Here is a 71,632-nt window from a genome sequence, read left to right as displayed (position 1 = left end):
CACTAACGAAAACGTGTGCAAACAGCTGCAGACGGATCTGATTGAGCATAAGTGGACATTGGCTGGCCGTGAAAATCATGCCTAGATGAATACTATCTTATTTTCATGTAGACTTTTCAAAATTTGAATGTAATAACTATAACTTTCGTTGAATTTCTTATTTTGTTGTTTGGAAACTTCATAATTGATGCAAACGCGGAAATGTGTCGGACCGCTGGAGCCACCCCTAGATGCAAACGGACGCGCGGAAAAAAACGGTCAATCTCGCGTCCACCGCGCGACGCAAACGTACGCTGGCGGACACCGAAATGCGTCGCGCCGGTGGAAGATGCCCTAATGATTCAGAAAGGAGTAGAACTGTTTTCGTGTATTTACTCTCTGCTATTGCCGTATTGCGAGAACTGTTGCTGACCTTTTGTCAGCTGCTGGATTCTCTAGTGATCTTGGCGTCACGCGTTGGCCCCACCATCCACCGATGTGTTCTGATGAAGTGATCATCTCCCTCACTCCCCCACGTAGCACCCGACGCGCCACGCCAGAAAGCAGGGCACCACCTCTCCCATTCATCGCCTTTCTCACTTGCTCCCTCCCCCCACTTGCCCACCACCTCCTCTATCTACAAGGGCACCACGCCGGCACTCTGCTCAGCTCAGCTCAGCTCAGCACACTCCACGTCGCGCGACGGCGGCCACCATGACGATCCCGGCGCTGCTCCAGGGTCTGGCGCAAGAGGTGGACCCGTGGGCCCCGGGGTTCTGGCGCGACTTCGGCATCGGCATGCTCAAACCTCTCGCGGCGACCGCCGCCGTCGCCATGGCCGTGGCGCTGAGCTCCACGCAGCGCCTCGGCATCGAGGCCGAGATGCTCTACGCCATCGCGCGCTCCTTCCTGCAGCTCTCCGTCATCGGCTTCGTGCTCCACTTCATCTTCACCCAGAGCAGCCCGCTCTGGATCCTCCTCGCCTACCTCTTCATGGTCACCGTGGCCGGCTACACCGCGGGGCAGCGCGCCCGCCGCGTGCCGCGCGGCGGGTGCATCGCCGGCGCGTCCATCCTGGTCGGCACCGCCGTCACCATGTTCCTGCTCGTCGTGCTCAGCGTCTTCGAGTTCACGCCCCGCTACATCATCCCCGTCGCCGGCATGATGGTCGGCAACGCCATGACCGTCACCGGCGTCACCATGAAGAAGCTCCACGAGGACGTCAAGTCCCAGAGGAACCTCGTACGCAACAAGATTTCGCCGTCGTCTTCTTGCAGAAAGGATCGATCAAGCTGTTTACGATTCTGAATTTTGCGTTGGCGTGTGCAGGTTGAGACTGCGCTGGCGCTGGGCGCGACGCCGAGGCAGGCGACGGCGGGGCAGGTCAGGCGGTCGCTGGTGATCGCGCTGTCGCCGGTGATCGACAACGCCAAGACGGTGGGGCTCATCGCGCTGCCGGGGGCCATGACGGGGCTCATCATGGGGGGAGCGTCGCCGCTGGAAGCCATCCAGCTGCAGATCGTGGTGATGAACATGCTCATGGGGGCCTCCACCGTCAGCAGCATCCTCTCCACCTACCTCTGCTGGCCGGCATTCTTCACCAACGCCTTCCAGCTCGAGGACTCTGTATTTGCCGACTAGAAAATGGATGCACAGAATTCTTCTTCCGGTTTTCGTGTGACGAGGAGCGATAATTCTCTGAAATGTTAATAATGTGTCAGGGACGTTTGTTTGGGTTGAGAGGCCACATGTTTTCAGGCTGTCATCCATATAAGACTCAGCTGACCGATTCACCAAGGCCTTCCAGCTAGAAGACTCTGCATTCACCGACTAGAACAAACATAAAAACTCTTGCAGTTTTCGGGTGATAATTGAGACAAGTAATTCTCTTCAACTTTTAAGATATATTTGTTTGGTCTGAGAGCCCTAATGTTTGATATACTTGTGCTGTCATGCAGTATAAGCACAAACGGTTAGCAAAGCCCGAAGCGACCAAAACAACAACCTAATTCTTCAGAAGCATTTCAGCAAACTTAAAGCGTAGCAAAGCAGCACTGCATCATGAAATCCATAAGCAACAAGTTGTCCAGTATGCACAACAACGATATACTTGCTCCAAGATTATGATCAAGTGCACAGCCTAGAAGCATCAATTTTTAAAGGAAAGGCCCAACCTAGAAGCATCAATTGACTCAGTAAAGAAACTGCACCATTAATTCAGAGAATAGATCTCCTCCAAAAATTCAGATAATCTTTGAATATGTGGTTCAAAAGAAACAACATAGTATGAACAGCGTTTCTTCAAAAGAGCATGCTCAATAGACCGATTCTAGCCGTGTTTGGAAGACGTGCTCGTCATATCGCACATATAACAATTTTAGGAGACGTCCCCGTCACATTACAAGGCTACTGTTCTGAAACTTTATATTTCGTCTTCTGACAGAACTATACTTGAACAATTCTTCAATCTGTTACTTGGGTGTGTTCGGTTTGGGAACGGGGTGGAACGGAATGGAACCGTTCCGCACCCAGAGCCCGGTCCTGCGTTCGGTTGCAAACTGGAATGGAATGAAGTGGTTCCTCCAAATGGAATATTCCCTCTAGATCCGGAATGAAGTGGTTCCTCCGATTCGGCCAGACGAGGTGGAACGGGTGACTGTCACACGCTGATTAATTAAGTTTAGCAATAATTAACCAAGTTTAGCAATAATTAATCAAGTTTAGCACTACTTAATCAAGTTTAGCAAATAATTAATCGAGTTTAGAATAATTAATCGGGTGATTATCTCACTCATTCCATTCCATTCTCATCACATTCCAAAACCGAACACAAGGATGGAACCGTTCCGTGACAAAAAATTTGTCCAAACCGAACACATGGATGGAACGGTTCCGTGCCAGTGGAATGGAATGGTTCCATTCCATTCCAACCCATTCCCAAACCGAACACACCCCAAAAGATCACAAGATCGTCACATGGCTATGAAATGTCGGTCAAGTGCACAGCCCAGCAGGATGCACCAAGATTTTGAACTTGAGAAGCTCGAAGATGACCGCCTTCTTGACGCTCTTTCTCTCCTTGAAATTCATGGAGACGAAGTGCGCCAGAGCATCTCTGATGCTAGGTCGGCATTTTCTCGGCTTTTTCCCCTACTTCTTCGCGAAGAAAGAAGAGCCCAAAACCTTTGCTGCGCTGACCAAGCATTTCCTCCCTCAAGAAGATTTTCGGCTGGGTCTCCGGCAAGAAGGCTTGAAAATTGGCGTTGAAGGCACCATCGCTTTGGTTGCCGAAAGCAAACAAGCCGTCGACTGGGCGAAGGTTGGTGATGTGAAGAACATGGAGACGAAGAGGTGGCAATCCCTGATTAAGGCTGCCAAGCCTAACTCGAAGAAGATCCTCTCCTTCCTCGGATGCAAACCAACTCCTTTCCCTAGTTCGTCAAAGCCGGAGGTCAAGTAGACCGTCTTGTCTCTGATTTTGCTTTGTTCTTCCTCTTTTGTTGCTGTCGCCATAGTAGCTTTTGCGACAGCTTACCATTGGTTCACTAGGGACCTTCTTTTGTAATGCTCATGTAAATATCCGAATGAATCAATGGAATGCTATGGTTGCCAAGTTATTGATGTCGAAATTTTCCTCTCCAGTTGGTTTTTGACAACTATACCGTGGTGCCTCGTTCTTCGGATGCGTTACCAGCCACGTCCTATGCGAGAAAAACTTCTGTTGACGAGTTTATTGAAGGTTCCTCGAGCGCTGATCAAACAATTTTAGGAGACGTCCCCGTCACATTACAAGGCTACTGTTCTGAAACTTTATATTTCGTCTTCTGACAGAACTATACTTGAACAATTCTTCAATCTGTTACTTGGGTGTGTTCGGTTTGGGAACGGGGTGGAACGGAATGGAACCGTTCCGCACCCAGAGCCCGGTCCTGCGTTCGGTTGCAAACTGGAATGGAATGAAGTGGTTCCTCCAAATGGAATATTCCCTCTAGATCCGGAATGAAGTGGTTCCTCCGATTCGGCCAGACGAGGTGGAACGGGTGACTGTCACACGCTGATTAATTAAGTTTAGCAATAATTAACCAAGTTTAGCAATAATTAATCAAGTTTAGCACTACTTAATCAAGTTTAGCAAATAATTAATCGAGTTTAGAATAATTAATCGGGTGATTATCTCACTCATTCCATTCCATTCTCATCACATTCCAAAACCGAACACAAGGATGGAACCGTTCCGTGACAAAAAATTTGTCCAAACCGAACACATGGATGGAACGGTTCCGTGCCAGTGGAATGGAATGGTTCCATTCCATTCCAACCCATTCCCAAACCGAACACACCCCAAAAGATCACAAGATCGTCACATGGCTATGAAATGTCGGTCAAGTGCACAGTCCAGCAGGATGCACCAAGATTTTGAACTTGAGAAGCTCGAAGATGACCGCCTTCTTGACGCTCTTTCTCTCCTTGAAATTCATGGAGATGAAGTGCGCCAGAGCATCTCTGATGCTAGGTCGGCGTTTTCTCGGCTTTTTCCCCTACTTCTTCGCGAAGAAAGAAGAGCCCAAAACCTTTGCTGCGCTGACCAAACATTTCCTCCCTCAAGAAGATTTTCGGCTGGGTCTCCGGCAAGAAGGCTTGAAAATTGGCGTTGAAGGCACCATCGCTTTGGTTGCCGAAAGCAAACAAGCCGTCGACTGGGCGAAGGTTGGTGATGTGAAGAACATGGAGACGAAGAGGTGGTAATCCCTGATTAAGGCTGCCAAGCCTAACTCGAAGAAGATCCTCTCCTTCCTCGGATGCAAACCAACTCCTTTCCCTAGTTCGTCAAAGCCGGAGGTCAAGTAGACCGTCTTGTCTCTGATTTTGCTTTGTTCTTCCTCTTTTGTTGCTGTCGCCATAGTAGCTTTTGCGACAGCTTACCATTGGTTCACTAGGGACCTTCTTTTGTAATGCTCATGTAAATATCCGAATGAATCAATGGAATGCTATGGTTGCCAAGTTATTGATGTCGAAATTTTCCTCTCCAGTTGGTTTTTGACAACTATACCGTGGTGCCTCGTTCTTCGGATGCGTTACCAGCCACGTCCTATGCGAGAAAAACTTCTGTTGACGAGTTTATTGAAGGTTCCTCGAGCGCTGATCAAATAGAAGATTTGAACGAACTTCGACAGCAACTTCAGTCAATAAAGAAACAGGCTCTCGTGATAATGGAGCAGTCTCGAAGATCCTCTAAGAAGGAAAAACTTGCTCTTCAACAGGCTCAGGAGGCCTTAGCACTGAAGGAGGCCGCGGTTACTGAAGCTGCAAAAGCTACTTCGTGGGAAAATTATATGCTTCAACTGATGAATGACTCCAGCTTGGATATGGCGGGTACGCTTCCTAAATTTGACCTTTTTCAACTTTATCCTTCTTGTTTTATAATTCCCGCTGATGCTTCCGTTGTATAGGTTCTTTTTTGGATACTGCTGCCGAAGATCAACGTGTTGAAGCTAGGTCCAATGTGCTTCTCAAGCTTGCACTGGAACATGGTTCTAACTTCTGGGCTACGCCTGAACGTACCCGACAAATCGTCAGATTTCAAGACCGTGCGGGTCAAGTCCGCGATTTTCTCGAGTTCTGCACAAGGACATTAGCTTCAGTTTATAACACCATGTTTCATCGCAATTCTCCGCCAGAGACTCTTTCTGCTCTGATGGACAAATTCCGGGATGCTCCTCGAATACATGAATTTGTGCGGGCCCAACTGACTGCTGGAGGTCTGTTACCCGAAGTTAGACATGACCAAAATTGTCGCCAAATGTCAAGCCAAGCTAACTAAAAGGAGGAGGAACATCGATAAAATCAACGATGTTGTGACCCTGTAGCCGAAGAGATGATGGATGAATTACTTCGGCTAGATGCCGAATTCTTCGTAAGAGGTAGCTATGCTGAACATAGAACTGGTGCTGCAAACAATGAGAGAGTAAACATAGATGATATAATGGGTAATAACTGAAAGTTTCTTTTTCCTTGTCGAATTTTCCTTGAAGTGAAGATATGTATATTGTAAGCACAATCTATGTTGTAAGACAGCTGATACGTTTTTTCTTTCATCAAGCCCCCGAGCTTTTTGTTGGCCCGTGTTTATATCTTTATTTGTTTGCGAGCAATTTTTGCGCCAGGGCAAATAATTATATTTTGCGGAAGTTTATGTATATATTGTTATCGTGGGTTATGAGCCCCCGAGCTTGCCGATGAAAAAGATGTATATCACCAATATCTTTACTATATTGTAGCATGATGTCTACGCCCCCTCCTTTTCCTGTAGACAATGTTGGGCCTCCAAGAGCAGAGGTTTGTAGAACAGCAGCAAGTTTCCCTTAAGTGGATCACCCAAGGTTTATCGATCTCAGGGAGGAAGAGGTCAAAGATATCCCTCTCATGCAACCCTGCAACCACAAAGCAAGAAGTCTCTTGTGTCCCCAACACACCTAATAGGTGCACTAGTTCGGCGAAGAGATAGTGAAATACGAATTGGTATGAATAAGTATGAGCAGAGCAACGGCACAGTAAAAGTGCTTTGCCCAGACAAGAAACAAGCAGTAGTAACGCAGCAGTAGTAACGCAGTAAAACAGTAAACAAGCAGCGATAGCAGTATTTAGGAACAAGGCCTAGGGATCATACTTTCACTAGTGGACACTCTCAACATTGATCACATAACAGAATAGATAAATGCATATTCTACACTCTTTTGTTGGATGATGAACATTGCGTAGGATTACACGAACCCTCAATGCCGGAGTTAACAAGCTCCACAATTCAATGTTCATATTTAAATAACCTTAGAGTGCATGAAAGATCAACACGACTAAACCAAGTAATAACATAGCATGCACACTGTCACCTTCACACTATATAGGAGGAATAGATCACATCAATACCATCATAGCAATAGTTAACTTCGTAATCTACAAGAGATCACAATCATAGCCTACGCCAAGTACTAACACGGATGCACACACTGTCACCATTACACCGTGCAGGAGGAATAAAACTACTTTAATAACATCACTAGAGTAGCACATAGATAAATTGTGATACAAAACACATTGCAATCATAAAGAGATATAAATAAGCACTTCACTATGCCATTCATAACAGTGAATAAGTATTCTGTGAAATATAGCCTAAGAGACCCACACGGTGCACACACTGTCACCTTTATACACGTGGGACAACGAGTCTCCGGAGATCACATAAGTAAAATTCACTTGACTAGCATAACGACATCTAGATTACAAGCATCATCATATGAATCTCAATCATGTAAGGCAGCTCATGAGATTATTGTATTGAAGTACATAGGAGAGAGATGAACCACATAGCTACCGGTATAGCCCCGAGCCTCGATGAAGAACTACTCCCTCCTCATGGGAGACAGCAGCGTTGATGAAGATGGCGGTGGTGTCGATGGAGAAGCCTTCCGGGGGCACTTCCCCGTCCCGGCGGCGTGCCGGAACAGAGACTCCTGTCCCCCAGATCTTGGCTTCGCGATGGCGGCGGCTCTGGAAGGTTTCTCGTACCGTGGCTTTTTTCGTATCGAAGTTTTAGGTCCAGGGGCTTTATATAGGCGAAGAGACGGCATCAGGAGGTCGAAGGGCCGACGACACTATAGGGGGGCGCGGGCCCCCCCTTGGCCGCGCCGGCCTAGGGTTTGGTGGGCCTGTGCCCCCTCTCTGGCGGTTCTCGGGTGTTCTGGATGCTTCCGGGCAAAATAGGAACCTGGGCGTTGATTTCGTCCGATTCCGAGAATATTTCGTTACTAGGATTTCTGAAACCAAAAACAGCAGAAAACAAAGAATCGGCACTTTGGCATCTTGTTAATAGGTTAGTTCCAGAAAATGCACGAATATGACATAAAGTGTGCATAAAACATGTAGATATCATCAATAATGTGGCATGGAACATAAGAAATTATCGATACGTCGGAGACGTATCAGCATCCCCAAGCTTAGTTCCTGCTCGTCCCGAGCAGGTAAACGATAACAAAGATAATTTCTGGAGTGACATGCCATCATAACCTTGATCATACTATTGTAAGCACATGTAATGAATGCAGTGATCAAAGCAATGGTAATGATATGAGTAAACAAATGAATCATATAGCAAAGACTTTTCATGAATAGTACTTCAAGACAAGCATCAATAAGTCTTGCATAAGAGTTAACTCATAAAGCAATAATTCAAAGTAAAGGCATTGAAGCAACACAAAGGAAGATTAAGTTTCAGCGGTTGCTTTCAACTTGTAACATGTATACCTCATGGATATTGTCAATGTAAAGTAATATAACAAGTGCAATATGCAAGTATGTAGGAATCAATGCACAGTTCACACAAGTGTTTCTTCTTGGGATGGAGAGAAATAGGTGAACTGACTCAACATAAAAGTAGAAGAATGGTCCTTCAAAGAGGAAAGCATCGATTGCTATATTTGTGCTAGAGCTTTGATTTTGAAAACAAGAAACAATTTTGTCAACGGTAGTAATAAAGCATATGTATCATGTAAATTATATCTTACAAGTTGCAAGCCTCATGCATAGTATACTAATAGTGCCCGCACCTTGTCCTAATTAGCTTGGACTACCGGGATCATCACAATGCACATGTTTTAACCAAGTATCACAAAGGGGTACCTCTATGCCGCCTGTACAAAGGTCTAAGGAGAAAGCTCGCATTGGATTTCTCGCTATTGATTATTCTCAACTTAGACATCCATACAGGGACAACATAAACAACAGATAATGGACTCCTCTTTTATGCATAAGCATGTAGCAACAATTAATTTTCTCATATGAGATTGAGGATATTGTCTAAAACTGAAACTTCCACCATGGATCATGGCTTTAGTTAGCGGCCCAATGTTCTTCTCTAACAATATGCATGCTCTAACCATAAGGTGGTAGATCGCTCTTACTTCAGACAAGACGAACATGCATAGCAACTCACATGATATTCAACAAAGAGTAGTTGATGGCGTCCCCAGTGAACATGGTTATCGCACAACGAGCAACTTAATAAGAGATAAAGTGCATAAGTACATATTCAATACCACAATAGTTTTTAAGCTATTTGTCCCATGAGCTATATATTGTAAAGGTGAAGAATGGAAATTTTAAAGGTAGCACTCAAGCAATTTACTTTGGAATGGCGGAGAAATACCATGTAGTAGGTAGGTATGGTGGACACAAATGGCATAGTGGTTGGCTCAAGTATTTTGGATGCATGAGAAGTATTCCCTCTCGATACAAGGTTTAGGCTAGCAAGGCTATTTGAAACAAACACAAGGATGAAGAGGTGCAGCAAAACTCACATAAAAGACATATTGTAAACATTATAAGACTCTACACCGTCTTCCTTGTTGTTCAAACTCTTACTAGAAATTATCTAGACCTTAGAGAGACCAATTATGCAAACCAAATTTTAGCATGCTCTATGTATTTCTTCATTAATGGGTGCAAAGTATATGATGCAAGAGCTTAAACGTGAGCACAACAATTGCCAAGTATCACATTATCCAAGACATTTTACCAATTACTACATGTAGCATTTCCCGATTCCAACCATATAACAATTAACGAAGCAGTTTCAACCTTCGCCATGAACATTAAAAGCTAAGAACACATGTGTTCATACGAACCAGCGGAGCGTGTCTCTCTCCCATACAAGCATTTATTCAAACAAAAACAAAAACAAACAGACGCTCCAAGTAAAGTACATAAGATGTGATGGAATAAAAATATAGTTTCAGGGGAGGAACCTGATAATGTTGTCGATGAAGAAGGGGATGCCTTGGGCATCCCCAAGCTTAGACGCTTGAGTCTTCTTGATATATGCAGGGGTGAACCACCGGGGCATCCCCAAGCTTAGAGCTTTCACTCTCCTTGATCATGTTGTATCATCTCCCTCTCTTGATCCTTGAAAACTTCCTCCACACCAAACTTAGAACAACTCATTAGAGGGTTAGTGCATAATCAAAATATACATGTTCAGAGGTGACATAATCATTCTTAACACTTCTGGATATTGCACAAAGTTACTGAAAGTCAATGGAATCGAAATATCCATCAAACATAACAAAACAGGCAATGCGAAATAAAATGCAGAATCTGTCAAAACAGAACAGTTCGTATTGACGAATTTTATCGAGGCACCAGACTTGCTCAAATGAAAATTCTCAAATTGAATGAAAGTTGCGTACATATCTGGGGATCACTCACGTAAATTGGCATAATTTTCTGAGTTACCTACAGAGAATTTTGCCCAGATTCGTGACAGCAAAGAAATCTGTTTCTGCGCAGTAATCCAAATCTAGTATGAACTTTTCTATCAACGACTTTACTTGGCACAACAAAACACTAAACTAAGATAAGGAGAGGTTGCTACAGTAGTAAACAACTTCCAAGACACAAATATAAAACAAAGTACTGTAGCAAAATAAACACATGGGTTATCTCCCAAGAAGTTCTTTCTTTATAGCCATTAAGATGGGCTCAGCAGTTTTGATGATGCACTCGCAAGAAATAGTAGTTGTAGCAAAAGAGAGCATCAAGAGGCAAATTCAAAACACATTTAAGTCTAACATGCTTCCTATGAAAAGCAATCTTGTACACAAATAAATTCATGAAGAGCAAAGTAACAAGCATAGGAAGATAAAACAAGTGTAGCTTCAAAAATTTCAGCACATAGAGAGGTGTTTTAGTAACATGAAAATTTCTACAACCATATTTTCCTCTCTCATAATAACTTTCAGTAGCATCATGAGCAAACTCAACAATATAACTATCACATAAAGCATTCTTATCATGAGTCTCATGCATAAAATAATTACTCTCCACATAAGCATAATCAATTTTAGTAGTTGTAGTGGGAGAAAATTCAACAAAGTAGCTATCGTCAAATATAGGAGGCATATTGTAATCATAATCAAATTTATCCTCCATAACAGGCGGCAACAAAAGACTACTATCATTATAATCATCATAAATAGGAGGCATATCATAATCAACATAAACTTTCTCCTCAATACCCGGAGGGCTAAAGAGATCATTTTCATCAAAACCGACCTCCCCAAGCTTAGAATTTTCCATAGCATTAGCAACAATAGTGTTCAAAGCATTCATATTAATAACATTCCCATTAGCATGCATATAAAGTTCCATGGGTTTTTTAATTCTCTCTTCAAACACATCATGTCCTAATTCAAGATAAAGTTCATAAAGATCTCTCATATTTTTGTTGTTTTCCATTATGCCTAACTAGTGTAAACAGGAAACAAAAAGTTGCAATTGCAGGATCTAAAGGAAATAGCTTCGAGCACACACACAATAGTGCCAGAAAAGTACTGTTACATGGAACCGGAGTATGAGTGCCTTTTACCTTTCCTCCCCGGCAACGGCGCCAGAAAATAGCTTGATGTCTACGCCCCCTCCTTTTCCTGTAGACAGTGTTGGGCCTCCAAGAGCAGAGGTTTGTAGAACAGCAGCAAGTTTCCCTTAAGTGGATCACCCAAGGTTTATCGATCTCAGGGAGGAAGAGGTCAAAGATATCCCTCTCATGCAACCCTGCAACCACAAAGCAAGAAGTCTCTTGTGTCCCCAACACACCTAATAGGTGCACTAGTTCGGCGAAAAGATAGTGAAATACAGGTGGTATGAATAAGTATGAGCAGTAGCAACGGCACCAGAAAAGTGCTTTGCCCAGGACAGTAAACAAGCAGTAGTAACGCAGCAGTAGTAACGCAGTAAAACAGTAAACAAGCAGCGATAGCAGTATTTAGGAACAAGGCCTAGGGATCATACTTTCACTAGTGGACACTCTCAACATTGATCACATAACAGAATAGATAAATGCATACTCTACACTCTTTTGTTGGATGATGAACACCATTGCGTAGGATTACACGAACCCTCAATGCCGGAGTTAACAAGCTCCACAATTCAATGTTCATATTTAAATAACCTTAGAGTGCATGAAAGATCAACACGACTAAACCAAGTACTAACATAGCATGCACACTGTCACCTTCACACTATGTAGGAGGAATAGATCACATCAATACCATCATAGCAATAGTTAACTTCGTAATCTACAAGAGATCACAATCATAGCCTACGCCAAGTACTAACACGGATGCACACACTGTCACCATTACACCGTGCAGGAGGAATAAAACTACTTTAATAACATCACTAGAGTAGCACATAGATAAATTGTGATACAAAACACATTGCAATCATAAAGAGATATAAATAAGCACTTCACTATGCCATTCATAACAGTGAATAAGTATTCTGTGAAATATAGCCTAAGAGACCCACACGGTGCACACACTGTCACCTTTACACACGTGGGAAAAGGAGTCTCCGGAGATCACATAAGTAAAATTCACTTGACTAGCATAACGACATCTAGATTACAAGCATCATCATATGAATCTCAATCATGTAAGGCAGCTCATGAGATTATTGTATTGAAGTACATAGGAGAGAGATGAACCACATAGCTACCGATACAGCCCCGAGCCTCGATGGAGAACTACTCCCTCCTCATGGGAGACAGCAGCGTTGATGAAGATGGCGGTGGTGTCGATGGAGAAGCCTTCCGGGGGCACTTCCCCGTCCCGGCGGCGTGCCGGAACAGAGACTCCTGTCCCCCAGATCTTGGCTTCGCGATGGCGGCGGCTCTGGAAGGTTTCTCGTACCGTGGCTTTTTTCGTATCGAAGTTTTAGGTCCAGGGGCTTTATATAGGCGAAGAGGCGGCGTCAGGAGGTCGAAGGGGCGACGACACTATAGGGGGGCGCGGGCCCCCCCTTGGCCGCGCCGGCCTAGGGTTTGGTGGGCCTGTGCCCCCTCTCTGGCAGTTCTCGGGTGTTCTGGATGCTTCCGGGCAAAATAGGAACCTGGGCGTTGATTTCGTCCGATTCCGAGAATATTTCGTTACTAGGATTTCTGAAACCAAAAACAGCAGAAAACAGCAACTGGCACTTCGGCATCTTGTTAATAGGTTAGTTCCAGAAAATGCACGAATATGACATAAAGTGTGCATAAAACATGTAGATATCATCAATAATGTGGCATGGAACATAAGAAATTATCGATACGTCGGAGACGTATCATAGCACCGCGAGTTCGTCTCATTAAAAACCTTTCAGCCCCACACGGTGCCCTGAAAGGAAAAGAGTGCGTCTGAAAACTCGCGAGCATTTCAGTACATTGTATGTTTACAAAGAGTACTATATTTCGACTTCAGGCATAAAATCACCTAAGTTGCGCCACGTTCCATGGATTTGGCTCGGCGACTCATGTCTTCTTGTCCTTTATTCTGTATGTTCCTCCTTCAATTACTCCAGTGACGATGTACGGGCCAATCCATGGTGACTCGAGTTTCTCATGGCTATTTTGCGTAAGCCGAAGAACTAAGTCGCCTACCTGGAAGGATCTTGGTCGCAAATGTCTGCTGTGGTAGTTTTTCATATCTTGCTGGTACTTGGTGACCCTTGACAATGCCTCATCTCGAGCTTCGTCGAGTGCATCGACATCATCTTCCAGTGCCTTTCTCGAGGTTCCTTCGTTGAATTCCGCTACTCTCGGGGAATTGTGCTCTATCTCTATTGGCAACACCGCCTCAGCTCCATGGACTAAAAAGAACGGGGTTTCTTGTGTCGCTGTATTTGGTGTTGTTCGAATACTCCATAACACGCTAGGCAACTCCTCTGGCCATGTGTGTCGCGCTTTTTCCAATGGTGTTAACAGACGCTTCTTGATGCCATTACAGATGATGCCGTTTGCTTTCTCGACCTGACCATTGGTTTGCGGATGCGCAACTGAGGCAAATTGTAGTTTGATGCCTACCTCTGCGCAATATGCCTTGAACTCCTTGGATGTGAAATTGCTGTCGTTGTCTGTGACAATGCTATGAGGGACTCCAAATCGAAAAACGATACTCTTAACAAACTTGATTGCGGATGCCGCATCTGGTGAATTTATCGGCTTTGCTTCTATCCACTTTGTGAACTTATCGACAACTACGAGCATATACTCGTATCCTCCTGGCCAAGCCTTGTGCAATTTTTCCACCATATCAAGACCCCACTGAGCGAAGGGCCATGACAACGGTATTGGCATCAACTCTGCTGCTGGAGAATGAGGTTTCGCGGCAAATCTTTGGCACGCGTCACAAGTACGTACTATGTCATTTGCATCCTCGATTGTTGTTAGCCCGTAGAATCTTGCTCTGAAAACCTTGGCTGCTATAGATCGACTGCTTGCGTGATGTCCGCACACCCCTTCGTGTACATCCTTCAGAATTAGCCTTCCTTCTCGGGTGTGACGCATCTTTGTAGCACTCCCGAAATACTTCGTTTGTATAGTTCTCCTTTGACCACAGTAAAGGCTTTAGAATGCCTGATAACTCGCTTTGCTTCAACTGGATCGTCGGGTAGTTCTTTCCTCAGGATGTATGCTATGTACGCCTGCATCCAAGGAATCTGTACCACCATTATCACGTGTGGTTCCTCCTCACCTTCCGATGATGCTAATCGAGCCCCCGAGGCTTTCTCATCCTTCTCCTTCTTCTGCTGTTTCTTCGCCTTAGTTGATCTTTTAGCCATTTCTTCCCAAAACACGTCAGGTGGTATTGCGAGACATTGTGACCCGATGTTTGCGAGAACATAGGCTTCGTCATTGCTGAGCCTACTAATATGATTAACTTCACATCCGTCGAACAGCCTCTCAAGCTCGTTATATACTTCCTTGTATGCTATCATGCTATCATTGATTGCGTCGCATTGATTCATCACTTGTTGAGCCACCAACTGTGAGTCACCAAATATTTTTAATCGAGTTGTGCCGCAAGCTTTCGCCATCTTCATCCCGTGTATAAGTGCTTCATACTCTGCTTCGTTGTTAGATGCGTTTGGAAACGTCATCCGTAGTACGTATTTCAACTTGTCGCCTTGAGTTGATACTAGTATCACGCCTGCTCCAGCTCCTTCTAGTCTCTTGGATCCGTAGAAATTCATAGTCCAAGTTCTCGACAAATCTGGAGGTCCCGTATTTTGCAACTCCATCCACTCTGTGATGAAATCTGGTAAAATCTGTGACTTTATTGCTTTCCTTTTCTCATATGTGATGTCCCGAGGGGAAAGTTCTATTCCCCAAAGGGAGACACGACCCGTAGCTTCTGGATTGTTTAATATGTTGGACAAAGGCGCCTCATTGACCACTATTGTCGGATGCGCCGAAAAATAGTGTCGTAGTTTTCTTGCGGTTGTAAATACTCCGTATGCTAACTTCTGGTACAGCGTATAGCGCTGTTTTGAGGGTGATAAAACTTCGCTGACGAAGTATGCCGGCCGCTGTACTCCGTGGAGTTTTCCTTCTTCCTCTCTTTCGACCACAAGGACTTTGCTGACCACCTGAGGCGTGGCTGCGATGTATAGCAGGGGAGGCTCCTTCTCCTTAGGCGCCACCAAAATTGGCGGTGTCGAGATTGTGCGCTTAAGGTCCTCGAAAGATCTATCTGCTTCTTCGTTCCACTGGAACTTCTCTCCTTGTTTGATCAAAGCGTAAAACGGCAACGCCTTTTCTTCTAACCTGGCCACGAATCTGCTCAAAGCTGCGACTCAGTCCAGTCAGCTATTGTAATTCCTTCAACTTTGTTGGCTTTCGCATCGTCACGATAGCTTGGATTTTCTCTGGATTGGCCTCGATTCTTCTTGTTGAAACCAAGAACCCGAGAAGTTCTCCTGCAGGAACGCCAAAAGAGCACTTTGTCAGGTTTAGCTTGAGGCAGAACTTATCAAGGTTGTCGAAGGTTTCCTTCAAATCCTCTATCAAAGTTTACCCATTTTTTGTTGTTATGTCGATATCATCGATATGTACTTGTACGTTTTTGCCAATCTGTGTTGCGAGACACTTCTGCATCATCTGCTGGTATGTTGCTCACGCGTTTTTCAATCCAAAAGGCATTGTTCTATAGCAGAACACGCCATAAGGTGTTATAAAAGCTATTTTGACCTCGTCGACTTCTTTTAATCTGATCTGGTTGTAACCAGAGTATGCGTCCAGGAAGGAAAGACGTTCACAGCCTGTCGTGGAGTCGATAATTTGATCAATCCTTGGGAGGGGAAAGTGATCCTTTGGACAATGTTTATTGAGACACGTGAAGTCGACGCACATGCGAAGGACCTTCGTGTTTTTCTTTGGGACCAGTACTGGGTTAGCTACCCATGTGGCCTCTGTATGCAACTCTTAGATAAATCCAGCCTCTCCGAGTCGATTGATTTCTGACAGCATAGCTTTGCGGTTTGGTTCCGAAAAATGCCTCAAAGGTTGTTTGATTGGTCTCGCCACTGGATCCAAATTGAGGTGGTTCTCAGCAAGTTCCCTGGGTACTCCTGGCATGTCAGCTGGACACCATGCGAAGATTTCCCAGCGCTCACGGAGGAACTCGATGAGCGCGCTTTCCTATGCGAGATCCATGTTTGTTGCGATGGATGTCGTCTTCTTGGGATCTGTTGGGTGAGTCTGTACCTCCTTAGAATCCTTGGTAGTGTCAAAGGTTGGCTCCTTGAGTAGCCTCCCTACATCTGGCAACACATCATAGTCAGTTGTTAACCTTGACGCCATATACTCTGCTTGCATCCCGAAAGTCTCTGACAGTCGATGAAAATCCTTGTCGCACTTATCAGCTAACGTGAAACTGCCTTTTACTGTAATCGGTCCCTTGGGACCAGGGAGCCTCCATAACAAATATATGTAGTGTGGTACCGCCATAAACCTGGCATAGGCTGGTCGTCCCAACAAAGCGTGATACTGCGACGGGAAATCCACGACTTCGAACTCTAGCCTTTCTATCCTGTAGTTCTCTCGGGTTCCAAACTGAACGTCGAGATTGATCTTCCCTAGCGGATAACTTGGCTTATCTGGTGTGATACCATGGAAACGCGTGTCAGTTGGTTTTAAATTCGCCAGGGATATGTTCATTTTCCTCAATGTATCCGCGTACATAAGGTTTAAACTGCTGCCTCCATCTATGAATACTCGTGAAACATCGAATCCTGCGATCACCAATGGTAAAATCAGTGCTGATTGCCCTGGTCGAAAAACTTGTTGCGGGTGATCCGCTATGGTGAAACCAATATCTTGTCCCGACCAATTCAAGTACTCAATTGTCGGTGGAGGCATCTTTTGTGCCATGAACACTTGTCGCGAAATTACTTTCTGAGCTCTGTTGGATGGCCTGGCTTTTTGAATCATCGAGACCGCGCCATTGGTGTCGATATAAGGAGGTGGGTTTGGAGCCGCCGCTATTTGCAGATGATGTCGATTTGCATCCGTAATTGCGGGTGGCGGCGGAAGGTGGATCTCACTCCTTGGCCCCCGGGGTTTCTTTGTGCTGCCTGCGCGTTAGCGTGTCCTGGATATCTGTTCAATGCTTGGAAAGTCCGACAATCCTTCTGTAGATGTCTCGACTGTCTCTTCCCATTATTGTCGAGATAAAAATGCATTTGACATGGTCCGTTCATCATATCCTCGGGAGATATATATGGCCTCTGGAACCTTGGACCACTATTTTGTCTATTGGGACGGGAGCCGTCCTTGTAGTCGCTGCGCTGCTCGCCGCTTTTTTGATAATCATCGCGATTATTTCCTCCACTCTTTCCCCGAAATCCAGCCGATATTTGGCCGGGAGCATCATAATCTGAGAACTGCCGAGGAAATCGTCGTCTATTTTGAAATTTTCGGTTGCGGTCTTCCTCAGGCGACCTGTGATGTTTGTTGTGAACAACATCTTCTCCATCTGTCCACCTATTCGCTATTTCCATGAGTGCTGATATTGTCTTTGGATTGGTTCTTCCCAAATCCTCGACGAAGTCCCTCCTTCGAATACCAACAACGAATGCATCTATCGCTCTCTCGTCAGATATATTTTCTGCCGAGTTTTTGATGATGTTCCACCTCTGGATATACGTTCTCATTGACTCGTCGTATTTCTGCGTGCAAGCCCTCAGCTGCTCCAATGATGCAGGTTTCTTACACGTGGATCGAAAATTCTTTACGAATATATCCTCGAAACTTTCCTAGCTGTCGATAGACCCAGGAGACAACTTCTTTATCCACGATCGTGCGGCACAACTCAAGTGTACTTGAATGCTCTGCATGGCTGTTGCTCTAGTTCCACCCACCAACTTTACCGTCTCGAGATAATCAACTAGCCAATCCTCAGGATCTTGTGATCCATCGAATTTTTTGTAATTATCGGGTAGCTTAAACCCTGATGGAACTCGAGTTCTGCGGACTCGTCTCGTGAAGCATGGAAGTCCGCACATATCTTCTTCATCAACCTATGGTGAGTGCCGACGTTCTCTTCTTTCTTGTCGCGCTCTGTCCACCCTTGCTTGCGTTGGTGTGTCTCTTGCCCCACTTGTTCTCGCAGGATCTTGCACCGCTGCAGCAGGTCGTGGACTATTTTGCCTTGCAGATCCTTCGGGAGGCGTATTTGCGAATGTTGTTCCCATGGCTCCAACTCCTGCCATGGCCATGTTATACAACGCTTCTCTTGGATCTCAGGGAGGTGACCGGGATGCTAGGATGAAAGCTTGTGTCGCCATGTATCCAGCTTCTGGTGTTTTGGGAATAATATTCCCCCTCGTGTCGATCGACATAAAAGACATGTCGAGGTTTTGAACTAGATTTTCTCTGTCAGCCTTAGGTATATTTTGCAGCCGAGATCTTGCTCAATTTCGAGCTGCTCTGTGACTATCCCCCGAAGTACCTGATTGTCGGCTCAACTCTGCCCTTCGACTGCTTGACGCGGAAGCCGCGGCTTGTCTCCTATCCAGCTCATTTTTCAGTTTTTCGAGCTCCCGCCTGGCACGGGCGAGTCTATATTGGTATGCTTGTAACTCTTCAGCTGTCGCCGTTACAGTCATTGGCTCTGTGCCATCAATAGCTCTTGCAACTCTATCCCACACTGCCTGCGGAAATTGCACCATCTCTCGTGTTCCAGGTCCAACATATTTGGTTCCCAAACCTCGCGTAAGATCCGCGGGATCGACGTACGGATTTCCCGCGTTATCGAAGTTCTCTGATGTCTCCTCCTGTGGGCGACTTGTATCTCGAATTGCATAGATTTGATGATACTTTGAACTTTGATCTTTGTCGGGATTGGTGACACCGTCATATAGATTGGTGAAGACCTCTCCAACAATAGTGGATCTGTCGATGAAGTTGAAGTTGTCGATGCTGTCCGAGTTGCTGCTTATATCGGAGTCCGCAAACGACTCGAAGGACATGTTGCCTAAGATCTTGGCGAGCTTGCTGCTTGCCGTGGTTTTGATGAAGCGTGGCAACGAAATCTCCTCATCGCCTGTCTCGAACGACGAATCCGAGAGATCGGAATCGGCCGCCGACAATCCCGACGAAGTCTGAGCCTCGAGACGATACGATCCTTCTTTCTCAGCGCGGAAGTGGAACCTTCCGAACGTCATCTCCATAGGCTGCTCCCGATACGCATATGCATCCAAACGGAGGGCGGGTGAGGAACAAAATCGACTAGATCAGTTTCGATCCGTTTACCTCTATCCATCGCATTGCTTGCTACCGAAGAAGTCGACGATCTTGAACGTGCCATCGAGATCAGATCCTTGTCGCCTCTAATTCCCACAGACGGCGCCAATTGACAAGGGATTAACTTGTCAATGCCTACAGATTGTAGACTAGGGTTTAGTTAAAAGTAGAGGATAAGTAGATCTCGAGGGTTTCAACCGGAAAAGTACTCGACTACTAGGAAACTAGGGTTTAGTTGACAATGAATCGATCTTCTCTTCGTCCCTCGACTCCCCCTTATATAGGAGGCGGAGCCGAGGGTTTCGTGACACACAAGTTACAGAGTTCGGAAGACAATTAGAGTCCGTCCCGTAGTAGTTACAAGTCAAGATTCCTAATACAATTCTATCTTTCCAAACTTTCTCCTAACTGGGCTTACGAACTTCATAATCCTCGGGTCGTGGGCCTTCAATAAAACCCCGGGTACCTTCTTTGGCAGGCCCATTGGGGATGCCTATGTCACTAGGGTAGCAAAGAAGGGCAAAAGGAAGCAAATCAAAGCGATCGATTTCGCTATCCCTGACTTGCGGGACCGGGTAAGAAATGGAGGACGCTCGGCGCGTCCGCGTACGGGCCGGTCACTTTGCGTCGCCCTGCTGGAGCAGGGCCCAGACGCATTTTAGGTCACGACGGACGAAAACGGTCGCTCAACGTGCGTTTACGTCACGCCGCTAGAGATGCCCTTAGACATCTCCACTAGGCACGCCACAAATAGTCGCCAGCAGGGGTGCCGACACAATATCCTTTGAGGACGCTGTTCCTACACCGGTGTCTCCCATACGGCACCCCTGATAGATAATTTGAATTAAAAACTCAAACAAAAAGCATAGAAATCCGAATAGGTTTCGAATATAAAGTTAGGGCCAACACACGGCTAGCAAATTCGAATAGATTTTCGAATATGAAGTTTGGACCAACATACGGCTACCGAATCATCGTCTACTCCGGCTGCAAAAAACAACTTCGGCTTTCACGCTAAATGATCAGATGAACATGGTCATGGGCGCCTCGACCTCGACGACGTCCTCATCGTCGGCGAGCCCCGGCGGCAACTCCAACGCTGGAACCTGATCCACGGTCGCTGGGGGAGGCATGAACATCGACGGTGCGGGGGGAGGCATGAAAGTTGACGATGCCGGCGGATTCATGAAAGTCGAGGGTGTCGGGGGAGTCATGGATGTCAAAGCAGCTCGCACCGTCAGCACCTCTTGCCCGATGCACTCACGGTACATCTCGTGCCACGCCCTCGCCAATGGGTCCATCTTCTCCATGTCTTCCATCAAGATCTTGGATTCTTGAGACATTTTGGTCAACGAAAGCCGTGTCGCTTCATTGGTGGCCTTCATGGTGGCGGCGTGAGCTTCCATCTTCGCCGCCTCCACCTTCTCCCTCTCCAACTCAATCTTCATGTCTTGCTTCTCTAGTATTGCCTTCCACACGACGGCGGCCGCCGCTTCCTTGTTTTCCGTTGAGAAGGAGGATATCATCTTCACGAGGGAGGTGTCGCAGGTCAGGAAACGAGTTCAGGTCCACGCCCAAGCGAAAGGCGCCGCTGCCCCTCGGCGTCAACTCCGGCGAGAACAACGCGTTGGGGTCGAAGGTCAAGTCAATGTCGGCGCACTCGGGGCAGTAGCAGACGCGGCCATCCATCTGCGATAGACGCATCTGCGAGAGCGACGACCCCTCCGCGTAGTTCTCCGCGTAGTACCCCGGCGACGAGGGTGAGCTCGAGAACCGCCGCCAAAGTTGCGGCCGGCGGGCTGCTGGCTCCCTTCGGGCTAGCCGCCGCCCTAGCTTTGGCACACTTCGGCAAGAGCCACCGCTTTCGTGGCGAGGCAGCACCTTCTGTGGTCGGCCGTCACCATGGACACGCGGAGTTGCTTCTCCTCCCACGCCTCCTGCGACTTGTTCGTCAGCTTCTCCTTCGGCCACGGTGCGCGGCTTCGGCAACACCTTCGTCGCCGCCTTCGCTGCTTTTGCCGAAGCCTTTCTCTTTGGCAGCATGGCGGCGGCGAAGGTTTTTCGGGTTGGAGCCTGGATGGGAGATGGAGCGGTGGGCGGGAGAAATAAGCGGCGGAGGGGAATGGGTTTTGGTGAAAAATATGTATATATTTTGGATGTGTAGCTGACAGGCGGCTCCCATGCCCAAAATTTTTCGTTCCGCGAGGCGTCAGTGCAGCCGATTCGCCCTTCGCCAAGGTGCCGGCACGGGGTTGACGGTGCTTCTAGTGGCTCGAAAAGCGTCGACGCCTTTAGGAGCGCGTCAGTGTGAGCCCATTTTTTTACCTTGGACCCTAAGATGTTATTGAGGCGTTATCGAGGACGCCGATGGAGATGCTCTTAGTATCACTAGTATAATATGTGTGAGTTGCTACAGATATACCAAATGTTAAACCTATGTAGGGCTAACGTTGGATTTCAGCTAGCTGGAAAAACAAGAACTATCAGCCACTCATCTATTCGATCCATTTAAGCGATTGATTTTCGCGGGTCCAATCTAGTACAAAAATAGTATATACTTAAATATGCATCATAATTGCACTCATTAATTGTGCCCTATGACATGGAATATTAATGTGTCTAGGAGTTCTTGTCTCGGCTTCGCAAAGAGTTTGAGTCCCATCGTGCTCAACTAGTTGTTCGTGGTCGTGTTTCCATTTCGGAGGTGTTGCCTGAGCTTCTTATTAAGACTCCTCTACGTGGCGTTGGGTTGCTGGATGTTTCTTCTGTGCTTGCTACCCATGGCTCTTCATCGTCGTCAGCTCCATTGACTCTTTCACGGCCTGCCGCTCCACCACTATTAACCACTCCTCAGATTAGGGTCAGGGTCTCGTCCCTGCCCTCACTGTACCTACCGTGATCTAGATGATCATACCTAGTCTTGCTGCTACACAAAGGAGCGTGATCTCAATGTCACGCTAATAATGTCACGCTAATGGACCTTCAAAAGTTAAAATAGGTAAAAAGGATAGCTCGATGCAAACGGAGCAAATATGTTCGTTTTGGTTTGCAACGAAAGTAAATAAGTAAAACTCCAATCCACAGCCCTATGCAAACTGACCGGTCTATCTGCTATGACGTATTTTTGGCTCCACGAGGTATTTCTTTAGGCCGTAAATGTGTTTGCCTGCATCCTCCCACCTTGGGCCCACTAGGCGGTTGGTGGGTGGCTTACATCGCTTCCACGCCTACGGAAGCCACATCGCTGCCCCGCTGCACGCCATTGATGGCACGCTTCAACTTCAGCGGCCATGCTGGGACTGGCGAGGGGCGGCTCAACTTCTATGCCTCCATCAATGGTACGTGCTTGGACTCTGACGCTACAATTAAAGGCGGCCGCTCCCCAGCCTTTTTAGGGGCACCGCCAGCCAGCCCTACATGCCATCGTCCCCTACCTTGTCACCGTTGTCACATCTAGCACTACCTGATGCCGGCAGCTTCGAGAAGCCACCATGGGCAAGAAGACGTTTTCATGGAGGAAGCCGAAGAAGCACCACAACGAGATCGGGTCATTGTTGACGAAGCCGAGGAAGCCACATAACCGCGTGGCCATCCTTGTCCATGTGGTGCGGGCACTCTACGAGACCAGGAGCCCATGCGTGGGGTGAGACGATGTCCACCTGCCCAAGGGCTGGCTTCTCAGCCACCGAATGGTACCCATGCCGCCGGTGCCATGGCAGGGTCGGGTGCGGCGCCAGGAGATCACGCGCCGATGGTCCATTCTTCCTCTGAACCTCCTGACCGACCTAGCATACGACAATGAGTTCGTCTACGGCCCTCTGCCGGCGGCAGACGTGAAGATGGAGGAGGCGTCCGCGAGAGCCCGAGAGAGAGCGCTCTTCTATGGTGAGTACATCCCGACAACTACCTAGTCTATCTCGCTGATATGGCATAGAAGGCCAAGGAGGAGGGCATGCCGGACTAGCTCCCTGCCCGGCCGGACGATCTGAACGAAGTGGAGGCGAAGAGGATGACCATCTTTATCTCCCAACACCCACAGCTGATGCGGCCGCAGCCCCGGTATGCCAGTGCACACATGTCGGTAGAGGAGGCAGTGCAAGCCTCAATAGCTGAACATCACATCGTTGATCTGACCCAGCTTCCCGATGACGATGAATAATGGGCTAGGGCTTGGAGGCTAGGAGGCTCGTTGTTTAAATTCCAATTTTTTCTTTCAACTATGTAATTTGTTTTCAATGAAATTTATCAAAAAAGTACCGTCAGGCCATGGGGGCAAACCTTGACATAAACGAACAAGCGCTAAAAATGATTGTTTTTGTGTTTGCATCCCGGCCCATCCGAACAAAAAACGGACGCATTTCATCGGGCCTCTTGAGAATGCCCTAAAATCTTCAAACGGGAGACGAAAATTACTTGTCATCCAACTTCGAGTAGTAAATTATTATACACGCTTCAACATCTTAAGGACAGTCGATGCAGCAGTACTAAAAAGCCTTCTAGATCGATGATTACTTCGCAATTTCCGACGACCTATTGTTACTACCGGATAGCTTCTCTCCAACATGCCAAGACGAATGTGAGAATACCTTTCATCAATCAACTTCTTCTGGGAGCTACCGGCCACATGATCATTAGCATCACAAGTATACTGCCGAAACTCTTTCTTCGGTGCATAGGGCGGGATGGCATTTGTAACAAACTGAGATGTTAACACTGATCTCCATACTGGGAAAAACTGATCTCTTGCATACCAGTGGCTATCATTTCGTCTCTTTGCCACAGCCTGCTCATAACATATAAATAATCAAGATATCAACGTCAACAAGGCACACACCATATACATAGTTTAACGTGATCAAACAAAATGTACAGGCCCTCTTGAGGTTCAAAACAGGACAGATAAAAAAAGCTCCTAGTGTAAAAAAAAATACACATTAAAAAATATGAATGTTAATATAGAGACGCAAAGCCTGCATATGGATTATATCAGGAATCATGAACAATTAAGTAAAAAAAGTGTGTGCTTAACAGCAGCTGCAGACTGCATTTGTCCTCTCTTTTTCTATTCAGAGTCCAAAAAGAGTATAAGTACCTGTACTTCCTCTGTTCACTAATGTAAGACTTTTAGCGAGCTCAATTAGCTTGCTGAGCTTGCTAAACGGTCTTATATTTGTGAACGAAGGAAGTAAAAAAAAGTGTGTGCTTAACAGCAGGTGCAAACTGCATTTGTCCTCTCTTCTTTTATTAAAAAAGGACGTACCCAGTGCTGAGAGCTCCCGCACTGTGCGGGGTCTGGAGAAGGTGTTAGTGGCAAGCCTTACCCTTACGAAGTGCAATGTGAGGAGACCGCGACTCGAACCGCCCACCCTTCTTTTATTCAGAGTCCAAAAAGGGAATAACAAGTAAAAAAAAGTGTGCTTAACATTTTCTCCTCGGTCTCAACATGCAGCAGTCTAGTGGTAGGGTCACAGTGGTGCATCCCTGCTGACCAGGGTTTGAATCCTGCCAGGATCAAATTTCTGGTGTCTCACCCGAGTGAGTTTCTTCTATAAAAATATGCCACCAGGGCTAGTCTCGTTTTTTTTCTCAACATGTAAACAGCAGGAAGAAATTAAAACAGAAAACAACAAATTCATTAAACAAAAGGAAACTCAGCATCCAGACGAAATGGAAATAGAAAAGTAGAGAGGGCACTCAAGTTAAAATGTACTTACTTTTTTCCCTGCTGCTTTTGGAATAGGTGATCCAATGGCTGCCTTGGTCAAATCTGTGTCCCCTGTTTCCCATGAAAGAATTATTACAGATTATTTTCAAAAACTTGGAAAGCAGTCGAAATACCAGGCTATGAAACATAGACGCACCATGTTCATGTAACAGACCGTTCGGCAGTCCACAGTCATAGGGGCAGCTTCAAGAGCATGTGGAAGAAAGGATTAAAATACTTTTAAGTAAATCATCTACATATACAAAAAGATAAAAACTATAAAAGCAGAAACAAGGAAACAATCAAACCAGTTAAGGTCTTCAATGCAAAATTCTTTTCCAGTAGGACCGACATCATGATTCTGGAGAATTGCTGAAACTTTTCCAAGGACCTCCTGATGAGATGCCTGCATAATATTCTTTTATCAAACCAGTGACACGGGTAACTAAGTTCGCCTTGTCATTTTTTATTTATTTACTCCACAAGTATCCTACTCAACTCATCTGACATCTGCTATAACGCCATGTATATCGGAGTGCAAACGACTTAGACAGTGAGTACCACTACAGACCTCAAATGCGCTTAACTAACATTATTAAATCGTCAGGGTAATCAGGAGACAGCGATTCACATAGATATCACTGCCAAGAAACAAGACTAGACTACGGCCAACTTGACGGACTTACATGGGATTAAGGAGATGCATGTCTAGAATGGTATTGAAATCGTTCTAGACGACAGGGCCAAATTGTTGAATTGAAATCATTACAGACAACATGGAAGAGCACCCTCAGTTATATTGCTGTCTGTTTGGTTCTAATGCTTGACATTTCCTAGATGAAGTTAAAGAGTGGACTGTCAAATCCAAGCGTGGGAGAGAACATTGATCTATAGAGATCTGAAGCTCTTGATAAGATGAGGGGGCATGCCGCTGGGAAAGAGATTGAGATACCCGTGGCTACTTGGTTTGCCACCACTTTTTTCACTATGCTAAGTTTAGTGTTTACACAAGGACAAAGAAACATTGGGGATGCTTGATTTTTGAACAGACAAATCGGATCCAAGAATCACATGACATGTATGAGGTTGTAATGTCAGGCATTAAGAAATATTACTAAGATTGAGGCTAGTGGATGCCAATGAGAAGCTTGAAATGTCGGGGCTTATCATAGATATTTGGAAAACAAACACAAAGACAGATATGGACATTTGCAAAACAAACACAAAGACGTCTTCACAAGAAAGCCACAATTATTGGAGAATTTAATGGAAATTTATAACAAACTTTGGGCGAATCGAATGGGGCAAAAGGACACCTTGAAGATAGCATTTAAGCAACTGATGATGAGAATGTTTACTTATGATGAGGAGAAGCTATCTACTATTGACATCCTAGCCAATGAATATGAGCAAGTACATGGTGACAGCATCAATATGTACCTACATAGCTATCAGCCTATCATGGCATGTGAAGGAAGAAAAAAAAATCTTCTTGACTTTCTTTGTCTATCATCTTTTAAGCTATGCTTTTATGTAAGTCAATTAAAATAAACACATAGTCTCTTATTTTATGCTTCCAGTTTTTATTCTGCCTAGTTGACTGGTGGAAATCAAATGGGACCTAGCATTACAGATCCAAAAGGTTGCACTAGTGGAAAATAGGCTACCTGTGGCGCACCAAATTTCAATTATGTGGCGCATATCCAGGTCGCCACAGTTGCCACGCGACTAGTATTTGAATTCTGTGGCGCGTATGTACATGCGCCACAGAATTTTTGAAACTTATGTGGTGCACCATGCCAATATGCGCCACATATTTTTTTTCGAATTTTTAAAAAAGTGGCGGCCAGATCTAGATCTAGATCTAGGGCCGCCGGAATTCCGCCGGTTTTTTTTTGGAATATCAACGGAAGGTGCGTGGTTGGGTAGGTTGGGTTGGGTTGGGTGGGGTGGGGTGGGGTCGGGTGGGGTGGGTGGAGGAGGAGGAGGCCGACCGGAGGAGGTGGTGGTGGTGGTGGTGGTGGCCGGAGGAGGAGGAGGAGGAGGAGGAGGAGGTGGTGGTGGTGGCCGGAGGAGGAGGAGGAGGTGGTGGTGGTGGTGGTCGCCGGAGGAGGAGGAGAAGGTGGTGGTGGTGGTCGTCGGAGAAGAAGGGGAGGAGGAGGTGGTGGTGGTGGTGGTGGAGAAGGAGGAGGTGGTGGTGGTGGGAGGAGAAGTGGAGGAGAAAGAGGAGAAGTGAGGAGATGGAGAAGTGGGAGGAGAAGTGGTGGAGGAGAAGTGGAGGAGGAGATTGGCGCCGGGGAAATTCAAAATTGAGTAAAATACATGGTAAGTACTTTAACTTGTCGGCCGGGTTCAATTTCATCACCGAACACCCATAATACCAAATTACGGTCACTAAAGACAAGGAAAGTGCTCACATACGGTCACTGGATCGAGGACCTAGGGGTATTTGCTGATCTGGCGCACGTAGGGCCCACTTGCCAGGCCTGGTAGGTTCTAGCTATGCAATTAATTTTGCAAAAAACCCCGGCACTGATTTTCCGTCTTTTTTTTCTCCTTCCTCCTTTCTCACCTAAATCCGATCTGAACCGCCGCCGGCCAGCTCCTCCGTGCACCACCCCTGATGCACTGGGGCAGGCCACCCCCGCGTCTGTTAACCCCCACAGTCCAACGCGGGCCTCGTCGCCGCCATCGGGCTCCTCTGCCAGGAAGTCGATCCCTCCACTGTCGAGCCCCGACCTGCATACGGACAATGGCCGCGAGGCGCGAGCACGCGTGTGCGCCTTGCAAGAGTGGTATCGAGCAGCAGTCGCTGCACCGCGTGTCGCCCCTCCTCGCTCGCGGTTGCCCTCTGCTCCAGTCAGCGCACTCCCAAGGGCGACGCGCGCCTCCTCTGCAGTAGCACCACCGAGGTCAACCGCGCCTTCACCGACCAAGAGGTCTCCGTCGCAGTCCTCAGCGGGCGACGCCCCCCGCGAACCCAGGGGACGCCCCCCGCGGCGGCAACCTCAGCGGGCGCCTCGATCAGACCCTGCTGGGCCACGGCGGTGGTGCCGGCCAGGGGCTTGCCGTCCTCTCGCCCGAGCAGGTCGCCCAGCTGGAGCTCCCGGCAGACGCCAACCCGTTCCGCCCCTGTCGAGATTAGCTACTTCACGCTGCGGCTGCTCTAGCGAGAAATCCACGGCGTCTGCTCCAGCAAGATGGAAGCCGACGGCGCCGGTGAGGTGGGATGGGAGGGACTATGGGAGGAGTGGGTGATGGCGGAGGCATGCTGCTGCGCCGCGCGCCCCTGCCGCTTGGAGCGATGGTGATCATGCGCGGCCTCGTGCGCCGACGTCCTCGATACAGCATGAATCCAGGACGGTGGAGGAGGACGTTGGTTGTTGCGTGCCGCGTGGCCAGGGAAAGCTCCAGGCCAGGACGGACGGATTTGGTGCGGGAGGAGACTAGGAGAGGAAAGGGGATAATTAGGTTATTTCTGCACATCCCTAAACTTTAGGGGTCTTTTTGCAAAACGAAATTCACTGCTGGAACCCATGTGTGCTAACTGGTGGATCCTACACGTGCCACATGAGCGAATACGGCTAGCTCCTAAACTCAGTGACCGTATGTGAGCGTGTTCCTCATGTTTAGTGACCGTAATTTGGTATTATGAGTGTACGGTGATCAGATCGAACCCCACCGACAAGTTCAGGTACCCTTTATGTATTTTACTCATTCAAAGTTTCTGGCCAAAACTTCTGTGGCGCATGGACACTTGGTGCGCCACATAATTTTTTTTTCAATTTTTTTATTTTGCAGGAAAAAATCTTTAACTGGCCGTAAATTATTACTCTTTTCGAATTTGGAGATTCTAAAAATTGTCCAACCAGGCAAGCCCGGGTGAATTCGGATGTAGAATTTTCGTGGGAACATTTTGATATATTATGCGGGTTTTTTTCGAGTTCATATGCAACCAGAAATCCAGTTTGATGATTTTGCAACGCAATTTTGCAAAAAAAGTCGATATTCATGTTTGTTAATTTTCAGTGCTGCTAGATGACATAATATATGGGCACCTCGAAGGATTTTATTTTTTGAAATTTTCTATCTATTTATTTTTTATTTTACAGTGCTAAAAAAGGCGATCCAGGAGGGTGGAGTTGCGTGAGGAGAAAAAACCCTTCAGAATTCTGTGGTGCATGCCTACATGCGCCACAGAAAGATGAACTTTTGTGGCGCATATGGGCATATGCGCCACAAAATTTTGACTTTCTGTGGCGCATGTGGCAGATGCGCCACAGAATTTCCTTCGCCCATGTGCAGTGGTGGACCCCGCGTGGGCCCCATGAAGATTATGTGGCGCATCCACATGCGCCACAAAAAGGTAAAGTTCTGTGGCGCACCTGTGGCGCATATTTTTGGTGCGCCACAGAAATAATTTTTGTGGAGCATATTTTCTACGTGCGCCACAGATGCCATTTCTACCTATAATGGTTTTCCTACTAGTGTTGCAACGGTATAGTTAGTTAGTCTTTGATGTTAATCTTCCACTTGTGAGCACTTAATTGGTACTTAATTGGACGTCCATTCTTCAGTTTTGAGACACGTAGATTCAACCAATTAGCAGTTAGTTGAATTATTGTAATCTTAGATCCATAGCAAGAAGAGGAACAAATTGGAGCATGATCCACTCAGGGTTTGAGAGGATTCACAAGGTAAAAAGCTAACTCTCTTCCTAGAGTTCCAATGAGCAATGAGTGGATTCACATAGACACCTAAGTGGCTGGGAAAGTGCATGCCAGTGAGGATGACTTTGTATGGAAATAATAAAATGCCAGGTGTCAATGCATCTTGTTTCTTGGCACAGTTGCCCTATGGTAACTCATGGTGATGTCCATGTTTAGACATGGAGGTGCATCAGACGTGTATGAGTTAGATCAAGAAAACTTCCTGTGTGGTGAAGATGTGGCTTTGAAGGCGATCATTCATCTCATGCTCGTGGAGGTGAAGAGACTAATGTGGTTGAGGAGCACTCCAATGAGTAGGAGTTGGCTGATAAGTGAGTGGGAGTGGATGAATCGTCAGAATGACTTTTGGGAATCAGTTTACTTTGTTCTGATGTCATGCTAGATTTTACTATCACATTTGTTCACTAGTCTATCAGCTTATGCAATAAATGCAAGTTGATAGTTGCTTTGGTGCACTTATGTTAATATCAGTTATTATTTATGCCGCTAAATCTTCTTGTTTACTGCCATGTGAGATATACTTCAAAGTGACATGACATATGCTATATGACAGGCCATGCTTGAATTCTTGGTGACACCAATTTTTGGTAAGGTTAGCATGGTCAAGCAATTAAGTATCTCAAAATAGATAAAACTGTGATAGTAACAAAGACCATTCTCAGGCCAGTAAGTAATATCAGCTAGTGTCTCTATGGCCTTCCCCGCATGATCAGTTTATTATTACATGTACGATAATGCACATTTTTAGGATATTCAGAAAGATTTCATAATGGAGCAAACCCAAGCCAATGGACATATTAGAATGATGGGAAAAAAGAACTATGTAAGAGATTAAAGCCATGATCAAATGAAAATGTGGTACCTCTAAATGAGTTTGAATATATCCGTCAAGAGCTTCACCAGCTTTGAGAATTATCTTAACAAGCAGCAATGCGTTAATAAGATGCACTTTCATATCCTTCAGATGCTTTTTTGCCTTGGTATTTTTACCACTTTCAACTCCACACCCTTCTCTTCCCAAGGCGACCATATAATCTCCAATACGATCCTTGATCATATCAAACCCATTGAGGTTACGGAATTGCCTTTGAGCTGCAAGGAGCAAAATAGCAGCAGGGACAAGCTTCCCTTGCTTGATGTAATTCGAGAGCTCATCTACTACATTATCCGTGTGAGTTGCAAGCAATCTAGTGGTGTCCAAGAAGATCTTCTGCATAAGTCATCAATACAGAACAGTTTTAACTTGTAGTGCTTATAGCTGAAGACTGGCATTAAACTCTTATCAAGAAGGAAAGTTAGCAAAAACTTGCAATTGCAAATAATCTTCACTCATTTCCCTTTGATTAAAAATAAATTGTGCTTGTTGTATTATGCACATAAATACATAAGAAATTTAAAAGGAAAAATATCTCAATCACAAGTTGAACTATACAAAATCACAGGCCGTAAGTTTTATTTCTTCAGCACTGCTGGAGCAGTGTTTAAATATCTGGTATGATCTGAACTTCTTTATTGATATTATGAAACCAAAGTATAATTTGATGTAAGGAGGGATTTTACACAAACCATCTCAGGCAGGCAAAGCAGATGTACGAGTTTGTAGATGTACTCGACATTCCCCTTCCAGTAGTTCTGATCAGCTAATAGATTATCCTCCAGATACTTGTGCTGGCAAGTGTTCTCGATGGCAACATGGAGTGGAAGGAGGCCTTTGATGATTCTATCACCCGAGGTGCCCTGATTGGCCGATGCACCATGACGAAACAGTAACTCAATCATGTCAATGGAGAATGACTCGGCAGCTTGGTGGAGCGGGAAGTACCCAAAGCTCGTAATGTAGTTGGGGTTGGCTCGCTGCCCCCAGAGTTTAGGCGACTTCCCCTCCAAAACAAGCTTAGCACAACGCAGTGCATTCTTTGCAATAATTAAGTCAAGGGTTTGTGGAGTGATGACAAAACCAAAAACCAAGCTGCCCGTATACTTCTGGTAGATGCGGAGGAAGAGCTTAACACTATCCTTTTGGAGGACGGTCGACAAACGATCGTATATGTGATAAAACTGTAGGTGTGCCTCCTGATTTGATCCAATCATGTATAAACAAGGTGAAGGGCAGTCAGTTCAGTTATCCAGATAAACCAAGCTTAAAAACAATAGAATTCTACCAAGACACCTTATCGCATTAAATTAGGAAAGTATATTTTTCATCCCTTAACTTCCAGTGCTAAACATTTAAACCACCCAAAGTTGAGCCCTCCACTATGAATAGTTCAATCTCGTGCAACTTTCATCTCTCATAATGGATTCCAAAACAATTCTGAATCATGTGGCACCAACATGTTGGTCAGGTCGCCACCATATGTCAAGCATGTCACAAAGTTTCTTCATGATATTCTATAAGTTTATTAGAAAGTCTGAAGTTACAAGGAAAATAACTGAAAATTCATTTGTACAAGTTCTTTAATATAATAACAAAAACTGAAAGAAAATCCAAGGAAAATAAATTACCCTGATGTTTTCGTTTTTGTGAAATTTTCAGTTATTTGTGCTCTTTTCATTTGTACAAGTTCTGTTATACAAAAATATATGATTTTAGCGGAAAAAATAGGATGTTACCAATTTTTCTAGCTTTTTAAAAATCTCTTGAATTATATGTGTGCAATGTTTTTTAGGGATCTGATGACATGGGTGCATGCAGTGGCGGAGCTATGTACAAGTCAGGGGGGGGGGTGAATTATATGTGTGTAACTTTTTGAGAATTACTGAAGGAAATTTTTTTTACAAGGCTTAGAAGAGATTTTTTTTAGCACTTTGCCCCACCCAGATATAGATATTTTATGTTTTGCCCCCCCCCCATAATTCCTGGCAAGCTCCGCCACTGGGTGCATGGCGGACACCTGAAAGTGACTTAGCCAACATGTAAGCAGCACATCATTGAAACCTCTTCGGATTGGACAAAACCACTTACAGTGACGAAAAATTGCATTGTATTGATAGTTCAGGGAGGAACTTCAGGTTGCTTCAGATTTTGGGTATGGAAGTTACACTCAGATAATACTTGAGGGATGAAAAAACACACTTCTTATAATGTTGCAACATACGGGTAACTACAAAAAATATTGCAAGAAAAAGACAAGAATATTGATAAGATGTGTCAATCATACAAAATGAGGAAGTATAAAAAACCTTAGAAGTGCGGTCCGGGACGATTATGTTGGTGGCTCTGGCGTCAGCAAGGAAATCCCGTATCTGAATCATGTACTGATAGAGAGAAATTGTGAAGAAGTGTAATAAGAAGAGGGGGAAGTGGGACAGGGGCTAGTTACTTTACCTTCCTCATACGTTGAACAGGACACGTCAACTGATCTAATGAGGGATGAGGACGAGGACGGGGAGGTTCCCACGGATCATACTCGTTTGTGGGAGATTCATCTGTATCACTATTACTATCTTCATCAGAAAGAGCTTCCACTGACTCAGTCCGGTGGACTGTTTGCATTGGCACAGGCTGAAAAATGGAAACATAAGATGCAATTACAATGCCAATCCAATTAGGCATCCTGCTGAGATCCCAAATTTTAGTGTGCTGCAGCTGGACAATATGAAAGAATGTGGACTGCTTGAATTTAATATAGCAGAGGCTGTTGGTACCTAACCAGCCTTTAGTGGGGTACCCTTTTTGCAAGGAGTTAATTACCCTTGGGTGCTGGTTTATTATGATACAAAGGAAGAAAAATAATCTTTGACCAAATGCAGCGGTGCTAGCCTGAAAACCTGTAAATTTGGTTCAAGTACCTAGCCTCTGGTTTGTTGCTTGGATGGTTAGGCTTCCTTCTGGCCTCTTTTTAGTTTCAAGCTGAATAGATAGCAGGTTTTGTCCTGGTTTTCATTTTGAGTTAGTTCCTTGAACCATGTAAATGTTCTGAGTGACTCTCAGTTTCTAATGAAACTGCGGATCCCCTGTGGGGTTCCTTTTCTCGGAAAAAATGCAGCGGTGCAACAATAGATGCAATAGAGTGTTGCTATCTGAAATGGATCTTCCAAACAATAAGGTCTCTTCTAGAATGCTAGAACTCTTAAGGATAGGTTAAGCATATGGATAAAGGGCTCTTAGCTATCTCTGATTTCTTTTCCTTTACTCCAGAGCTTTCGGATTAGCTTTTACGCAAATTATGGGATTTTTTTTCTGTTTCTTTTTTCACTGGATACTGTTGATCCCTTTATGTACCTCAATTTAGTTCATAATGCATTACGATTTACGAGGAGGTCTTACCACTACAGTTTCCACAAAGGAAAACGTGGCACTTTGTTGTGGTACCTAACAGAACATGCAACGAGGATCCTTCTTTTACCGTTTCCCCAAATACCTACATGGCTAGATATAGCAGAAGTGCAGAACTGTAAATATAATACAACAAAAAAAAGGTATTGCAAATCCTAGTTACACTGAACCTTAGAACACTGGATCAACAGTTGAGCAAAGCATACACATGCACAATAACTAGGGAAATTGAAAGATTGATAGCTAAGTGTCATATTTGAGCTCAAAAACAACTAGTGAGACTTCCAGATGTCCATCAGGGTTTAGATTTCCATCAGGTCCTAGATCAATAATTACAAGCAAGAATAGCATAGTCACACTAGCAGACGATTGAGCATTGAACTCATGATGGCTTACAAATCTTACAGCCTACACAAACATACACACACGAGTACAAGTAGTAACCCAAGATGTAACCATGGTACATAATAGTTCAACTTTTAGACACATCCAAGTTGGAGGACCAAAGAGAGGATAAACCTGAAGTGGAACGGTCGATCCAGGTTCTGACGAGAAGGTAGACATAGCCCAACTAGACGCAACTCTGACCTGCATGCAACAAGTGTCATTGTCAGTAGGATTTTTACTAGCTAGGTACGAGGAGCAACTTCAAAACAGAGCGACTTGCAAACTACAAACACTGTTCCTGTAACCCAATGAAATAATGCAGTTCCCCTCAAAAAAAAATGAAATAATGCAGTAAGCAAAAAAACACAGAGAGCAGCAGGTATCCTGACAGAAGAATGATTAAGCAAAAAAAAATGGCATCTTCATGCAAATCACCCCAACTGATGCCGACTGGGTGAAAAAAAAAACGTAATGGATTGCTCTGAGAAGGGAAATTCCATCCAATGAAATCGCTCAACTGTTGCTTTTGGGGAGAGGGGGCGGGGGGAAGCAAGAAAACCTAAAGGTGGGTGGAACTGCCGACGGGGGAGGCGCGATGCATCTAGGGTTCCGCGGGGAGAGAGATATGTCTCATAGCCGGAGAAGATGCCGACGGAGGGGCGGAGGATCGATCTTCCAGAGGTGAAACGGCAGCTGCTGAAACTCGATGGATGGAGGGGGCACCTGGGGAGCACCTATCCATCGCTCATTAGCGGGAGCGACCAGGCACCGCTCGCGCGTGCGTTCCTCTTGGGCCGGCCCAGGTAAGAAATGCTCTGCCTTTTTTTTTCTTTTTTACTATTTTCGGAAAATATCCTGATCTAAAAACTTTCAAAATGTTAAAAAAAAGTTTAAATTTGCAAATTTAAAAATATCCCAGGTTTGAAAATTTGCTCAGATTGAAAATTTGCTTAGATTCAAAATTTGCTCACATTCAAATTTTGGTTAAATTTGAATTTTGCTCGAATTTAAAATTTGCTTAAATTTGAAATTTGCTCGATTTTCAAATTCGTGTTCAAAAAGTTCATAATTTTCAAAAATAAAATAATAATAAAACGAAAACTGAAGGAACCAGCGAATAACCATAAGAAAAACGAAAAAAACCCGAACCGAAAAGTTCTAGAAACTTCCTAAAACCGGAAAAGACCAGACACACGTTGAATGGGCCGTGACCCAGCTAGTTCTCGCTAGTGCGCTCCCGCACTGCAGCGATAAACAGGTTTCACCGGGTACATGTGACGCGACGGGAGTCACACTGGCCTAAAACCCAATAACCGTAATTAGGACATCTCGAGCGGTCACCCACATCTCGACGTTAGCTGTCTGTCGCTGCCTCTGCCATGGCTGCCATGGCTGAAAAGGTGGCCCAACGACCCGACCGCATACCAACCATGCCCCACGGATGGGTCCGTTCTGGAGCAAACCTTGTGCAAATTTGGGTCCGGTTCGCTGCCGCATGTCGTGCGCATGGCTATTTATCCGCCCCGGGCAAGCACGTTCGTCTTCTTCCCAACTCTCCCCCACCCCCTCCCCCCCTCCCGCCGCGCCACGCCGCTGCCGCCTCTGCTTTCACCGGCCGATTCGGCCCACTAGTTTCGGTTGTACGAAGGGCGGCCCTTGTCCACCACCCACGCTGGAGTTGGTGGATGGCCAACCGGTGTAGTAGAGCAATGCGCCCAGCTCGGTGCACTCGTGTCGTCCGCGCTGCCTGCAACATGTTCGACCGAACGCCTCGCTGGTCGTCAAGGTAACTTGCAGGCCTCGCCGTCCACTTTTTTCAGTACCCATAGATGATCGTTGGTCCTCAAAGTTTTTTTCTCAAACACATGCCAAAGCATGCGTCATTATATATTAGAAGAAAACCGTCGAGAAGATAGGAGCAAACAGGCAGTAGCAGAGCTACCAGAGAAAAAGAAAAGAAAGGAGAACAAAACTATACCGACTAACTTTGTTAGCCCCTCTCTCTCACTCACTTTGTTGGTCCTCAAAGTTGGTGTACCATTTTGTAGATCATGGTCAACAGTTCAGACGAGTATTTCTACAACAATGTCATCGACACGTCCTCCGACGACTTTGAGATCCTGATGGCCATGGCCCTTCTCGTAGATGATCAGGAGCAGCGCTTGCCGATGTATAGGGGCTTGGTTAAGGGTCGGCTCTGATACGTCCAAAACGTATCTACTTTCCCGAACACTTTTGCTATTGTTTTGCCTCTAATTTGTGTATTTTGGATACAACTAACACGGACTAACGCTGTTTTCAGCAGAACTGCTCTGGTGTCTCGTTTTTGTGCAGAAATCCAACTTTCGGGAAAATCCTCGGAATTTATGCAGAAGGCCCTATTTTCCCAGAATAATGACGGAGCCAGAAGGACAATTGAAGTGGAGGCCCGAGGGCCCCACACCATAGGGCGGCGCGGCCCAGGGGGGGCCCGCGTGGCCCTGTGGTGTGGCCCCCTCGGCCGGCCTCCGACGCCCTCCTTCGGACTATTTATCGGCCTCGACCTAAAAACGCACGGGGGAGAAGTCGAAGTCGCCAGAAACACTCCAGAACGCCGCCACATCGCGAAACTCCGTCGCGGGAGCCAGAAGTCTCCGTTCTGGCACTCCGCCGGGACGGGGAATTGGAGGAGATCATCGCCGCCATCACCGCCAACGCCTCTACATCAACCAGCCATGTTTCCCCCATCCATGTGTGAGTAATTCCCCCGCTGTAGGCCGAAGGGGATGGTAGGGATTGGATGAGATTGGTCATGTAATAGCATAAGATTGTTAGGGCATAGTGCCTAGTGTCCGTAGTTGGTACTTTGATGATATTGTTGCAACTTGTTATGCTTAATGCTTGTCACTAGGGCCCGAGTGCCATGATCTCAGATCTGAACATGTTATTGTTTCATCAAGATAATCATTGTTTATGGTCTTACCTATAAGTTGTATACACATGTCGCTGTCCGGAACCGATGGCCCCGAAGTGACAGAAATCGGGACAACCGGAGGGAATGGTAGCGATGTGAGGATCACATGTGTTCACGGAGTGTTAATGCTTTGCTCCGGTACTCTATTAAAAGGAGTACCTTAATATCCAGTAGTTTCCCTTGAGGCCCGGCTGCCACCGGCTGGTAGGACAAAAGATGTTGTGCAAGTTTCTCATTGCGAGCACGCACGACTATATATGGAACACATGCCTATTGATTGCTTTGTACTTGGACACCGTTTTATTATTATCTGCAAATGCCCTGCTATGATTGTTACATGAGTTTCTCTCATCCATGCAACGCCCGTCATCCGTCCCCGTGCCTACGGTATTTTAATCCTGCCGTTTACTAAAATCACTACTGCTGTCTCTCGTTACTCTCTTCTGTTATTTCACTACTGCCATCGCTATAAACCTGTTACTATCGATAAACCCTTGCGAGCAAGTCTGTTTCCAGTGCAACTGAATTGACAACTCCGTTGGTAAGTCTTCCAAGTGTTCATTGTCTCACCTTGTGTCGAATCAATAAATTGGGTTTTACTTCCCTCGAAGACTGTTGCGATCCCCTATACTTGTGGGTCATCAAGACTATTTTCTGGCGCCGTTGCCGGGGAGCATAGCTTTATTTGGAAGTTCACTTGGATTAATATTGTTCGCTGCAAATTCTCCATCATGGGTAAACCTCGCGATACTAAGATCGCCATATTACCATCCACTACAAGAAAAGGTACAATTCTGAATACCTCTGCTGCTCTTGATTCACCACCTGTGATTGATAAACTTGTTTCACCGCCACATGCTTCGCATGCGGGTACATCTGCTGAATCTGAACACTCTCATAATATTGATAATGTTTCTGCTGTGCTTGATGATAGTGGTTCATTGGGATCTTTTCTAGATGCTACAATTGCTAGGTCTAGACAATTTGTAAATAATGAAACTACTAATGATAATACACCTGTTAGTTCACCCGAACTTGGTTATTTTAGTGATGAACCTGAGGACGATTAGGTGGAGCTGAATGATGACTTTATGGAAAAATGCAATGCTACTACCGATGCACGAAAAACTAAAAAGTTGCGTGCAGAACATGCCGTTAGATATAAACTTGTCTCCTGATCCTAAGTTTGCCACATCTCCTATAAACATTAGGGATAAAGATTATGATTTTTCTCTTGATCTATCTCATATAGCTATTGTTGAGAAAACACCCTTTTGTGGTACTGAAAAAGAAAGTGCTGTTGAACACATGACTGAGCTATCTACTCTTAGTAGCTTGTTTTCTGATGATGTCAAGATGCGTACTTACTTTGTTGCTAAAATATTTCCATTCTCATTAAAGGATGACGCTAAAACTTGGTATAATAATTTGCCACCTAATTCTATTAAAAGTCCGAAAGAATTGCTTGATGTTTTCTTCCGCAAATACTTTCCTGCTAGTGCTCAACATATTGCTTTGCAAGAGAATTTATAATTTTAATCGGGAGATGAAGAGAAATTGCACGAGGCTTGGTCGAGATTCTGCTCTCTTATTAGAGCTCGACACGAGCATGATTTGGAAAAGCATGATTTACTTGATATATTTTATAGTGGACTAACCATTGAGTCTAGGGCATACCTGGATAGTTGTGCTGGTTGTGTTTTCAGAAAAGAACCTGCATTTACGACGAAGAATTATTGGCTAAAATAAGCCGGAATCATGATGATTGGACTACGCCTGAACCGACTCCAACTCCAATATTGAAGAAGCGGGGTTTAATTAAATTGAATGATGAAGATATGAGGGAAGCCAAGAAGTCTCTCAAGGAGAAAGGTATTAAATCTAAAGATGTGAAGAATCTACCTCCTATTGAAGATATATGTGAGATAATTCCCCCTTCATCCATGATTGAGGTAAACTCCCTTCAACGCTTTACTAGGGAAGATATTCCGTATTCGAAACCTCCTGCACAATGCTTAGATGAGTTTGATAATTATATTGTTAAGCAAGAAAATTTTAATATGAGAGTAGAGAATCATTTAATGGAAAATTCTCAAGCTATTAGTGAATTGCATGATATTGTGGAGAGAACCTCCAATGATGTTAAGATGCTTGTTAAACATTTTCAAATGATTCAAACTCAAATTGATCAACTCACTAAAGTGCAAAATGACTTGTTAGGGAATAATTCTAAAGAGAAACATGCTTATGAAGTAACAACTAGAGGTGGTGTCTCTACCCAGGATCCTCTATATCCTGAAGGGCATCCCAAAAGAGTTGAACAAGATTCTCAACGCATTGAACCTAGTGCTCATTCTAGGAAGAAAAAGAAGAAGAAACATAAAAATATTGTAGAATCCTCTGAACCTGTTAATGATCCTAATAGTATTTCTATTTCTGATGCTGAAACTGAAAGTGGTAATGAACATGATAATGATAATGATAATGATAAGAATGATACTCGATAAAGAAGAGTTTGAAGATGAACATTATAAGCATGCTAAAAATAAAAAGTACACTAAAGAAGATTTTATTGCTGAGAAACATGGTAATGAAAGAGAACCTTGGGTGCAAAAGCAAATGCCTTTTCCTGCTAAGAAACTAAAATCAAAGGAAGAAGAACATTATAATAAATTTTGCGATTGGATGAAACCTTTATTCTTGCAAATCCCTTTGACTGATGCTATTAAATTGCCACCTTATTCAAAGTATATGAAAGATATTGTTACTAACAAAAGGAAAATCCCCAATGAGGAAATTTCCACTATGCTTGCTAATTACTCTTTCAATGGCAAAATTCCAAAGAAGTTGGGCGACCCAGGTATACCTACTATTCCTTGTTCTATTAAGAATAATTATGTTAAAACTGCTCTATGTGACTTGGGAGCCGGTGTTAGTGTTATGCCTTTTTCTCTTTATAAGAGACTTTACTTAGATAAGTTGATACCTACTGATATATCTTTGCAAATGGCTGATAAATCTACTGCTATTCCTGTTGGTATATGTGAGAATGTTCCTGTTCAAGTTACTACTAACTGCTTGATATTAACTGATTTTGTTGTGTTGGAAATGCCTGAAGATGATAATATGTCTATTATTCTTGGGAGACCTTTTCTTAACACCGCAGGGGCTGTTATTGATTGCAATAAAGGAAAGGTTACTTTCAATGTTGATGATAGGGAGCATACCGTTTATTTTCCTAAGAAGATTGAGAAAGCGTGTGGAGTTAATACTATTTCTAATGTGAGAACTATCAAAGTGGGAACTATTGATTGTCCTATATATGAGCCTAAGGAAGAATATCAAACTCTCGTGATTGGATCCATATCAATACAATTCAAGGTAACATGATTGATTTGAGGTTTATTTCTTCTTATGCTATGTAAAATTTATTTGGTGGCAAGACTTGATCAACCTTGTTAACAAATACTTTTTATATGCATAGAGGAGGTAAACAACATCTCTTTCTTCCTCCACTTGCTCTAGTTGCTGTAGCATTTTTTAATTTGCAAAGTTCTTTAGTTATTTGAAGATTTCGAAATTTTTCCTGGCCAGTAATAATAAACTAAATACCCAGAAATGTGCGTTTTTCAAAGTTTTCAAAAATTCACAAAAATTATACCGTTGGTCCTATTTTTCGACGAGGCACAGGAACACCAGAGGATGACCTGTGGGGCACCAGAGGGCGCCAGACCACAGGCCGGCGCGGCCAAGGAGGTGGCCGCGCCACCATGTGGTGTGGGCCCCCCTCTGCCCCACTTTGTCATCTCTTTCGCCCAGAACAGTCTCTCTCCCGAAAAAACTCGTACCAAGTTCCTCTCACTCGCGTTTTTGCTCCAGAGCTCCAGATTTTTCGATCTCTTTGCTCAGCCCAGATTTCTGTCTGAAATTTGGCACATTTGCTCTTCGGTATGTGACTCCTCCACCCATCCAAGTAGAATTTCGTTTGGTTGAGTATATCTTGAATATTTTGCTGCTGTAGGTAACATGTTTAGTGAGCTTGCATGCTTGTTCTAAGTGGTAGAAACTAGTTTTGAGGCATGATTAGTACTCTAGCAAGTTCCTATGGTAGTTTCCCTCAATTATATGTCACCAAATCAAAATTCTTATGTCATTTGTTGAAAATTTCAGAGAAGCTATGAAGAAGTTTAGCTTTGGAGAGTTGTTCAAGAAGGGGACAACCAGCACCGGGAGGCCTTCTAGGGCCGCCACCCGGATTAGGCAATCATATAATGAAGACATCCTCGCGCCTAGCTTCGCGCCTGAAGAGGACAACGGTCCTCCTAATGCTTCTACTTTTCCATGTTATGATTTTCTAAGGAATGCAGGGATACTGGAGGATTTCTTAACCCTTGTCAACAGGGCAGGGTTAACCACTTATATGGGCGATGAAAGGGAGCAATACTACTTGATCACCAAAATCTTCGTCGAGAGTTTCCAGTTCAACAACAAACACTATGAGCCAACAGTTGCGTTCAGGATTTATGGTAATACTGTGACTATGCCATTGAAGGATTTTTGTTGTGCCTTGGATATTGCCCCTGTAGGTACAGCAAGTAGGATTGATGACAACCCCGGGACTTGCTGGAGCTCTACCGTGGGATCACCGACGATGATTGTCGCACCATTCAGCGGGGCAAGATAAGGAACATTCAACTCCCCGCCATTAAATATTTTGCATACTACATTGCTACTAGCATTCTTGGTAGGGAGAACACTAGTAATATCTCTAGCTACCATCTTGCTTTCCTGAATATTGCACTTACTGGTCAAACCTCCTATCACCTTGGTGCTCTTATTGCTCGCCGCCTGACTACCAGGGGGCCTATTTTTGGAGGAACCATTGCACTGCGCGTTTTAACATATCTTAATCTTCCTATTGATCCTAATGATGTGCCATTGGCCCCTAGGAGACTTGATATTACTGCTATGAAGAGTCATCATTTTGTTACTACTGACTCTACTTTAGATAGTATGGTGTATAGAATGTTGTTTTCTGACGGGGAGGAGAAGGAAATCCCTCTTCCCCAACCTAGTTTGTTGAGTATTGACAGGCAGTCATGGTCGTGCACTAAGGAGGAGGTGGATGAACATTTGAAGATAAGAGACTTCCACCAGCAACATGACTCCGAGGACGTCGGGACCTCCTACGACCACACCGTCACATATCCGGGTGCTTCTTCTAGCACATACCCGGAATACGACCCATCTTCATATTACGGAGACACTACCTCATGGGATCGATGGGATTGAACTCCACTTAGGCCAAAAGCCTAAGCTTGGGGGGAGGTATACCAGCATCACTCATTCTTTGCATATTATGGTTGCTGGATACTTGTACATACTTGTTTTGTTCGATTGAGTGGTCTTCTAATGAGAGAAAGATAATATTTGGGGAAGTGCTGCCTGAAAACAGATTCTGGAACGTTACCGTAAAAATTCTCAAAAATAGCCAGAGCGTCATTTTGAGCTGCCACTTTTTGTGCAGGTTCCCCAGGTTGTTATCTAACTTTCATTAGTTGAACACTTTTCGATCTGAGCAACGTAAGATTTTTGTTAAAATCGATTTCTGTACTGCTGTCAGGTTTTGGCAGATTTCTGCCATCTCGCTTTTCTGTGTTTCTTTCAGTTTGCTATTTCTTGATTTCGCTTTGTTTCCTTCCCAAAACACAAAAAGACCAAAAATATTTCTGTTATTTCTCTTCACCATTTGTTTGCTTTAGTTTCTTGCATTTCTTTCACTTTATTTGCTATTGCTAGTTTGCTATAAGAAAACCCAAAAAGATTTTGCTTTGTTTGTTTGTTTCCTCTTGTTCTTATTTGCAATTTGAAAACACCAAAAATATTTGCTGTTCTTCTCTGGTTTGTAAAGTTCTTTATGAGTTCAATGGTCTTCGGTGGCTGGAGCGTGGTTTTCATTTCATATTATCCAAGCTGCACAAGTGAAAAGGCAATAATGACGATCTACGGCAATCTGATTGTGGTGAGAGGCTGGTATGAACTCTATTTGTTTTCATTTTTGTACATATACTCATCCATGTGAGCATGCTTAGTTGGTTCATGTGAGGTATATGTTATTTGGGAAAGTCTAGTAGTTCATGACCTCTCATGTTTAGCTCCAATTTATTAATATGAGTAGCATGTCATGTATGTTTGTTTGCATTGTTTTATTCATAAGTAAGTATGGCATTGTGGTATCCTCCTCTGAATAATTCATTTATATCGACTTGGCACATGCTCACGCATGCATATGACTGAACAAAAAGGTCAATTAAGCCTCGATGATCTATAATGCTTCAGAGTTCTTGTATCACTTTTATGCCTCCGTTAATTTATTTTGCCGCAAGCATGATTATGACAGTTACTGCTCTCTTGATTTGTCGCTCCCTAGTCTAGTGCTAGCCTTCACTTGTACTGAGCGGGAACGCTGCTCGTGTTTCCAAACACCTGAAAACCAAGTTGTTCCAAAAGTGTCCACCATAAATACCTATGCATGGCATTTCAAACCATTCCAAGTAAATTCTCATGCGCTACCTTTAAAACCTTCAAAATGCTTCTCAATTTGTGTTTATGTTTCATAGCTCATGAGGAAGTATGTGGTGTTTAGCTTTCAACCTTGTCATTTACTTTTGACGGACTCTCATATGGACTAGTGGCACATCCGCTTATCCAATAATTTTGCAAAAAGAGCTGGCAATGGGATTCCCAGTCCCGAATTAATTAACTTAATTAGACACTCCTCCATGGTTTGTGATTGTTGGACGGCACCCGAAGGATTCGGTTAGCCATGGCTTGTGTAAGCAAAGGTTGGGGGGAGTGTCATCATCATAATAAAACCAAAATAAAAAGGCACTCCTTCATGGTATGAGATTGTTGGCAGGCACCCGAGGATTCGGTTAGCCATGGTTTGTGAAAGAAAGGTTGGAAGGAGTGCCAAATAAATATGCAATAATTCATGGGAGCCGCTCTTGAAAGTCTGGTTGGCGAGGTAGTTAGTGTACCCATTACCATTCGTTGATAACAACAAACACCTCTCAAAATGATTTTACTCCTGTCTTTATAAGAATGAAAAGCTCTAGCGCATGTTAATCCCTGCTTCCCTCTGCGAAGGGTCAATCTTTTACTTTTATGTTGTGTCTCCATTATTTCTTTGAGCACTATCTTGAGAGCACAACTGTCATTCTTAGTATAATATGCTTGTCTCAAAATATGATTGATTGTGGTATAACTTTGATGCATTTATCTTTTGACAATCACTACTTCTAGTCTTTCTATGAACTCCAGAGGTGCCCGGGCATTTATGTTTTGCCAACCAAATGCAGGCAAGCGAGATACCACTTTATCATACTCTCTTATGAACATTGCAATCCTGTTTATATACATGATTCATGATGCTTATTATTAATTGTTGGTACCTCTCCATGATTGACATAGCTGTTAGATGATCTTATTTACATGTATTTCATTATGAACTGCTTGAGTATTAGCCATTGCATGAGAATATATACATCATATGAGCAAATGTGTTCGTGAAAGTTCTTTTATCGCTCAGTTGTTAACTGAATTGCTTGAGGACAAGCAATAAGCTAAGCTTGGGGGGAGTTGATACGTCCAAAACGTATCTACTTTCCCGAACACTTTTGCTATTGTTTTGCCTCTAATTTGTGTATTTTGGATACAACTAACACGGACTAACGCTGTTTTCAGCAGAACTGCTCTGGTGTCTCGTTTTTGTGCAGAAATCCAACTTTCGGGAAAATCCTCGGAATTTATGCAGAAGGCCCTATTTTCCCAGAATAATGACGGAGCCAGAAGGACAATTGAAGTGGAGGCCCGAGGGCCCCACACCATAGGGCGGCGCGGCCCAGGGGGGGCCCGCGCGGCCCTGTGGTGTGGCCCCCTCGGCCGGCCTCCGACGCCCTCCTTCGGACTATTTATCGGCCTCGACCAAAAAACGCACGGGGGAGAAGTCGAAGTCGCCAGAAACACTCCAGAACGCCGCCACATCGCGAAACTCCGTCGCGGGAGCCAGAAGTCTCCGTTCTGGCACTCCGCCGGGACGGGGAATTGGAGGAGATCATCGCCGCCATCACCGCCAACGCCTCTACATCAACCAGCCATGTTTCCCCCATCCATGTGTGAGTAATTCCCCCGCTGTAGGCCGAAGGGGATGGTAGGGATTGGATGAGATTGGTCATGTAATAGCATAAGATTGTTAGGGCATAGTGCCTAGTGTCCGTAGTTGGTACTTTGATGATATTGTTGCAACTTGTTATGCTTAATGCTTGTCACTAGGGCCCGAGTGCCATGATCTCAGATCTGAACATGTTATTGTTTCATCAAGATAATCATTGTTTATGATCTTACCTATAAGTTGTATACACATGTCGCTGTCCGGAACCGATGGCCCCGAAGTGACAGAAATCGGGACAACCGGAGGGAATGGTAGCGATGTGAGGATCACATGTGTTCACGGAGTGTTAATGCTTTGCTCCGGTACTCTATTAAAAGGAGTACCTTAATATCCAGTAGTTTCCCTTGAGGCCCGGCTGCCACCGGTTGGTAGGACAAAAGATGTTGTGCAAGTTTCTCATTGCGAGCACGCACGACTATATATGGAACACATGCCTATTGATTGCTTTGTACTTGGACACCGTTTTATTATTATCTGCAAATGCCCTGCTATGATTGTTACATGAGTTTCTCTCATCCATGCAACGCCCGTCATCCGTCCCCGTGCCTACAGTATTTTAATCCTGCTGTTTACTAAAATCACTACTGCTGTCTCTGTTACTCTGCTGCTGTTATTTCACTACTGCTACTGCTATAAACCTGTTACTACTGATAAACCCTTGCGAGCAAGTCTGTTTCCAGGTGCAACTGAATTGACAACTCCGTTGTTAAGGCTTCCAAGTGTTCTTTGTCTCCCCTTGTGTCGAATCAATAAATTGGGTTTTACTTCCCTCGAAGACTGTTGCGATCCCCTATACTTGTGGGTCATCAGGCTCCTGGCGGCTGAGTGACACGCGTACAGCACGCGACCGTTGGGAACCCCAAGTGGAAGGTGTGATGCGTACAGCAGTAAGTTTTCCTCAGTTAGAAACCAAGGTTTATCGAACCAGTAGGAGTCAAGAAGCACGTTGAAGGTTGATGTCGGCGAAGTGTAGTGCGGCGCAACACCAGGGATTCCGGCGCCAACGTGGAACCTGCACAACACAACCAAATTACTTTGCCCCAACGTGACAGTGAGGTTGTCAATCTCACCGGCTTGCTGTAACAAAGGATTAGATGTATAGTGTGGATGATGATTGTTTGCAGAAAACAGTAGAACAAGTATTGCAGTAGATTGTATTCGATGTAAAGAATGGACCGGGGTCCACAGTTCACTAGAGGCGTCTCTCCGATAAGAATAAGCATGTTGGGTGAACAAATTACAGTTGGGCAATTGACAAATAAAGAGGGCATGACCATGCACATACATGATATGATGAGTATAGTGAGATTTAATTGGGCATTACGATAAAGTACATAGACCGCTATCCAGCATGCATATATGACTAAAAAGTCCACCTTCAGGTTATCATCCGAACCCCTTCCAGTATTAAGTTGCAAACAACAGACAATTGCATTAAGTATGGTGCGTAATGTAATCAACAACTACATCCTTAGATATAGCATCGATGTTTTATCCCTAGTGGCAACAACACATCCACAACCTTAGAATTTTCTGTCACTGTCCCAGATTTAATGGAGGCATGAACCCACTATCGAGCATAAATACTCCCTCTTGGAGTTAAAAGTAAAAACTTGGCCAGAGCCTCTACTAATAACGGAGAGCATGCAAGATCATAAACAACACATAGATAATAGATTGATAATCAACATAGCATATTATTCTCTATTCATCGGATCCCAACAAACACAACATATAGCATTACAGATAGATGATCTTGATCATGTTAGGCAGCTCACAAGATCCGACAATGAAGCACAATTAGGAGAAGACGACCATCTAGCTACTGCTATGGACCCATAGTCCAGGGGTGAACTACTCACTCATCACTCCGGAGGCGACCATGGCAGTGAAGAGTCCTCCGGAAGATGATTCCCCTCTCCGGCAGGGTGCCGGAGGCGATCTCCTGAATCCCCCGAGATGGGATTGGCGGCGTCTCTGGAAGGTTTTCCGTATCGTGGCTCTCGGTACTGGGGGTTTCGCGACGAAGGCTTTAAGTAGGCGGAAGGGCAGGCCAAGAGGCGTCACGGGGGCCCCACACAACAGGGCTGCGCGGGCCCCCTGTTGTCGTTGCCTAATCGACGGTACCCCGGAGGAGGGATCCTCATGAGGGGGAGAAGAAGTAGGGGCCATAGGGCGGAGTGCACACGGGACGGTGGTACGCGAGTTACCCAGCTTCGGAACACCTGCACGATGACAGGGCCTACTGCTGCTTGTCTGGAATTATCTGGGCGCTTTCGCGTTGTTACAATGAGTTGTGGTTGTGCCTCTAGGGCTCCCGGGATCCGGCTTATAAAGGCGCACGGATTTAGGGTTTACATGGAGAGTCCTAGCCGGATTACAGATAGCCTAGCTACGGTACAATATCTTGCCGTGCACGTCACGGATCCGCCTTCCATACACGTCGTACTGGATCCGGGTTCCTCATGGGCCTCCCTGGATCCGGGTCACTCCTAGGTCGGTACGGATCCGGCCTGCTGATCCTGGGCTGGACTTCTTCCTTCATGATCAACAAGAATCGGGCCGCCCGATGGGCCACATGCCTCATCACCATCTGTGGGCCACCCGGGCTTGCCGGATCTAGGCACCGTCGATGGTACACCCATGAAGTATACCCACAACAAGAGCCCCCGTGAGTTCTCCGAGTTTCCCCTGCAGTCTCCGTCTTGCTGGTCCATCATGATCTCCGGCAAACGTTGGTAACGCGGAGAAACTTGAAGAGCTCCAACTTTGCATTTTCTTCTTTTTCCAACTTATAGCCGGAAAATGCTCCCATCCCGAGGGACTTCACCCATCGACGTTCCAAAGAACATTTCCGGGTTACTCCCTGCTTGAACGAAAGCCAATCTTATCTTCACAGAATCACCCGGAATCTTAAAAAACTCTAACGGTTTCGGAAATCCTTCATCTTCAGATCATGCTTAACAACGGAAGTTCCGTATTTCCCGCGCACAACTTCCTCATTTCCCGCACTAAAGTTTCGCAGATGCAAATCTTCAACCGGAATTTTCGGGAGTGCATTGTTAAGTCACCTCCACGTCGTTTTACCGCATTTGACCTAAACACGTGTCATCCATCCAACGGTGCGACCGTTCAGTTTCCACCGTTGGATCCGGATCCCGAATCTCCGAGCGCAGCCTATAAATACCCCGCGGCCCGGTAAAAATTCATTCTTTCACCCCCTCTCACCACATCGTCTTCCTCCTCGCGCCGCGCCGCCCGCCAGATCTTGATTCCGGCGAACTTCGCCCCGGTGAACTTCGAGTGCCGCCGAACCAAGGCTTCCTCGCTCCAAGATTCTCACGTTTGAACGGGAAACTTGCTCCGCCGCCGATTCGTGGTCACGCGGGCCGATTTCCTTCAAGTTCGGCGACCTCATCTTCCGCCGGAGCTCCGTCGCACCACCGCGCCATTAGCGGTAAGTACGCCGGACTTGTAGAAGACAACCTAGTGTAGAAGATAGGCTTAGTGATCCGGGTACTCAGACACTTTGTATGGGTGCAGCCGGAAGCATGCCACTCGAATCGTCACTTTGCACTGGTAGCTCTTCGAGTAGCCCGGATCCCAACCAAATAGAACCCATATGCCCGGATCCTATATCATTCCTGCCACCGTATGTTTCCGACATCAGACTAGCTCAACCTTTTTCCGCATCTTCCAGCACCGCTCCAAGCCGGATCCCTACCCTCCAAGAGCTCCAAGAAGAACTCGAGGGACAAGCTCGGATGGCAGCAAAGGTGCAGGAGGCGGAAAACAAGAGGGCGTCCAAGGCCCGGATCCGTGAAGGAGAACGAGGTCAATGGTGGCCTTGCGCAACCACCGACGTGGAGCTTAGAGAGCTCCAGAACGAGGGAATGATCTCCACACACTGGAGTTTCGTTCGTGACTCCGACGCCCCCAAGCCAGAAGCCGGAGAAGTTGTCATGACCAAGGCTTGGGTGGAACGCGGTCTTTCACTCCCTTGTTCGGAATTTTTCCTCTCCATCCTCAACACCTACGGGCTCCAGCCCCACAACATTTGCCCCAATTCATACCTTCTCTTGTCCAACTTCGTGACTCTCTGCGAAGGACATCTTGGGATCCGGCCAGATGTCAAGTTGTGGCAATTCTTTTTCCGAGTGAAGAAAGAAACTAAGGACAAAGCAATGGTGAACTGCGGAAGCATGACGTTTATGCTCCGCCCTAATCGTATGTATCCTCCCCATGATTCACACGAGTCCGTCCGGCATCGAACGCCGGATGGTTCTATGAGAAGAATGCTCCTGTTCCGGATGTCCACGAAGGCCTTCCCGATTCGTCAACGAACCTCCGGAAGAACTTGCAAGCTGGAGCTTCGTCCCTCCACTCGCCCTGACTCCAACCTTGGAGAAAGCTGCGCGGAGAATCTCCTGGCTAGTCCATGACGGACTTACCGGAGCCCAGCTTACACTTAGCTGGTTTACCCGGAGAATCCAGCCCCTTCGCTACAACGCGCGGTTGATGTGCGCTTACACCGGGGCGGATGATCTTCTCCGGGTTACCCGCCATGATCTTCCGGCTGACTCTCTGAAAAGAAGATTCAAGACGCTGGTGAAGATTCCGAGGGGCCAACAGGTCCCGGAACTGTTCAAGGATATCTACACAAACGATCAGTGTCCTCCGGTAAGCTTCGTTCTTTCCGTTGCTTCAAACTTCACAAGGATAACTCTAACTTCTGTTCATTTTCCTTCCAGCTCAATACTTTGGCGGAAGACAACTTCCGCACCATCACTCGCGTCCCCGTTACCAGCGACACGGCGGAGGAGGCTCCGGAAGACGACGAGGAGGAAGAGGACCAGGCACCCCGCAAGGCGGCCCCTCGACCTACAAAGCGTCCCCGCGCCAAGGCTTCCGGCTCTGAAGCCGGAGCTAGCGGCGAGGCCTCCGCCAAGAAGCCAAAGACGACGAAACCACCTCCGCTTGACTCAAGGAAGGCGGAGCGTGCGCGTCTACGGATGCTCTCGACGGCTGGCCAGGGCACACGCCCCATCATTCCCGGCGCCCCGTGAGTTTCCGAGCATGATGCGATTTTTACTTAGCGAAATTATTTCTTGTCTAAACCCTTTCACTTGTTTGCAGGAATCCGAAAACCGCTGCCACGTGGACCACCAGCCAGGAGCCCATCACGAAGTACATGAAGAAATCTCCGGCTGTTGGTCCCTCTACTCCAGTTCCACCCAGCGCTTCCCACCCAACTCCTCAACCGTCGCCTCCTCAGGCTGACCCATCTCCCCCGCCTGCCGCAAACACTCCACCGGAGATAATTCCGGTTAGCAGCGGGCACCTGGAGGAAGAAGATCCCAAGGCCAAAAGCCCTGCCCAAGAAGAGGCGGAAACACAAGGCCAAGGAGATGCGGAAGTCACTTCCGAGAAGGCTGGAGAGGGTGCTGGCGACATAGTCGTTTTTCCGAAGAACTTCGGAGATCCGGCGGACACCACTTCCACCCCCAAGGCGTATGCCACCAAGTTTTTTAACAAGCTGACTGAGGCGGAGAAGTGGGAACTTGAACAAGACCTGCTCAACGCCATGCTGAACAACGCACAGGGAAGCCGGATTCCAGGACATCGGAGATCCAGGACTTCAAGAAAAACATTGGCCAGTTCTGCGATCAACTTATCTGCAAGCAAAAGGTACTCCCCAGTAGCCCCCAAGCATGTAGGCGGAAACTCAAAAAGTTGTTAGCGCTTAAATGCTTAGAGAAAAATTACTTCCGGGAAAGCTTTTTAGAATGGACCAGTAGCCCCCAAGCATTATGGCGGAAAAGTTCCGGCAATGATGCTTTAAAAGAAACCACTGCTACAGGCGGAATTTTTACTCCTGCACTGTTTAAATTTTACAGGAACAGCAGGCGCTGCACTACGAGCTGCACAAGAACATTGCCCTGCAGCGCCGCGTTACTCTGAGTCAGGCGGAAAATATCCGGACCCTGAAGGATGAGAATGCGGAACTGGCTAAACAACTGGCAGACGCCCAAGGTTGGTTTCCACCTTCTTCGTTATTAACCAAATTCCGACTTCAAATTTGCTGTTAACGTATATTATTATAGGCGCATCCTCCTCCCTTGCAACAGCTTCGACTGAACTTGAGAACCTGCGCTCCTCGTACCAAGAATTGGAGACGAAGCTAAAGGAGGCGGAACTTAAGAGGGAGCAGGCCGAAAAGCAGCTGGCGGAGAAAAACTCCGAGCATATCAGGGAGAAGGGCGAGCTGGAGCTGAAAAAGAATGCTGACAGCGAGACCATCAGAGGCAGCAAAAGGAGCTCAACGGACTCCGGAAATTCATGGAGACAATGAGCAGCACTGGGACTTGCTCAATGAGAACATCTTGGGTATGATATCGGAACCTTGTCAAGATATTTGCTCCGATTCTTTTTTACTTTGCGCTCAAATTGCATGCCTATATCCTGATTATCTTTTTATGTAGAGCCGCTTGGGTACCCGGAACAGCGCCGGAATTTGTTCCCACGAGACGATCTTCTGCAACTCGCGGGTGATGACTGCAAGGATCTCATCTCCGCCTCCCGCAAAATATGCCATAATTTGAACATCAAAAGGAGCCGCACTTGTGACGTGCGCAAGCTTATTGGTAAGATGGACGTTCTGCCGGAGCTGGTGATTGATCTACAAGCATCTTCAGCCCGAGGCGCAGCTGCAATGGCCTTGACCATGTGCCTAGCACATACTCCGGTCTTGATCTAGTTGAAGTGACCACGGGCGTTGCTCCGGACGCGGACGTCGTCGATCTGCGGGATGGTGTGAGCGGCTACGAAACCCGCATCGCGCGCAGGATGCGTCACGAGGAATTGTACGACAAGGTCGTCGTCGCTGCTGACGAGGCCTTAGAAGCGGAACTTTTGAAGGATCTCGACGCCTGTGCGCGACCTGCGGAATCCGGAGCCGAGTTTACTCGGACCAGCTCCAAGGATGCGCCCCAAGAAGAACCCAAGACCAGCACTGCTGCTTCCGAAGAAAAGGAAAGTGAAGAAGACGTATCTTCTCCGGCCGAAGGCGCCAAGGAACAAGATCCAGAGGGCAAAACTTCTCCGGCTAAGGGGGAGTGAGAACTTTTATTCCTGCGGGAAAAGCAATGCATCATTTTGGCCCCAGCGAGGGTTTGTAATAAGACTTTAAATTCTTAAGTAGCTAGGAACGAAACAATTATGCATGGGGCGGAAACACTTATCCTGCTATCCGTTAAATATTGTGTGCATGTTTCGTTTTATGTCGGAAAGCAAGTGCTGACTTCGTTATTTTCCGGCTTGCTCGCTTGACCTTCCACGAGCCGGAAAACCTTAGCCGGAAACGCCGCCGCCGGCGACGAAGCCCAATGGCAGTCCGTCCATAACCGTGGAAACAAGCCCCTGTGCATAGGTGCCGGAAATCGCTACTAGGAATCCACGAGTTCGCAACAGATAACAACTTTATCGTAAAACTTAAGCTTACGTCCTAAAGGACGATTTTGAAAATCACAACTTTCATACACGCCTAGGCGGAAAAATCCAGCTCTGTGGTTTTAGTTGGAAAAAACATACACGATCTAAAATGAACAAGTAAAGGAGGTAAAAGACTCAAAAGAGTGAACCAGAAGCTTTATTTCATTGATCATGTATAACTATTACAGAGTTTAGAACTCGGAAAAATATATGCTAAGTGTAGAAAGGACGTAGCTGTGCGATATTCCAAGGGCGATCTGTTTCATCGTAGATGTCATCCGGATCCTCACGCTTGCGTTTCCGGTGCCGCTAGCAGGTCTATCCCTTAACTCGCGGAAATCGACAAGGTAGTACGACCCGTTATGAAGCACTTTGCTAACGACGAAGGGTCCTTCCCATGGAGATTGCAGCTTATGGTCTTTCACCTGTCGAAGGCGGAGGACCAGGTCTCCTGCCATAAAGGAGCGTTTCCGAACTCGACGACTGTGATAACGTCGGAGCTTTTGTTGATAGATGGCGGATCTCTGATCTGCTAAGTTCCGAGCTTCCTCGATCAGGTCCACAGATAGCTGTCTTGCCTCGTCAGCTGTTTCTTCATTGTAGGCGGAAACTCGCGGTGAATCGTGGATGATGTCGGAGGGAAGTACGGCTTCGGATCCGTATACCAGGAAAAAGGGGTAAACCCTGTTGATCTGTTAGGGTAGTTCGTAAACTCCACGTAACAGCCTCTCCAACTCATCAGCCCAAGCTCCGGCTGCTCGTCGCAGCGGTCCTTCAAGGCGTGGTTTAATTCCTGATAATATTAGGCCGTTAGCCCTTTCAACCTGACCATTGGACTGTGGATGAGCCACAGATGCGAGGTCCAGTCGTATCCCCATTGTCTCACAATAATCCCTCAATTCTCCTTGAGCAAAGTTCGTGCCATTATCTGTGATTATGCTGTGCGGGATGCCGAATCTCATCACGAGGCTGCAGATGAATTTTAGTGCCGTAGCACCGTCGGCTTTTCTCACTGGCTTAGCCTCGATCCATTTGCTGAACTTGTCAACAGCGACCAGGAGGTACTCAAAACCGCCAGGAGATGATTTTTTTAACTTACCAACCATATCAAGAACCAAGACCGCAAATGGCCAGGTGATAGGTATGGTCTTCAGCTCTTTTGCTGGAGAGTATGGTTGACTAGAGTAGTACTGACAACCTCGGCAGGTCTTGACTATTTTATCAGCGTCTTCTTTAGTCAGTAAGCCAATAGAAAACTAACCAAAAAGCTTTTGCAACGAGTGATCCGGGGAGCGGCGTGATGCCCGCAGTCCCCTGCGTGGATCTCTCTGAGGATTTCAATGCCATCTTGATTGGAGACGCATTTAAGAAATACCCCTGCTGCACTTCGTTTGTAGAGCTGTCCATCAACTATTGTGTAGGTTCGTGCTCGCCTGACGATCTGTCGTGCGAGGACCTCGTCCTCTGGCAACTTCTGATCGATGAGGTAGTCCAGGAAAGGCTGGGTCCAGGCCGGAATGATAGCCATCACTTCCCTAGCCGGAGACACTGCCACCTCCGGGTTTTCCGGGTTAGCGCCCTTAATCGAGGGTATCCGGAGATGCTCCAGAAAATGCCAGGCGGAATTGGTTTCCTGCCGGATCCGAGCTTGGATAGCATGTCCGCCGCGGTGTGAGCGTCTCTCCTGACGTACTTGACTTCGTATCCGAGGAAGCTCTTGGCAATCTCGTCAACTTCGTCTCTGTAGGCCGCCATGACGGAATTTCTGGCGTTCCAGGTTCCGGCTACTTGTTGTGCCACCAGGTCGGAATCTCCACAGCATATGATGTGCTTGATCCCTATTTCCTTAGCGATGCGCAGACCGTGTAGTAGAGCCTCATATTCCGCCATGTTGTTGGTAGCTTCGAAGTGGATCTGCAGAACATACTGCAATTCTTCTCCGGTAGGGGACTTCAGGGTGACTCCGGCTCCTGAGCCTTGATGCTGCTTGGATCCGTCGAAGTGCATGACCCATGTTTCTGGTTCCGGCTCCAGACTTGCATCCGGAGCTTCTGTCCAATCTGCAACGAAATCTGCCGTAACCTGAGATTTTACCGCAGTCCTTGGCTTGTAAGCGATGTCGAAGGCGGATAATTCGATGCCCCATTTAGCCGTACGTCCCGTTGCGTCAGCGTTGTTGAGAATTGTTGACAGCGGAGCCTTGCTCACGATCACATCGATGCTCTTGGAAATAATGCCTCAACTTCCGGCTGCCTAGGAACACGCCATAAGCTAGCTTCTGAAAGTGAGGATATCTCTGTTTTGATTCCGTCAGCACCTCGCTGATGTAGTAGACAGGTCTCTGGACGTCATATTCATGACCTTCTTCCTTTCGCTCCACCACGATGACGAGGCTGACGACTTTGTTGGTAGCTGCCAGATAAAGGAGCATTGGCTCTGACTCTACTGGAGCTGCCAAGATAGGCGGGGAGGTGAGTATCTCCTTCAACCCTCGAAGAGCTGCATCAGCTGCGTCGTCCCTGCATAAATTTGTCTGCTTTTCTTCAGCAGCTTGTACGAGAGGTAGTGCCTTCTCGCCAAGACGGTGACAAACCATCGATTGCTGCAACACAACCAGTTAGTCGTTGCACATCTTTGAGACAAGTTGGCCTTTTGATGCACAGGATTGCCTTGATCTTTTCCGGGTTAACCTCAATGCCTCTGTGAGAGACTATGAAGCCAAGGAGTTTTCCGGCTGGCACGCCAAAGACGCACTTCAGCGGATTCAACATCATCTTGTACTCGCGGAGGTTGTCGAAGGTTTCTGTGAGGTCGCTGATCAAGTCGGATCCTTTCCGGGTCATGACCGCGATGTCGTCGACGTAAGCGTGCACGTTCCGGCCAATTTGGTCCTTCAGGCACCGCTGCATCGTACGTTGGTAAGTAGCACCTGCATTTTTCAAACCAAAAGGCATAGTAACATAGCAGTAAGTACCAAAGGGGGTAATGAATGAAGTCGCCTTTTGGTCGGATTCCTTCATCCGGATCTGATGATACCCGGAATACGCATCAAGAAAACACAGAAGTTCCGCCCCCGCCGTCGAATCAATGACTTGGTCAATGCGCGGCAAGGGGAACGGATCCTTCGGCAATGTTTGTTCAAGCCGCAGTAATCGATGCACATTCTTAGTATTTCAGTGTTCTTTTTGGGTACAAGGACGGGATTCGCGACCCAATCGGTATGGATAACTTCTATTACAAAACCTGCTTCTAGTAACTTTGCTAGTTCCATTCCTATGGCGCGGCGCTTCTTATCTCCAAAGCGTCGCATAGCTTGCTTCACTGGTTTGGCCCCCGGATTTATGTTGAGGTAGTGCTCGGCGAGTTCCCTAGGTACTCCGGACATGTCAGAAGGTTGCCATGCGAAGATATCCATGTTAGCGCGGAGGAACTCGACGAGCGCGCTTTCCTATTTGGGGTCCATGTTGGCTCCGACTGAAACCTGCTTGGAAGAGTCACCTGGGATGAGGTCGTGCTTCTTGGTTTCTATCGCGGGCTTGAAGGAGGTTTTCTGCTCGGAGATTTGCTTCTTGGTGGTCTGCATCTCAGTCGGATCCACCGCGGCTCTGTAGCCTTGCGGCTCGTCTCCGGATATCACAGTACTTCGCGAAGGCGGCTTCGCCTAACTCGCACTCATGAGCTTTTTGTAGTCTCCGGATACGGTAATCATACCTTTAGGACCCGGAATCTTGAGCTTGTTGTAGATGTAGCACGCTCTTGCGTGGAACTTGTGGTAGGTGGGCCTGCCGAAGATGACGTGGTAGGAGCTCTTGAAGGGCACAACTTCAAACGTGATCTTCTCTTCGCGGAAATTATGAACATCGCCAAAAGCCACGGGAAGTGTGATGCTGCCGAGGGAGTTCGCCTTCTTACCCGGAACCACGCCATGAAACTCAGTGGTGCTGTGTTTGAGCTGTTCCTTGGTGAGGTTCATCCGCTCTAGAGTCTCCAGGTACATGATGTTCAGGCTAGCTCCGCCATCCATGAGGCACTTGGAGAAGTCATACCCGTCTATGCGGGGACTTACAACCAAGGCGTAGCACTCCTTTGGCACAATTGCGGGATGATCCTTCCGATCAAATGTGCACGGGATTTCCGACCACCTGACGTACTGCGGCACAGCCGGAACTATGGCGTTCAGGATCCGGGTAGCTGACTTGGAGGCGCGTACTGTTGGGGTTCCGAGGAAAGTGTGGTAAGCCCCCACGCTCTTTTTGTCGAATGGGTTGGATTTTCCTGCGGATCCTGCCTTGGGATCCGGCGAGTTATCATCCTCATCCATCGCCTCGGAACTATCGTCCTCCTTGTCCTTGTTCTTGCCCTTGCCACCTTTTCCGCGAGGGCGGTGCTTCCGGGCGCGCTTGTATCCGGCCTCCGGGTCGTTCTTTAGATCATTGACCCACTTGCAGTTGCGGTTGGTATGAGTGGACTTCCCTGTAACCGGATCCAGATGGGCCAGACAGGGCATGTCTCTGTACTCTTCATAGGTTTGCGGTGCGCGGGATCCGGCAGCAGTGACCTCGGAGGTATGCTGCTGACCCCTGCCGGCTCCGCCTCCGCGTCCGCGTCCTCTTCCGCCTCCTGGACCTCCGCGTTGAAACGCCATGGCGACCATCTCGGATCCGCCACTCTTCTCGGTCATCGTGGTTCTTGCGCTTATGGCTGCTGCTGCCGCCGTTGTCACGGTTCTTCTTTTGTTGGTGCAGGGGGATTGCTGTGGCTGCGAGATCACCGCCTGCGTCGTCGTCGGCGGCAGTGTGATCGCTAGCGATGGTGATCATGTCATCCAACGTCAGTTGATTTGCATTGACCATGCAGGTTAGCTTGTGTCGCAGCAATCCTCCTCGCTGCAAGCCCCCAATGAAGGCGTGCATTGCTGTGCGGTTGTCAACGTTCTCGCACTCGTTTCTGCATGCCAACCATCGGGTGAGGAAATTCCTTGATGTTTCGCCCTTCTTCTGGATGCAAGCCTGTAGGTCGCTTGTTGTGGCAGGTCGCTTGTAGGTGCCCCTGAAGTGTTTCTCAAAGCGTTCTTCAGGTCGAACCAGCAAAAGATGGAGTTCTTCTCGAGGTCGCTGAGCCAGATCCGGGCTGGACCTACAAGGTACAACTGGAGCATGCGGCAGGCGATGTTAGGGGTTCCTCCGGCGAAGGTTACAGCATTGTAGTAATCCTCAATCCAGGTATCCGGCCTTTCGGTGCCATCATAATGCTTCAGATTTCCGGGTAGCTTGAGGTTCATCCTTGGCTTTGGTTCCTCTCGAATCATCCTGCCAAAGCACTTCGGACCAATGTAGTCGGTTAGGTACTCGTTAAGGCGGTCCCGCGCGTCGCGCGAGCCGTGGCGAGGAGACTTGGAGCGAGAGCGAGATCTCCGGCCATTGCCTCCGCCTCCACCTCCGCCGCCACCGCTAGGTGGTGGTGAGGGAGACCTGCGAGGTGGGCGGTCTGACTTCTTGCTTCCGCCATCTGAATCTCCTCGGCCTTCCTGGTGCTGACTCCGGCTCCTGTGGCTGCCTTCGCCTTGGCGCTGGCTGCCCTGGTCGTTCCGGCGAGGCTCCGGGTCACGGCTCCGACGAGGCTCTGGGTCCCGGCTCCTGCGAGGTTCTGGATCGCGGCTCCGACGAGGTTACGGATCGCGGTTCCGGCGAGGCTCGGACCGCGATCTTCATTCCGACTCCTCCACAGGCTCGGGCTCATGAACATTGTTCGATTCCGGCGAGGTTCCGGCGAGCGCTCCTCGTTTCGGTATCTTGGCAGCACGTTGTCGCGGATAACAAGCGCACCATGCCCTACGGGCCTGGTGTTTCCGGCTGGACTACGGCGGCGAGGGGGTCGCGGGTAACCGTTGGGTGGAGGTGAGGGGTTGCGGTATTTGTCTCTTCCGGAGTACATCGCGTCCTTTCCCTTCCTTGGATCCGACGGAGGCGTCTGTGACGGAACGGGGATCGGATTTGGGTGCTCCCTGGCCCTTCTTCTCGCGCTCCGACGATCCGGTGTGCGATTCATCATCCTTCTGCGCGGTAGATACACAGTTATCCGGATTGGATTCCAACCTGCGCGAAGTATCTGCCTTGTTCTGCTGCTGCATTGCTGAAGCGACAAGTGTGCGGAGATAGTTGATATCAACTTCTTCGTCCTTCTTCTTCAGCAATTCCGCAGCTTTCTGCATGTTGTCCTTTGGAGTTTCCAGGCCGGTGATCTGCGGGCGTGTTGAAGGGTATTCTGCGAGGCGGAATTGCTTCTCTAACAATTCGATCGGCCTCCGCCTGCGCATAGGTCATCTTTACCTCCCACTCAGCCCTCATGCTCTTGACCTGCTCGAGTGTGGCAGCAATCTCGCGGTCCTGTCTCTCGAAGTTTTCCGTCCGAGTGCTGCATGATCTGCCCTTCCTATCCTTAACGCAGCTTCGGTATCGGCGAGCCTCTTGGCTGTGGCCAGCATTTCCTTTCTGGCGGTCTCTAGGGCCTCCAGATCTGCGGCGTCGCCCGGGGTTATAGGTGTGTTAAGAACTGCTCGCGCGGCCACCTCCTCTGCTGACAAGATTTCCTCCGAGGGAGAATCCCTTTGGGGTCGCACTCGAGACATTGGAGATCCTTGATGGGATGGTTGGGGGTCAGATTGGCTGACTTGGTCTCCGGATCCAGTTTGTCCCAGCGCTGCTACCGTTGCGAGAACCTGCTTGGGCTGGGCGGAGTCGACTTCAGGCTGATCGCCGTATCCGTACTCCCTTATCTTGCGAACGAAGTCATCAGATTCCGTGGACGGGGTGTCGCCGGAAATTGGGCTCAGATTGCCCAAAATCGACTCTTCAACCGGAGCTTCGCTTTCTCCGACAAGCTGAGCCTGATCCGGATCTGCGCCGCTTTCCGGTGCCTCTACCTGCTCAGGACCAACTCCGTCTTCTTGAGGGGCGGTTCCGGCGGTATGGGCCAAGAAGTGTACGAAGTGGCACCTCTGCTTTTCTAACACCTGGGAAACCCAGGCGGATCTGCATTGGTCTTCCACCTTTGTTTCCTGCTCGGGGGCGGATTGGGTGGGCTTTGAAATTTCCAGATCCGAGGCGGAATCTTCCTTGGGAAGCTCCTGCATCTCAGATCGGATCTTCGCGACAGCGTCCAGCTCTGCGGCGGTCGCGTCTGCGTTACTTACCAGTGGGTTTCCGTCGGAATCGACGGTTTCCCCGATGAAGATGTGAATGCCGCCAATTGGGACGATGGAGAGCTTGACGGGGTTTGTCCTAGCCGGAATCCAGCACTCATCCGGAGGGACGATCGGCAGATTTCCGGCGTAAAGGACGCGCCCCACAGCGATGGTGTCGTCGTAGCTTCCCATGGCGGAACCCTCCCGGTTCCGGCCTCCAGACGCCACAGGCCCCACGGTGGGCGCCAACTGTCGTTGCCTAATCGACGGTACCCCGGAGGAGGGATCCTCATGAGGGGGAGAAGAAGTAGGGGCCATAGGGCGGAGTGCACACGGGACGGTGGTACGCGAGTTACCCAGCTTCGGAACACCTGCACGATGACAGGGCCTACTGCTGCTTGTCTGGAATTATCTGGGCGCTTTCGCGTTGTTACAATGAGTTGTGGTTGTGCCTCTAGGGCTCCCGGGATCCGGCTTATAAAGGCGCACGGATTTAGGGTTTACATGGAGAGTCCTAGCCGGATTACAGATAGCCTAGCTACGGTACAATATCTTGCCGTGCACGTCACGGATCCGCCTTCCATACACGTCGTACTGGATCCGGGTTCCTCATGGGCCTCCCTGGATCCGGGTCACTCCTAGGTCGGTACGGATCCGGCCTGCTGATCCTGGGCTGGACTTCTTCCTTCATGATCAACAGCAACTGGGCCGCCCGATGGGCCACATGCCTCATCACCATCTGTGGGCCACCCGGGCTTGCCGGATCTAGGCACTGTCGATGGTACACCCATGAAGTATACCCACAACACCTGTAGGCCGCGCCGCCCTACTGTGGCGGCGCCCCGTGGCCCCACTTCGTGACTCCTTCGGTCTTCTGGAAGCTTCGTGTGAAAATAGGCCCCTGGGCGTTGATTTCGTCCAATTCCGAGAATATTTCCTTACTAGGATTTCTGAAACCAAAAACAGCAGAAAATGGCAACTGGCTCTTCGGCATCTTGTTAATAGGTTAGTGCCGGAAAATGCATAAATATGACATAAAGTATGCATAAAACATGTAGGTATCATCAATAAAGTGGCATGGAACATAAGAAATTATCGATACGTTGGAGACGTATCAGCATCCCCAAGCTTAGTTCCTGCTCGTCCCGAGTAGGTAAACGATAACAAAGATAATTTCTGGAGTGACATGCCATCATAACCTTGATCATACTATTGTAAACACATGTAATGAATGCAGCGATCAAAACAATGGTAATGCAATGAGTAAACAAATGAATCATATAGCAAAGACTTTTCATGAATAGTACTTTCAAGACAAGCATCAATAAGTCTTGCATAAGAGTTAACTCATAAAGCAATAAATTCAAAGTAAAGGTATTGAAGCAACACAAATGAAGATTAAGTTTCAGCGGTTGCTTTCAACTTGTAACATATATATCTGATGGATAGTTGTCAATGTAAAATAATATAAGAAGTGCAATATGCAAGTATGTAGGAATCAATGCACAGTTCACACAAGTGTTTGCTTCTTGAGATGGAGAGAAATAGGTGAACTGACTCAACATAAAAGTAAAAGAATGGCCCTTCGCAGAGGGAAGCATCGATTGCTATATTTGTGCTAGAGCTTTGATTTTGAAAACAAGAAACAATTTTGTCAACGGTAGTAATAAAGCATATGCATCATGTAAATTATATCCTACAAGTTGCAAGCCTCATGCATAGTATACTAATAGTGCCCGCACCTTGTCCTAATTAGCTCGGATTACCTGGATTATCACCGCAATACATATGTTTTAACCAAGTGTCACAAAGGGGTACCTCTATGCCGCATGTACAAAGGTCTAAGGAGAAAGCTCGTATTGGATTTCTCGCTTTTGATTATTCTCAACTTAGACATCCATACCGGGACAACATAGACAACAGATAATGGACTCCTCTTTAATGCTTAAGCATTCAACAACAATTAATTTTCTCATATGAGATTGAGGATATTTGTCCAAAACTGAAACTTCCACCATGGATCATGGCTTTAGTTAGCGACCCAATGTTCTTCTCTAACAGTATGCATGCTCAAACCATTCAACTCATGGTAAATCGCCCTTACTTCAGACAAGACGGACATGCATAGCAACTCACATGACATTCAACAAAGAGTAGTTGATGGTGTCCCCAGGAACATGGTTATCGCACAACAAGCAACTTAATAAGAGATAAAGTGCATAAGTACATATTCAATACCACAATAGTTTTTAGTCTATTTGTCCCATGAGCTATATATTGTAAAGATAAAGGATAGAAATTTTAAAGGTAGCACTCAAACAATTTACTTTGGAATGGCGGAGAAATACCATGTAGTAGGTAGGTATGGTGGACACAAATGGCATAGTGGTTGGCTCAAGGATTTTGGATGCATGAGAAGTATTCCCTCTCGATACAAGGCTTAGGCTAGCAAGGTTATTTGAAACAAACACAAGTATGAAGCGGTGCAGCAAAACTCACATAAAAGACATATTGTAAACATTATAAGACTCTACACCATCTTCCTTGTTGTTCAAACTCTTACTAGAAATTATCTAGACCTTAGAGAGACCAATTATGCAAACCAAATTTTAGCAAGCTCTATGTATTTCTTCATTAATAGGTGCAAAGTATATGATGCAAGAGCTTAAACATGAGCACAACAATTTCCAAGTATCAAATTATTCAAGACATTTTACCAATTACTACATGTAGCATTTCCCGTTTCCAACCATATAACAATTTAACGAAGAAGATTCAACCTTCGCCATGAACACTATGAGTAAAGCCTAAGGACATATTTGTCCATATGCAACAGCGGAGCGTGTCTCTCTCCCACACAATGAATGCTAGGATCCATTTTATTCAAACAAAACAAAAACAAAAACAAACCGACGCTCCAAGCAAAGCACATAAGATGTGATGGAATAAAAATATAGTTTCACTAGAGGAACCTGATAATGTTGTCGATGAAGAAGGGGATGCCTTGGGCATCCCCAAGCTTAGACGCTTGAGTCTTCTTGAAATATGCAGGGGTGAACCACCGGGGCATCCCCAAGCTTAGAGCTTTCACTCTCCTTGATCATATTGTATCATCTCCCTCTCTTGATCCTTGAAAACTTCCTCCACACCAAACTCAAAACAACTCATTAGAGGGTTAGTGCATAATCAAAATTCACATGTTCAGAGGTGACATAATCATTATTAACACTTCTGGACATTGCACAAAGCTACTGAAAGTTAATGGAATCGAAAAATCCACCAAGCATAGCAAAACAGGCAATGCGAAATAAAAGGCAGAATCTGTCAAAACAGAACAGTCCGTAAAGACTAATTTTATTGAGGCACCAGACTTGCTCAAATGAAAATGCTCAAATTGAATAAAAGTTGCGTATATATCTGAGGATCACTCACGTAAATTGGCATAATTTTCGGAGTTACCTACAGAGAATTAGGCCCAGATTCGTGACAGCAAAGAAATCTGTTTCTGCGCAGTAATCCAAATCTAGTATGAACCTTACTATCAAAGACTTTACTTGGCACAACAATGCAACAAAACTAAGATAAGGAAAGGTTGCTACAGTAGTAAAAACTTCCAATACTCAAATATAAAACAAAAGTGCAGTAGTAAAATCATGGGTTGTCTCCCATAAGCGCTTTTCTTTAACGCCTTTCAGCTAGGCGCAGAAAGTGTGTATCAAGTGTTATCAAGAGATGATGCATCTACATTACCTTGGGTTTTACACCTACCTTTCTTGTTCTTTTTCTTACTCTTTGATTTAGGGAATACATGTCTACCCCCCGGTGTAGAGGTGAATTTTAGGGTGCCTTCTCCCACATCTATGACTGCTCCCAATAGTTTCAGCAGGGATCTTCCGAGTGTGATTTGTCCTGTTCCTACACATTCAATAACAAGATAATCAATGGATATTGTTCTTCCAAGAATGGTTGTATGCACACCCGCGGCTATTCCCTTAGGAATTATAACAGAGTTATCAATAAGAGTTATTCCTTCTCCCCCTTCAACGAGTCCCCAAAGTGTCAAAGATTCATAAATACTCTTAGGCATAAGGCAAAATTCAGACATAATATCACAATTGGCATGAAAAGTTTGACCACCGATAACAATTTTAATAGTAGGGTCCCATAATGAAGGTTCAGAGTTCACTAAAACTTGATCAAGACGGTTACGAACATAGCTATAATTTTCGTGCAAGCAAAATGCACTTGTCTCAAGAGTGTTTAATCTATTATAAATGCTAATAAGAGCTGAATAAAAGTTATTAGCTGAATCATGTGATGCAGCCAATTTCTTTATGGCATTAAAAGCTTGATCCCCATTGCAATGAAGGAAATCTCCTCCCACTACAGCATCCAAGGCATATCTATAGCGAATCATAAGCCCAAAATAAAAGTTACTAAGGAGCAAACTTAGAGTCATTTGAGGTTCAGCTTTACGATAAGAATAAAAAATTCTGGACCAGGCATCTTTAAAACTCTCCTCATCCCCTTGTTTAAAAGTGAAGACTAATTCCTCAGGTGAAGAAGTAACAGGTGCAGAACTAGACATGGTAACAAAAGTAAAATGCAAGTAACTAAGTAAAATGCAAGTAACTAATTTTTTTGTGTTTTCGATATGGAGAATGCAAACAAGACAGTAAATAAAGTAAAACTAGCAACTAATTTTTTTTGTATTTTGATTTAGTGCAGCAAACAAAGTAGTAAACAAAATAAAGCAAGACAAAAACAAAGTAAAGAGATTGGAGGTGGAGACTCCCCTTGCAGCGTGTCTTGATCTCCCCGGCAACGGCGCCAGAAATTTAGCTTGACACGCGTACAGCACGCGACCGTTGGGAACCCCAAGTGGAAGGTGTGATGCGTACAGCAGTAAGTTTCCCTCAGTTAGAAACCAAGGTTTATCGAACCAGTAGGAGTCAAGAAGCACGTTGAAGGTTGATGGCGGCGAAGTGTAGTGCGGCGCAACACGAGGGATTCCGGCGCCAACGTGGAACCTGCACAACACAACCAAATTACTTTGCCCCAACGTGACAGTGAGGTTGTCAATCTCACCGGCTTGCTGTAACAAAGGATTAGATGTATAGTGTGGATGATGATTGTTTGCAGAAAACAATAGAACAAGTATTGCAGTAGATTGTATTCGATGTAAAGAATGGACCGGGGTCCACAGTTCACTAGAGGCGTCTCTCCGATAAGAATAAGCATGTTGGGTGAACAAATTACAGTTGGGCAATTGACAAATAAAGAGAGCATGACCATGCACATACATGATATGATGAGTATAGTGAGATTTAATTGGGCATTACGACAAAGTACATAGACCGCTATCCAGCATGCATCTATGCCTAAAAAGTCCACCTTCAGTATTAAGTTGCAAACAACAGACAATTGCATTAAGTATGGTGCGTAATGTAATCAACAACTACATCCTTAGACATAGCATCGATGTTTTATCCCTAGTGGCAAAAACACATCCACAACCTTAGAACCTTTTGTCACTGTCCCAGATTTAATGGAGGCATGAACCCACTATCGAGCATAAATACTCCCTCTTGGAGTTAAAAGTAAAAACTTGGCCAGAGCCTCTACTAATAACGGAGAGCATGCAAGATCATAAACAACACATAGATAATAGATTGATAATCAACATAGCATAGTATTCTCTATTCATCGGATCCCAACAAACACAACATATAGCATTACAGATAGATGATCTTGATCATGTTAGGCAGCTCACAAGATCCGACAATGAAGCACAATTAGGAGAAGACGACCATCTAGCTACTGCTATGGACCCATAGTCCAGGGGTGAACTACTCACTCATCACTCCGGAGGCGACCATGGCGGTGAAGAGTCCTCCGGGAGATGATTCCCCTCTTCGGCAGGGTGCCGGAGGCGATCTCCTGAATCCCCCGAGATGGGATTGGCGGCGGCGGCGTCTCTGGAAGGTTTTCTGTATCGTTGCTCTCGGTACTGTGGGTTTCGCGACGAAGGCTTTAAGTAGGCGGAAGGGCAGGTCAAGAGGCGTCACGGGGGCCCCACACAACAGGGCCGCGCGGGCCCCCTGTAGGCCGCGCGGGCCCCCTGTAGGCCGCGCCGCCCTACTGTGGCGGCGCCCCGTGGCCCCACTTCGTGACTCCTTCGGTCTTCTGGAAGCTTCGTGTGAAAATAGGCCCCTGGGTGTTGATTTCGTCTAATTCCGAGAATATTTCCTTACTAGGATTTCTGAAACCAAAAACAGCAGAAAACAGCAACTGGCTCTTCGGCATCTTGTTAATAGGTTAGTGCCGGAAAATGCATAAATATGACATAAAGTATGCATAAAACATGTATGTATCATCAATAAAGTGGCATGGAACATAAAAAATTATCGATACGTTGGAGACGTATCAATGAGCATGGCCGAGAGGAGGGCCATGCGCAACTATGGAGGGACTACTTCCATCAAATCAACCCCATTTACAAGGCGGGGTGCTTTTGTCAACGTTTTCGGATGTCAAGGGATCTATTTCTGAAGATCATGTACGACATTAGATGCTACGATGACTACTTCAATTTGAAGGCGGATGCTACAGTTAAACTTGAGTTCACTTCTTACTAGAAATGCACTTCAGCCATTAGGATGCTCGTGTATAGACTTGGTGGTGACCTACTGGACAAGTACATATGTATGAGTGAGTCAGGTTGCCTTAGGCGAGGGATGTTGTTTTGGTCAAATGTTGCTGACATTGCCTGAGTAGCGGCAAGGGGGTTTCCTGATATGCTTGAAAGAATAGATTGCATGCACTGGAAGTGGAAAAACTGTTCATTTGGATGGCAAGGTTAGTACCGTGGCCATATGGAAGGGTGCATAGTCATATTTGAGGCGGTGGCATGTCAAGATCTTTGGATTTAGCACTCATGTGCTTCAGCAATCTCCGGTGTTCACACTTCTTGCTGAAGGTCATGCTCCCCCAGTCCAGTATGAGGTCAATGGTCACTTCTATGACAAAGGATACTATCTAGCTGATGGTATATATCCCGCATGGTCCACACTTGTGAAGACAATCCGCTTACCTGCAACCGAGGCCGAGCCAAGGTTTGCTAAGGAGAAAGAAACCTGCAGGAAGGATGTGGAGCGGGTATTGGGCTAAGGAGAAAGAAACCTGCAGGAAGGATGTGGAGCGGGTATTGACGTGCTTTGGGCTATAGTGAAGCCATGAGACTATGTGAAAGATCATGACTGCTTGATCATGCATATATGATTGTTAAGGATAAGCGTGATGTGAGCAGTGAGCTTGTCTGATTTGAACAATTTTCGAATCTGGTTTTTTTCCCAGATTTGTTCTGTGGGCATGTAGGGATCAAAGATAACAAATCTGAACAACGGGAGGCACCTCTTGTTCCGGTTACCTGCAAGATTGATTTCCCGTAAGTATTGTGGCATCCCAACTGAAATCTAGACGCTCTGTTATTCAAAATTCCAAACAACACTTTGTTCCAGACTCGCCTTGTACCAAATGTTGGTATACTACTATTGTAAGCTCATAAATCGTTTCCAAACAACACTTTGGTCCAGACTCGTCTTATACCAAATGTTGGTATACTACTATTATAAGCTCATAAATCGTTTCATGTATCTATGTTGAATTCCCTGGTACAGCCCGCAGTGAATGGTATCCGTGGCCATACTACAACACAGTAGCTTCACCATACAGCTGCCCTACACATCCCCTACAAATCTTTATTGCCAATATAGCAGACAACAAAAGGTTAACAACACACAAGCAGCAAATGTTAATACTAACATATTTATGCTCTCTTTTTTCCCTGTAAATTGATGATGTTCCAGGTTTCTTGGATCTGGATTCCAAGAGAGGTGGTATAAGAACCCCATCAAACATGAATGCAGTCAATAAACCAAGTGCAGCAATCATCACAACACAATCAACAAAAATTGCTCCTTAAACCACCATGAATCATGCACGCAGAGCACCTCCAATACTGGCACATCCAAATACCCAACAGATTCCCAGCTGTAAACGTGCTGCCAACTAATTCAGTACAGGGTCTTAAACGGAGAGATCGACAGAGTGGACAGAGTCATTCCTCAAATGATAACGAACCTAAGTAATAACAATTAGAGTGCTAAGCCGGTCATGGTCCCATAGACAGGAGGTAGGGGTGACGGTCAGACGGATTACTCCTTGTTCTTGCCGTCGGTGGGCTTCTTGTAGGAGTCTTCCAGCTCTTTCGCCTTGCCCATCAGGCCCCACATGATCTTCTTCACGTTCGGAACATCGTAGTTCTGGGCAATGTAGATGCCCGCTCCGGTACCGATCAAAAGGGAGAAAGTGCTCTGGATGAAACCCATTGTTGCTTAGCCTGCACAAGAATCAGGAAGATGCTGTCAAAACATGCTTAACGATATGACAGTTTCAGATATCTGCTGCTACACACACTTGCAGTCGCAACAACTGATAGTTTCATTTTGTTTTCCTAGCATGGTTCTAACATTTACGCATGGCATCCTAAACAACTTGAGCATGGCTCAAATTTGAGACTAGATCTAGTTTCAAAGCTAACAACAAGAAATATATCATATCTACACAAAGAAGTATAAACCAATGAGTTGAAAAGCACAAAAGTTTAAAACTTAGTGTTATACTAGCATAGAAAAAACAGTGGGCCATATATGAATAATCATATGTTCTCCAACCTATATGAGAAGAAAAACAACTATAAGTCTTGCCTTACTTCCTGATTCATACATTTATCACTAAACCTTGCTTACAACCTTGAAACGTTTCAGAACATGCAGTTAGCAAATTGGAAGGCAGCATTCAAACATTCAAAGCATCAAAGTAACAACAGTGAAAACAGAGAGGACTGCCAAACATTATATCAGGAACACTGTTTTTTTTTTCCCTTTCTGAGCCTAGAGTGATGCAGATCAAGTGTTACATAAACGTCCATCATTCAGACAGAAGTCCTTCTGCATATGGAGGTACTACACAACTGCACTCAATGAGAAATCCCCTTCCTTGACCATCAAGCATTACCAGGACAACATAGTCTTAGGAAAAGTGACATAATTATGATGGTACTACCATGGAATTATCTAAAAAAATAAACACTAGATTATATGAGACATTTAACTTGACTCAAAGCTTGAAGAAGTCCTTTAATAATAAATTTCACATTCTCACTGGGTCAGCAGTAGTTAACCAAACCCCAACCTACAGAGTTCTATAAGTTGATGACCAGAGTAACTCCCAACAAATGCAATCTACATGGATAGAGCCAAAGAGCACAACTGACAAAAGCGCTGGACAAAGGTACCAGATAGCACTGGCAGGGAAAGCATTCTTCCAGCACCATCAGGCCACAATCGATAGAGTATTTACTAAATCTGAAGAGCTGCTAATGAAATCAGCTGCTTTAAACAAACATGAACTAAGCTAATTCTCATTTTTTTTCTTCAGAATATCATCCAGCAAACTCTAAGCAGATACAGAACTAGTCATGTGCACAGGTTGCAGCGGCGCTAGAGGTTTAGGACAACACCCTACTAATAAACCAACCAATAATAAAGCAGATATTAGTTAACCAAACCCCAACCTACAAGAATACAATGTGACTGAACTAAACATGACGATCAGGCAAAATCAGCAGAAGGAAGCTACGAGGTAACAGCAATCGGTACTGAAGTTGTTCGTACAGCACCAACCATTCGGCCAAAATCGAAGCATTACCGCAATGTATGATCAGATCGCCTCATCAGACATATAGCACAAACATCAGCTAACTTGGACACAAGTAGCAGCCGCGTTGTAGGTCAAGGATCCAAACACCCTACTATACCAAACCAACCGAAGAACAAAGCATATTGGATGATCAAAACCCCAATCTACAAGCTTAATCTGCATGTACAGCACCGAACAGCACAGTTTGGCAAAAAAAAAAAAACACTTCATTAGTAGAACAAAGCTACCAGGGTAACAGCAACTGGCATGGAAAGGGGACTAATCAACGCAGAACAATGGTCGAACTAATCGCAACCTCACGCAACCACGGGTTGCAGCACGGAACTGATTCGAGAGTAAGACAAGACGGCGTAAGCAGAGCAAGTCAGGCAGCTAGATGACTAGATTGACACCCAAGCCGCAACGGCCAGGTTTCTACCAAAATCCCACGCCCGCCACACCCATCCAATCCGACAACTAGAGTAGAGACGGCTCGGAACCAGCAAGCAGATCGCTAGGGCCGACGCGCCGCCTCGATCGGAGCCCTGGTCGGAAAACCTAACGGAATCGACCGACCGAGCGAATGCAGGAAATCGGCGCGCCGCGGGAGACGAGGGTTTACCTGGGAGGGGGCCGGAACCGAGCTCGAGCGCGGCGGAATCGACGCGAGCGAGGTCGGAGCCGGAGGCGATCGCCGAGCAAGGAAGGGGATTTGCAAGGATTGGTGGCTTCTTCTGCGGGTTGGGTTGGGTTCCCTTGGATGTTATGGTGGTCCCCACGGATTGCCGGACTTGCTGGCCAAGAAGAACTCGGTCGGTTCTGGGCCGAGATGGGCCTGGACTGGATTCTGTATATGGACCTCGAGTAGATCTACATGGGCTCTAATGTTCCGTTCTTCGACTGTATTTTTTACGGCCTAGAACTGGGCCGAGTTTTTTTTTTTCCTTCAGACCTGCTTAGCTGGGCCAACTCGAGATCGTGAGAAAGCTTGGTGCGCGGACACCAGCAGGAGCCTCTTTCTCTCAAGGTTTGGAGGACAATGATACACTCTTAGTCATCTATGATCAAACCTCAGGTTTAATGCTTTAGGAAGCTTTTGGTTCAAAAAGTGGTAACGGTAACATCAGCCGTATCAGATTACGGTGGGATCAGCGGCGTAACAGAATTTCTCGATTTTATTTGGTTCAAGCTTGTAAAGGAATCCAAGATCTGAAGAAGTAGTACTCGATCGGCGTGGAGGAGAAGATGTTCAGCTAGGAAGAGAGGAAGTACAACGGCAAAGGAAGGGAGGAAAGGGGGTCTGGAGAAGCACCCTA

At 46.2% G+C, this 71,632-nt stretch overlaps 3 protein-coding genes and 1 long non-coding RNA gene across 5 annotated transcripts; 2 read left to right on the top strand and 2 right to left on the bottom strand.

The window, feature by feature from the left end:
* Positions 1-646: 646 nt before the first annotated feature.
* Positions 647-1,880, top strand: LOC127343574 (UPF0014 membrane protein STAR2). The gene is made up of 2 exons (XM_051369718.2): positions 647-1,221; positions 1,309-1,880. Exons 1-2 carry the CDS (start codon positions 694-696, stop codon positions 1,618-1,620), a joined length of 840 nt encoding a protein of 279 aa, XP_051225678.1. The 5' UTR covers positions 647-693; the 3' UTR covers positions 1,621-1,880.
* Positions 1,881-24,020: 22,140 nt separating this feature from the next.
* On the bottom strand, positions 24,021-34,895 carry LOC127343561 (uncharacterized). 2 transcript variants are annotated; one of them, XM_051369701.2, is made up of 9 exons: positions 34,827-34,895; positions 33,357-33,533; positions 33,212-33,286; positions 31,595-32,101; positions 30,891-31,238; positions 25,607-25,704; positions 25,456-25,502; positions 25,309-25,370; positions 24,021-24,377 (listed from the first exon to the last, which is right to left on the bottom strand). In XM_051369701.2, exons 1-9 carry the CDS (start codon positions 34,869-34,871, stop codon positions 24,036-24,038), a joined length of 1,701 nt encoding a protein of 566 aa, XP_051225661.2. In that variant the 5' UTR covers positions 34,872-34,895; the 3' UTR covers positions 24,021-24,035. The 2 variants fall into 2 exon arrangements, with proteins under 2 accessions (XP_051225661.2, XP_051225670.1); XM_051369710.2 differs by lacking the exon at positions 34,827-34,895 and adding an exon at positions 34,299-34,585.
* Positions 34,896-51,481: 16,586 nt separating this feature from the next.
* LOC139836015 (uncharacterized) lies at positions 51,482-52,171 on the top strand. The gene is made up of 3 exons (XR_011751649.1): positions 51,482-51,568; positions 51,778-51,913; positions 51,985-52,171. It is a non-coding gene; the product is annotated as an uncharacterized lncRNA (long non-coding RNA).
* Positions 52,172-68,561: 16,390 nt separating this feature from the next.
* Positions 68,562-71,092, bottom strand: LOC127343556 (uncharacterized). Its single transcript, XM_051369687.2, has 2 exons — positions 70,939-71,092; positions 68,562-68,955 (listed from the first exon to the last, which is right to left on the bottom strand). Exon 2 carries the CDS (start codon positions 68,942-68,944, stop codon positions 68,771-68,773), a length of 174 nt encoding a protein of 57 aa, XP_051225647.1. The 5' UTR covers positions 68,945-68,955; positions 70,939-71,092; the 3' UTR covers positions 68,562-68,770.
* Positions 71,093-71,632: the final 540 nt, after the last annotated feature.

This window comes from Lolium perenne, chromosome 1 (genome assembly GCF_019359855.2).
Source record: "Lolium perenne isolate Kyuss_39 chromosome 1, Kyuss_2.0, whole genome shotgun sequence".
Taxonomy (NCBI): domain Eukaryota; kingdom Viridiplantae; phylum Streptophyta; class Magnoliopsida; order Poales; family Poaceae; genus Lolium; species Lolium perenne.
The sequence above is the reverse complement of the archived record's forward strand: the minus strand, read 5'-3'. Positions and strand labels throughout refer to the sequence as shown.

Excerpts from the sequence above, each read along its gene's own strand:
- LOC127343574 (XM_051369718.2), top strand. The coding sequence starts at position 694 with ATGACGATCCCGGCGCTGCTCCAGGGTCTGGCGCAAGAGGTGGACCCG. Across the intron at positions 1,222-1,308 it reads TCAAGTCCCAGAGGAACCTC|GTTGAGACTGCGCTGGCGCT; the intron begins GTACGCAACAAG and ends TGGCGTGTGCAG.
- LOC127343561 (XM_051369701.2), bottom strand. The coding sequence starts at position 34,871 with ATGTCTACCTTCTCGTCAGAACCTGGATCGACCGTTCCACTTCAG. Across the intron at positions 33,287-33,356 it reads CTGTTCAACGTATGAGGAAG|TACATGATTCAGATACGGGA; the intron begins GTAAAGTAACTA and ends TCTCTCTATCAG. Across the intron at positions 24,378-25,308 it reads CAAAAGCAGCAGGGAAAAAA|GCTGTGGCAAAGAGACGAAA; the intron begins GTAAGTACATTT and ends TGTTATGAGCAG.
- LOC127343556 (XM_051369687.2), bottom strand. The coding sequence starts at position 68,944 with ATGGGTTTCATCCAGAGCACTTTCTCCCTTTTGATCGGTACCGGAGCG.